This window comes from Nicotiana tomentosiformis, chromosome 12, assembly GCF_000390325.3.
Source record: "Nicotiana tomentosiformis chromosome 12, ASM39032v3, whole genome shotgun sequence".
Lineage (NCBI taxonomy): Eukaryota > Viridiplantae > Streptophyta > Magnoliopsida > Solanales > Solanaceae > Nicotiana > Nicotiana tomentosiformis.
The window spans coordinates 23991771-24063859 of NC_090823.1; the positions used below are offsets into that span (position 1 = coordinate 23991771).

The following is a 72089-nucleotide window of genomic DNA, read 5'->3' on the forward strand; positions in this document are numbered from 1 at the left end:
AATCAAACTATCCCGAATTTATATCAAAACTCGTTGTGGTGAGTAACCGCAAGTCACTTTTGGACTCTTAGCGCTCATTAGTGTACAAAAAAAAATGCTAGACACGGGATAATAAAATCTCCCAACTGGGATAATGACTTTTGGATATAGAACACTTACCTCAATCCATATGGTGAAAATCGCCTCAAAAATCACTTCAATCCGAGCTCCATAGCTCCAAATATGTTAAAATAGCCGAAACCCCAAAATATAGCTTCTGCCCATGTAGGTCGCATCTTTAAAATGCGACTTACTTCAACTTATTTCCAACCAGAAATTGCAGTGAAAACTGCAGTACTAAGCTTCAGTAAATCGATCATATCTTTCTGTACAAATATCCAAATAATGAATGGTTTAACTTTATAGAAACTAGACACCAAGGACTACAATTTTCATGTTTTTATCATCTCTTAATTCCTTATAGATTGCTAGATATAAGCTCCCAAAGTCAGCCCTGTGCAGCAGACATTTCTTGCAATGCACTCTGCTATAGCCAAAATCTGCAGTACCAGCTTTCAGTCAATTGATCATAACTTTCTGTACAAATATACAAATAATAAATGGTTTATCATTATAGAAACTAGAATCAAAGGGCTAAAACTTTCATGCTTTGATAATTTCTATATTCTTTATGGATTTCTAGATATAAACTTCCAAAGTCAGCTCTGCGTATCTTAAATTTCTGGCGATGCACACTGCTGTAGCCAAACTCTGCAGTACCAGCCTTCAGTCAGTCAACCATAATATTCTGTACAAATGTCCAAATGCTGAATGGTTTATTATTCTGGAAACTAGAATCAAAGGTCTACAACTTTTATGTTTTGATAATTCACAGATTCCTTATAGAGTTTGAGATATTAGCTTTCAATATCAGTTGTGCGCATTAGAAATTTCGTACACTGCTGTCAAAAACCAGCAATTAAAAATGATCAGAAACCACTCCGAAACTCACCTGAGCCCCTCGGGACCCCGTCCGAACACACCAACAAGTCTCAAAACATATTATAGACTTCATTGAGGCCTTAAATCACATCAAACAATGCTAAAAACACGAATCACACCCCAATTCAAGCTTAATAAAAACTAATGAATTTCAAATTCTACATTCGAAATCGAAACCTATCAAATCAATCCGGAATGATCCCAAATTTTGCATGCAAGTCATAAATGACATAATGGAGTTGTTCCAATTTTCAAAATCGAATTCTGACCCCGATCTCAATAATGTCAACCCAAGTCAAACTTTCCAAAAATCTCTATTTTCCAACTTCAATCCAAGCTCCATAGCTCCAAATATGTTAAAATGGCCGAAACCCCAAAATATAGCTTCTGCCCAGGTAGGTCGCATCTTTCAAATGTGACCTACTTCAACTTATTTCCAACCAGAAATTGCAGTGAAAATTGTATTACCACGCTTCAGTAAATAAATCATAACTTTATGTACAAATGTCCAAATGATAAATGGTTTAACTTTATAGAAACTAGACACTAAGGACTACAACTTTCATGTTTTTATCATCTCTTAATTCCTTATATATTGCTAGATATAAGCTCCCAAATTCAGCCATGTGCAGCAGACATTTCTGGCGATGCACACTGCTATAGCCAAAATCTGCAGTACCAGCTTTCAGTCAATCGATCATAACTTTCTGTACAAATATCCAAATAATAAATGGTTTATCATTATAGAAACTAGAATCAAAGGACTAAAACTTTCATGCTTTGATAATTTCCATATTCTTTATAGATTTCTAGATATAAACTTCCAAAGTCAGCTCTGCGTATCTTAAATTTCTGGCGATGCACACTACTGTAGCCAAACTCTGCAGTACCAGCCTTCAGTCAGTCAACCATAATATTCTGTACAAATGTCCAAATGATGAATGGTTTATCATTCTAGAAACTAAAATCAAAGGTCTACAACTTTTATGTTTTGATAATTCACAGACTCCCTACAGAGTTTGAGATATATGCTTTCAATCTCAGCTCTGCGCATTAGAAATTCCGCACACTGCTATCAAAAACCAGCAATTAAAAATGATCTGAAACCACTCCGAAACTCACCTGAGCCCCTCGGGACCCCGTCCAAACACACCAACAAGTCTCAAAACATATTATGGACTTCATTGAGGCCTTAAATCACATCAAACAATGCTAAAAATACGAATCACACTCCAATTCAAGCTTAATAAAAACTAACGAATTCCAAATTCTACATTCGATGTCGAAACCTATCAAATCAATCCGTAATGATCCCAAAATTTGCATGCAAGGCATAAATGACATAATGGAGTTGTTCCAATTTTCAAAATCGAATTCCGACCCCGATCTCAATAATGTCAACCCAAGTCAAACTTTCCAAAAATCTTTATTTTCCAACTTTCGCCAAAATGCGCTGAATTGTCCTACGGACTTCCAAATCCAAATTCGGATATGCGCCTGTCACGACTCGAAATTCCCACCTTCGGGACCGTGATGACGCCTAACATTTCACTTCCTAGGCAAGCCAACGTCAGAATAATATTTGCCATTTTTAAATAATTTTAAATTAATTAATAACAAAAAAATCAATACGAAAGTAAAGTTTGAAGTGTAGTGATTAATACATAAAAATAGCGATGTCTAAATACCATCCCAGAATTGGTGTCACAAGTGCAAGAGCTTCTAGAATAATACAAATACAGGTCTAAATAAAATAAAACTGTCTAGAAGCAAACGCACAGCTAAAATAAGGTAAAAAGGGACTTCAGAACTGCGGACGTTGTGCAGTTATACCTCAAATCTCCTCTGAATAGCTGAAATCCAAGCAAGTCTATTGTACGCCGCTGGGACCAACTCCGAAATCTGCACAAGAAGTGCAGAGTGTAGTATCAGTACAACCGACCCCATGCACTGGTAAGTGCCGAGCCTAACCTCGACGAAATAGTAACGAGGCTAAGGCGGGTCACTTACATTAACCTGTACGCAATAATAATAATAACCACAATAATAGAAATAAATCAAGTAACTCATTTTAATAGTTGAAGCCAACTCAGCAGTCATAACCAATTATTATTTCAATCAATTTCTGTTGCAGCGTGCAAATCGCTCCCACAATATATTCATTTTCAATCCTCCAATATATATATAAAGTATATATATATATATATATATATATATATACTTTTAAATAAGTCTGTTGCGGCGTGCAATCTGATGCTCCAATATAGACTTTTAAATAAGTTTGTTGCGGCGTGCAATCCATAAGTCTGTTGCGGCGTGCAATCCGATCCCCCAATATATATATATATATATATATATATATATATATATATATATATATATATATATATATACCTTCATATACGTTGTGGCGTGCAACCCATTCCCCCAATATAACTTTAAACAACTCATAAATGCAATAACACTTACTCCAATAAATACCACGTCCAATGAGAAACTATTAAGCATCAAGGCACACAATAATTATAATTTATTTATGAACAAACAATGGTAATTAGCAATTAATTGTGAAAATTATGGAGAAAATAGGCAGTTAATATTTAGTATGCTAAATGTCAAATAACAATTAAGACACATAAATCAAATAGCATGTAACAATTATTGCAGGAATTCAAGAATTAATATTTGACAAAGAATAGGAAAGAAATAATTATTATAACAATTAATTCATGAGTTAAACCGATTTATGATTTTTCAAGTAATTATGCAAACAATTAATTTGACGACGTATAGACACTCGTCACCTCGCCTATATGTCGTTCACATGCATTTCACATAATAAATAGTTTGAGGGTTCTATTCCCTTAAGTCAAGGTTAACCACGATCCTTACATCGCTTTGCAATTTCAATTAATTACTCGACCACAGTTTTTCCTTTTAAATTTGACTCTAAAAGCTTCAAATCTATTCACAAACAATTTGATATACTCAATACGAATCATATAAATTTACTAATTTTCCGGATAAGAATCTAAAATTCACTTAAAATATTGATTGTGGGGCCTATGTCTCAAATCTCAGAAACACTTACGAAATCTGAACACCCATTCCGAGACAAGTCCATCCATACAAAAATTATCAAATTCCGATGTCAAATGGACCTTCAAATCTTAAATTTTAATTTTTGGAAGATTTTATAAAAATCTGATTTTTCTCCCAACATTTCACGGATTTATGATATAAATGAGTATGGAATCATGAAATATAATCAATATAGGATAAGGAACACTTACCCCAATATTTTCCCGTGAAAATCGCCCAAGAATCGCCTTACCCGAGCTCAAAAATGGAAAATGGTCGAAAATGGGACGAAATCCCATTTCCAGAACTTAAGTTCTGTTTTTCAGATTTTTACTCATCGCGATCGCGGAAATTCGTTCGCGATCGCGTAGAACAATTTTTGCCCAGGTCTATTTTACTCTTCGCGATCGCGAAGCATAATTTGCACAGGCTGCCAATTTGCACTACGCGAACGCGACATCCCATACGCGAACGCGAAGCATAACCCCGTAGAATTATGCGATCGCGGGCCGTTTCATGCGAACGCGAAGAACAAATTTGAGTGCCCCAGCTTCTGCCTCATTTCCTCTTCGCGAACGCGAAGCTTTGCACTTCGACCCTTCGCGAACGCATGCCCTCTGTCGCGAACGCGAAGAACAAAATGTGTCAGTCCAATTTTCCTCTTCGCGATCGCAGGAATGTCTTCGCGTTGTGAACGTACCAGATGATAGCAGAAGCTAAAAACCAGATTTTTTTCAAAGTTCAAATGGTTCATAGGCTATCTGAAACTCACCCGAACCTTCGGGACTCCAAACCAAACATGCACACAGGTGCAAAAATCTCGTACGAACTTGCTTGCGCCATCAAATCGCCAAAATAACACCTACAACTACGAATCGTACACCAAATCAAAGAAAATTTTCAAGAAAGCTTTAAAACTTATATTTTCACAACCGGACGTGTGAATCGCGTCAAATCAACTCCTCTTCTCACCAAATTCAGCAAACAAGTCATAAATATTATAGTGGACCTATACCAGGCTTCGAAATCACAATACAGACTCAGTATCAACAAGACCAAACATCGGTCAATTCTTAAAATCATCAAACTTTCAAACTTTTAATTTTTCATCAAAATTCCATATCTCGGGCAAGGGACCTCGGAATTTGATTCTGGGCATGCGTCCAAGTCTCAAATAACGATACGGACCTACCAGAACTGTCAAAACACTGATCCGAGTCTGTTTGCTCAAAATGTTGACCAAAGTCAACTCAGTTGAGTTTTAAAGCTCTATTTCACATTTTAATCCATTTTTCACACAAAAACTTTCGAGAAAATTATACGGATTGTGCACGCAAGTCGAGGAATGATAAATAGTACTTTTCGAGGTCTTAGAACACAGAATTAATTATTAAATTTAAAGATAGCATTTTGGGTCATCACATTCTCCACCTCTAAAACAAACGTTCGTCCTCAAACGAAGTTAGAAAAAAGTACCTGAGCTGGTGAATAAGTGTGGATATTTACTCCGCATGTCTGACTCGGACTCCCAGGTAGATGCCTCTACTAGCTGACCTCTCCATTGCACCTGAACTGAAGGATAACTCTTAGACCTTAACTGTCGGACCTGCCGGGCTAGAATAGCCACTAGCTCCTCCTCGTAAGTCAAATCTTTATTCAATTGAACTGAGCTGAAATCTACATGGGACGGATCACCATGATATTTCCTGAGCATAGACACATGGAACACCGGATGAACCGCTGATAAACTAGGTGGTAATGCAAGCCTGTAGGCTACTTCACCTACCCTTTCAAGAATTTGAAAGGGTCCAATATACCTAGGGCTTGTCCTTCTTTCCGAACCTCATTACACCTTTCATAGGTGAAACCCGGAGTAATATTCTTTCCCCAACCATGAATTCAATATCACGAACTTTATGGTCGGCATAACTCTTTTGCCTAGACTGAGCTGTGCGAAGTCGATCCTGAATAATCTTGACCTTATCCAAGGCATCCTGTACCAAATCGGTACCCAACAACCAAACCTCTCCCGGTTCAAATCAGCCAACTGGCGAACGGCATCGCCTTTCGTATAATGCCTCATATGGAGCCATATGAATGCTCGACTGGTAGCTATTATTATAAGCAAACTCTTCAAGTGGCAAGAACTGATCCCAAGAACCTCCAAAGTCTATAACACAAGCGCGAAGCAAATCTTCCAATATCTGAATAGTGCGCTCTGACTGTCCGTCTGTCTGTGGATGAAATCTTGTACTCAAGTTAACCCGCGTGCCTAATTCACGATGTACAGCCCTCCAAAAGTGTGAGGTAAATTGCGTACCTCGATCTGAAATAATAGACACGGGCACACCGTGTAGGCGGACAATCTCACGAATGTAAATTTCAGCTAACCGCTCTGAAGAATAGGTAACTTCCATTGGAATGAAATGTGCTGACTTGGTCAACCTGTCCACAATGACCCAAACTGCGTCAAATATTCTCTGAGTCTGTGGGATCCCAACAACAAAATCCATAGTGATACGCTCCCACTTCCACTCAGGAATTTCTAACTTCTGAAGCAAACTACCAGGTCTTTGATGCTCGTACTTGACTTGCTGACAATTTAGACACTGAGCTACATATGCAACTATATCATTCTTCATTCTCCTTCACCAGTAATGTTGTCGTAAATCTTGATATATTTTGGCGGCTCCTGGATGAATAGAATACCTGGAACTATGTGCCTCTTCAAGAATTAATTCACGAAGCCCGTCAACATTAGGCACACAAATACGACCCTACATTCACAGAACTCCATCTTCCCCCATAATAACCTGTTTGGCATCACCGTGCTGCACCGTGTCCTTAAGGACAGCAAATGAGGATCATCATATTGCCGCTCTCTGATGCGCTCATATAAAGAAGATCAAGCGACTGTGCAAGCTAGAACCCGACTGGGTTCCGAAACATCTAACCTTACGAACTGATTAGCCACCGTCTGAATATCTACAGCTAACGGCCACTCACCAACCGGAATATAGGCAAGACTGCCCATACTCACAGCCTTTCTATTCAAAGCATCGGCCACCACATTGGCCTTTACGGGGTGATACAAATATGGTGATATCATAGTCTTTCAACAACTCCAACCATCTTTTCTGCTCAAATTAAGATCTTTTTTTTTTAACAGATACTGAAGGCTACGATGATCAGTAAATACCTCACGCAAGACACCGTAGAGGTAATGCCTCCAAATCTTCAGCGTATGAATAATGGCTGCCAATACTAAGTCATGAACAGGATAATTCTTCTCGTGAACTTTCAACTGCCGCGACGCATATGTAATCACCCTGCCATCTTGCATTAATACTGCACCAAGCCCAATGTGAGATTCCTCACAATATACCGTATACAATCCTGGACCTGTGGGTAAAACCAACACTGGCGTCATAGTCAAAGCAGTCTTGAACTTCTAAAATCTCAACTCACACTCGTCTGACCATCTGAATGGGACACCTTTTTGGGTCAGTCTGGTCAATGGGCTTACTATAGATGAAAACCCTTCCACGAACCGACGATAGTAACCTGCTAAACCCAGGAAATTCCGGATCTCTATAACTGAAGTAGGTCTATGCCAGTTCTGAACAGCCTTTATCTTCTTAGGATCCATCTTTATGCCTTTTGCCGATCTTTATGCCTTCTGCCGATACCACATGTCCCAAAAAGTCAACGGAGTCTAACCAAAACTCACACTTAAAATTTGGCATATAGCTGATTATTCTTCAAGGTATGAAGCACACTCCGAAGAAGCTGCTCATGCTCCTCTCGACTGTTGGAGTAAATCAAGATATCATCAATGAATACAACTACAAAAGAATTCAAATAGGGTTTGAACACCCGATTCATCAAATTCATAAATGTTGCTGGGGCATTTGTCAACCCAAATGACATCACTAGGAATTCGTAATGCCCATACCGAGTCTGAAAAGCTGTTTTAGGGACATCAGATGCCCTGATCTTCAACTGATGGTAACCAGACCTCAAATCGATCTTCAAAAATACCTTGGCACCCTGAAGCTGATCAAATAAGTCATCAACTCTTGGCAGCAGATATTTTTTTTTAATAGTAGCTTTGTTCAACTGCCGATAATCTATACACATCCGCATAGAGCCATCTTTCTTCTTTACAAATAATACTGGTGCACCCCAGGGCGAGACACTAGTATAATGAATCCCTGATCAAGTAGGTCTTGTAATTGTTCCTTCAATTCTTTCAACTCCGGCGGGGCCATACGGTATGGTTGGATAGAAATGGGCTGAGTGCCCGGAGCCAAATTAATACAGAAGTCAATATCTATGTCGGGTGACATTCCCGGCAAATCTGCAGGAAATACTTCTAGAAATTCATGAACAACTGGTACTGAGTCTATAGAAGAAACATCCGCACTGGGATAGCGAATATAAGCCAAATAGGCTAGACACCCTTTCTCTACCATACGCCGAGCTTTCATATAAGAAATAACCCTACTGACAGAATGACCAGGAAGAGTTCCTTTCCACTATAACCGAGGTAACCCCAACATGTCTAGGGTCACTGTCTTGGCATGACAATCTAATATAGCATGATAAGGTGACAGCCAATCCATACCCAAGATGACATCAAAATCTACCATATCAAGAAGCAGAAGATCCACACTAGTCTCAAGACTACCGATAGTAACCACACATGAACGATAGACATGATCTACTACAACAGAGTCTCCCACCGGTGTAGATACATACACAGAAGCACTCAGAGAATCACAAGACACAACCAAATATGAAGCAAAATAGGAGGACACATAGGAATAAGTAAATCCTGGATCAAATAGAACTGAAGCTTCTCTATGGAAAACTAGAATAATACCTGTGATCACAGCATCAGATGACTCGGCCTCAAGCCTAGCTGGAAAAGCATAAAATCGAGGTTGAGCCCCACCACTCTGAACTGCGTCTCTGGGATGGGTTCTAACTGGTTGGCCTCCACCTCTAATGGTCTGACCTCCACATCTAATGGCCTGACCTCCACCTCTAGCTGTCTGACCCCTACCTCTAACTGGCTGAGCAGGCGGTGAAGCAACCGGTGCTGGTATGATGGCACGATAATCCTGTCGAGATCTGTTACTCGCCAACCTAGGGCAATACCTCCTGATGTGACCAATGTTCCCACACTCATAACACCCATCCTGATGTCGTGGCTGCTGAAGCTGAAGCTAACCCGAATGGGATGGATAACCATTGTAGTAACTCTGGAGTGGTAGTGCACTGATAGGAGTTGAATGTGCACTAAATGTTGGCTGCCCAGAGTAAGGCATAATAGGACCGTGACTCCCTGAAGCACCGGGAGATGCATGAAATGCTGAATGAAACTGTCTGGGAGGATGACCCCTACCAAAATTACCCCTGCCTCTAGACGAGGCACCACTGAAACCACCGAACTGACGAGGCCTCTAATCAGACCTCTGCCTTCTCTCCTGTGCAAGAACCATCTCGATCCTCCTCGCGACATTAGCAGCCACCTGAAAAGAAATCTCACTTCCGGTCTCCTTGGCCATCTGAAGCCTGATAGGGTGAGTGATTCTTTCAATAAACCTCCTCACTCTCTCTCCCTTAGTAGGTAGTAAAAGGAGAGCATGACGAGCCAAATCCACAAAACGGGACTCATACTGAGTAACAGTTATACTGCCCTAATGTAAACGCTCAAATTGCTTGCAGTAAACCTCTCTCAGTGTGATAGGAAGGAATTTCTCCAGAAATAGCTGAGAGAATTGCTCCCAGGTAAGTGCAGGCGATCCAACTGTTCTAGTCAATGTATAATCTCTCCACCATCTCTTGACGAAACCCGTCATCTGAAATACAACAAAATCAACCCCATTGGTCTCAAGTATACCCATGTTCCGCAGCACCTCATGGCAGTTGTCAAGCTAATCCAGTGGGTCCTCAGGAGGTGCACCACTGAAGTGAACTGGAAAGAGCTTAGTAAACTTATCCAGTCGCAATAAGGCCTCAAAAGACATGGCAGGCCTATCACCGGTTTGTGCCACAACAACTGGCTGAACTACCCCAACTGGTGGGGCTGCTGGAGCCTGATTCTGGGGAGCCATCTGCTCCGGAGCGAGAGTAGTGGGAGTTTGTGCTCCTCCCCTAGCCTTTGAGACGACTGGTGCCACTGGAAATGTACCATTCTAGGCCACGCCCTCCATAACCAAACAGACTAGAGCATCCTGAAGCACTAGAGTAGCTATGAATCCTTCCGGGACCTGAACTGGTCCAACTGGTACATTCTGAACTGGAACGTCCTCCTGAAGATCCACCTGAGGTATTACAACAGGTGCAGCTGCTCGAGCTCTGGACTAAGCTCTACCTCTGCCTCTGCCTCAGCCTCTAGCACGACCTCGGCCTCGACCTCTACCCCTGGCCATAGTTGCCACTGGGGGCTCTGGTCCCTGTCCATCGGTAGATGTATTATGTGTTCTCACCATCTGCGAGAGAATAAGAGTACAATGGTTCAATCATCGATGATAGAATAAATTCGCACGACAGAATAAGAAAGAAGTGATATTGTTCCTAAACTTCATAGCCTCTGAGAGATAAGTACAGACATCTCTGTACCGATCCTTCAGACTCTACTAAGCTTGCTCATGACTCGTGAGACCTATGTAACCTAGTGCTCTGATACCAACGGTCACGACCTGAAATTCCCACCTTCGAGACCGTGATGGCGCCTAACATTTCACTTGCTAGGCAAGCCAACGTTAGAATAATATTAGCCATTTTTAAATAATTTTAAATTAATTAATAATAAAGAAACCAATGAGGAAGTAAAGTTTGAAATGTAGTGATTAATCCATAAAAATAGCAATGTCTAAATACCATCCCAGAATTGGTGTCACAAGTGCACGAGCTTCTAGAATAATACAAATACAGGTCTGAATAAAATAAAGTTGTCTAGAAGCAAACACACAGCTAAAATAAGGTAGACGGGGACTTCAGAACTGCGGATGCTGTGCAGTTATACCTCAAGTCTCCTCTGAATAGCTGAAATCCGAGCAAGTCTATGGTACGTCGCTGGGACCAACTCCGAAATCTGTACAAGAAGTGTAAAATATAGTATCAGTACAACTGACCCCATGTATTAGTAAGTGTCAAGCCTAACTTCGCTGAAGTAATGACGAGGCTAAGGCGGGTCACTTACATTAACCTGTACGCAATAATAGAAATAAATCAGGTAACTCATTTTAATAGTTGAAGCCAACTCAGCAGTCATAACCAATTATTATTTCAATCAATTTCCGTTGCAGCGTGCAAACCGCTCCCACAATATATTCATTTTTAATCCTCCAATATATTTATTTTAATCAAATATATATATAGACTTTTAAATAAGTTTGTTGCGAAGTGCAATCCGATCCCCCAATATAGACTTTTAAATAAGTCTGTGGCGGCGTGCAATCCGATCCCCTAATATAACTTTAAACAACTCATAAATGTAATAAAAATTACTCCAATAAATACCACGTCCAATGAGAAACTATTAAGCATCAAGGCACACAATAATTATAATTTATTTATGAACAAACAATGGCAATTAGCAATTAATTGTGAAAATCGTGGAGAAAATAGGTAGTTAATATTTAGTATGCTAAATGTCAAATAACAATTAAGACACATAAATCAAATAGCATGTAATAATTATTGCGGGAATTCAAGAATTAATATTTGACAAAGAATAGGAGAGAAATAATTATTATAACAATTAATTCATGAGTTAAAACGATTTATGATTTTTCAAGTAATTATGCAAACAATTAATTTGATGACGTATATGCACTCGTCACCTCGCTTATACGTCATTCACATGAATTTCACGTCGTTCACATGAATTTCACATAACAAATAGTTTAAGGGTTCCATTCCCTCAAGTCAAGGTTAACCACGACACTTACCTCGCTTTGTAATTTCAATCAATTACTCGACCACAACTTTTTCTTTTAAATTTAACTCCAAAAGATTCAAATATATTCACAAACAATTCAATATACTCAATACGAATCATAGAAATTAATTCCATATGAATTTACTAATTTTTCGGATAAAAATCTGAAATTTACTTTAAAAATTGACAATGGGGCCCACATCTCAAATCTCGGAAAAACTTACGAAATCCAAACACCCATTCCGAGACGAGTCCAGCCATACAAAAATTATCAAATTCCAATGTCAAATAGACCTTCAAATCTTAAATTTTCGTTTTTGGAAGATTTTATAAAAATCTGATTTTTCTCCCAAAATTTCACGGATTTTTGATATAAATGAGTATGGAATCATGAAACATAATCAATATAGGATAAGGAACACTTACCCCAATATTTTTCCGTGAAAATCGCCCAAGCATCTCTTTACCCGAGCTCAAAAATAGAAAATGGTTGAAAAAGGAGGCGAAATCCCATTTCCAGAACTTACGTTCTGTTTTTCAGATTTTTACTCATCGCGATCGCGGAAATTCGTTAATAATCGCATAGAACAACTTTTGCCCAGGTCCATTTTACTCTTCGCGATCGCAGATATGGCTTCGCGATCGCGAAGCACAATTTGCACAGGCTGCCAATTTGCACTACGCGAATGCGACATCCCATACGCGAACGTAACATCCCATACACGAACGCGAAGCATAACCCCATAGACCTACGCGATCGCGGGCCGCTTCATGCGAACGCGAAGAACAAATTTGAGTGTCTCAGCTTCTGCCTCATTTCCTCTTCGCGAATGCAAGGCTTCGATTGCGAAAGCGAAGCTTTGCACTTCGACCCTTCGCGAACGCGTGCCCTCGGTCGCGAACGCGAAGCACAAAATGTGTCAGTCCAACTTTCCTCTTCGCGATTGCGAAGCACAACGTACCAGATGACAGCATAAGCTAAAAACCAGATTTTTCTCAAAGTTCAAATGGTCCGTAGGCTATCCGAAACTCACCCGAGCCCTCGGGGCTCCAAACCAAATATGCAGACAAGCCCAAAAACCTCATACGAACTTGCTCGTGCAATCAAATCGGCAAAATAACACCTAAAACTACGAATCGGACATCAAATCAAAGAAAATTTTCCAGAAAATTTTAAAACTTATATTTTCACAACCGGACGTCTGAATCACGTCAAATCAATTCTGTTTTTTACCAAATTCGGCAGACAAGTCATAAATATTATAGTGGACCTATACCGGGCTCCGAAACCGCAATACGGACCCAGTATCAACAAGACCAAACATCGGTCAATTCTTAAAATCATCAAACTTTCAAACTTTTAAATTTTTATCAAAATTCCATATCTCGGGCTAGGGACCTCGGAATTTGATTCCAGGTGTACGCCCAAGTCCCAAATCACGATACGGACCTACCGAAGCTGTAGAAACACTTATCTGAGTCCTCTTGCTCAAATTGTTGACCAAAGTCAACTCGGTTGAGTTTTAAAGCTCTATTTCATATTTTAATCTATTTTTCACATAAAAACTTTTCGGAAAATTATACGGACTGCGCACGCAAGTCGAGAAATAATAAATAGTGATTTTTGAGATCTTAGAACATAAAATTAATTATTAAATTTAAAGATGACATTTTGGGTCATCACAGCGCCTAAGTCCGAAATCACTATACAAAGCTATTGAAATCATCAAAATTCTATTCCAGAGTCGTTTGCTCAAAAGTTAAATCTTCAGTCAAACTTTAGAAATTCAAGCTTTATAAAATCAAACCTTATATTATTTTATTTTTCTCAAAAACTAAGGAAAAACGTGCCTACGCACCTCGGAATAACTTCAAATTTTGTACATAAGTCATAAATATTATTACGAAGCTTATCAAACTCTCAGAATCCAAATCGGGACCAGGTATCAACAAAAATCCACTTATGGCCAAATTTAGGAATTCTTTAAACCTTTAAATTTCCAGTTTTCGTCAAATGGCGATAATTCAAGCTAGGTACTTTCAAATTTGATTTTGGATATACGCCCAAGTCCCAAATTATGATATGGACCCACCGGAACCATTAAAATACTAATCCGGGTCCGTATGCTCAACACATTGGCCGAAGTCAACTCAAATGAGTTTTAAGGGTAAAATTTTACATTTTCTTTGTTTTATTTTCACATATAAAAAATTCGAAAAAAAAAATACGGATTGCGCAAGCAAATCAAGGAAGGTTGAATGAGCTATTCGACGTCTCGGAATATATAAATGAAGGTTAAAATTAAAAAATGACCTATCGGGTCATCACAGAAACACTCAAAACGATCGGTCGGATCGTTACAAAAATCATCCATCATACGCCTTAAACAATGTGAAAATATCTATTCTCTTACACATATTAAAGTATGAAAATATTTGAGCGTTTGGATTAAAAATCTTGAGGTAACTAGTGAATAATTTGGAACTTTTACAAAATAAACTCTTCATGATCAATGCTTTAGATACTCCGGAGAGAAATATTTTCCCTCGTAAAACCTAATCGTAATACTCAAGATAAGTGAACAGATTATGTAATCCAAATCATAGACTATGTAACCCTTGGATTAACTTGTAACCTTTATATACTCGTAAACATCTTTATACTTGCTTTCATACATTTTGTACATGAGTGAGCAAATTATGTCAAGAAGCATAGCATCCAACTCATCAAAAAGTTACTGACAAATGGAAAACTCGTGTTATTAAAATAAAATCTTATATGGATCCTTTAACGTTGTGACGACCTGATAGATCGTTTTTGAGTTCTAGCTTTCCTTTTATGATTTGAGATCTCTCGTAGCTCTATATGATGATTTATGACTTGCGTGTGTGGTTCTTGTCGATTTTCGAAAAGTCTAAATGTGAATTTTTTTTAAAATATATAATTTTTGACTTAGAAAGTGGCTAGAGTTGATCACGGTCAATATTTTTGGTAAACAGCCTCGGATCTGTCTTTGACGATTCCGATAGGTTCGAATGATGATTTTGTACTTATACGCATATTTGGTTGGGGTCCAGGGTGACCAGAGGTCGTCTTGGTGCTTTATGTAGAAAGATAAAATTTTAAGTTTGAACTTTGAAACATCTTGAGTTTTGGTGATCGATTCTTGATTCTAGATGTTATTGTGATGATTTGTGCCTAAGAGCGAGCTCTTTTGAGATTAATATACTTGTGTGAATATTCGGACTGGAGCCCGAGGGGCTCAGGTGAGTTTCGGATAGGTTGCAGACTGTTTTGGAATAGCTGTAGAGGTGCTGGTGTTGCTGGGCTGCTTTATGTGGAAAGTAAGAAAATTGAGTTTAACTTTGAAAAATCTTGAATTTTAATGATCGATTCTTGATTTTGATGTTATTTTGATGATTAGTGCATGCGAGCGAGTTTGTATGATGTTGTTACACTTGTGTGGGTGTTCGGATTAGAGCCCGATGGACTCAAGAGAGTTCCGAATAGGTTGCAGACTGATTTTGGCTTAACATGTATTTGTTGGTGTAACTGGATTGCAGGTCTCGCATTTGCGAAGTGCTAGCTCACACTCGCGAACTGGGATGGGATTGGGTAGCTTCGCATCTGCGAAGCTTTGCTCGTATTTGCGATGAAGACTGGCTTCACATTTGTGATTAATGTGTCGCATTTGTGACACTGAGGAGTCTGAGGGCAGCGTTGCAATTTACGATTATAAACTCTCTTTTTTTATTCTTTGCGTCTCTTTAGTTTAGTTTATAACGTTGAAGATGTTATTTACTTTCTTAATTCAGTTTATTTTATAACTACCTTACTACTGCTTTTTGTTTGCAAGTACTGACTTTATTAAAGTTCAGCAAATTTTTAAATAGACTAAGCTAACGTGTGGATATAGATTTGGTTGAGACTTGAAAAATAAGTTTTTAAAGTTGTGTTGAAAAATAATTTTCGGAAACGAAAATGTTTTTCAATTTTTTTAAAAAAAACTGATCATATTCCATGAACAAACATTATTTTCAAAAGTTTTAAAAAAACAAATTAGCCAAAATTTATGGGTGCTAAATAGATTTTTGGTTAAAGTAAAATTTGTTGAAGTTTGATATTGTTAAATTTCTTAAAGTAAACAGAAATTTTATTATAGAAATACCATGTTAACGGAAACAGATTTTTTGGTTAATTTTTTCCGTCCAACTGTATTAAAAGAATTTTGGCCCCAAAATATTACTCCCTCCGGTTCACAATAACTGACATTTTGACCTTTGTCACACCCCTTAAAAAAATACTAACTCCTAGAAAAAAAATAAGTACTTTTGACTAAATTATTCTTAATTTTAATTTGTATATTGTTAACTTGACTGTGATGACCCGATAGGTCAATTTTATTTTTAACCTTCATTTCTGTGTTCTGAGACCTCGAATAGCTCCGTTTAGCCTTCTTTGATTTACATGAGCAGTCTATGTCTTTTTTCGGAAAATTTTTATGTGAAAAATTGATGAAAATGTGAAATTTTGCCTTAAAATTCATTTGAGTTGACTACGGTCAACGTTTTAAGTAAACAGATCCGGATTAGTATTTTGACGGTCCCGATGGATCCGTATCGTAATTTGGGACTTGGGCGTATGCCCGGCATCGAATTCAGAAGTCCCTAACTTGATTTAACGTAATTTGTTGAAAACTAGCAATTTAAAGGTTTAAAGAATTCCTAAGTTTGACCATAAGTTAACTTTATTGCTACCGTATTCAGATTTTAATTCCGAAATTGGTATAGGTTCATTTCAGTATTTATGACTTGTCTCCAAAATTTGGTACAAAACGGAGTTGATTTGACGTGATTCGGACGTCCGGTTGTAAAATTTTATGTTCTTGAGTTTCTTTGAAAATTTCAATTGTTTTGGTATCCGATTCGTGGTTCTAGGTGTTATTTTGATATTTTGGTCACGCGAGCGAGTTCGTATAATGTTATTACACTTGTGTGCATGTTTGGTTTGGAGGCCGAGGGGCTCGGGTGAGTTTCGGATAGGCTACAGACCATTTGAACTTAAAAGAATATGTTGGTTTTGGGCTACTACTGATATCTGGTGTGTTCTTCTTCGCGATCGCGAAGATACTCCCTCGATCGCGAAGAATAATCTGGGCTGGGGAGGTTTTTCGTCTATGCGAACGTGAGGTTGTGTACGCGAACGCGAAGCTATGGAGGGATCACCCTTCGCGAACGCGACCAGCACTACGCGAACGCGAAGAGTAAGGGGCCTATGAGGGGGATCTGGGGTTTGTTCTACGCGAACGGCTCACGAACGCGATGGCCAGGGGGACTGACCATCACGAACACGTGCATCCTCTCACGAACGCGTAGGCCTTTGGCTGCTGCTGCTTCGTGATCGCATCAGGTGTCTCGCGAACGCGATGAACACCTGACGCCCAGACATTAAAATATCCCAAACACGGGATTTCACCCATTTTTCACTATATTCTCATTAGAGCTCAGTCTAGAGGCGATTTGAAGAGAAATTTTATCACCATTTCATAGGTTAGTATACTTTAACTCGTTTTCTTCCATTTCCATCAACACCCATTAATTTCTAACCTTCTATGTTCTTTCATGGTAGAAAATTAGGGATTTGGGAAGAATTGGGGTTTTTGTAAAATTGAGATTTAGATCTCAAATTGAGGTCGGATTTTGAAACTAATCACATAATCGGGCTCGAAGGTGAATGGGTAATTGGGTTTTGGTCTGAATCTTGGGTTTGGACCAAGCAGGCCCGGGCTTGACTTTTGTTGACTTTTTAGATAAAGTATAAAGATCTTAACTTTATGTATTGTAATTGATTTTTCTATCATTGTTTGATGTTATTGAGTCAATTTTGGTTAGACTCGATTGGTTTGGAGGCGGATTTTAGAGGAAAGGCCCCGGTTGAGCTTTGATTTGCTTGCGGAGCGAGGTAAGTGTTGGGACTAACCTTGATTTGAGGGAATAGGAACCCTTGAACTATGTGTTATGTGAATTACATGTGTAGCGGCGTATATGCAAAATGGCGAGTGTATATATGCCGTCAAAATAATTGTTTACATGCTTTCCCATATTCCATTAATTATTTTATTCCATGTCTTAAGTGTTACATGCTTTAATTGCTTTCAATGCTTTAACTTGCTACTTGTCACTTATTATTCTCGTATTAAAATGTTAGTTTCTCCTATGCTCCCATAATTAGTTGCTACTTGCCTTAATTGTCTTACTTGTACACTTTAACTATCATATATTTGGCTTGGCTTGTTGCTTTGTATTAATTATAGCATTCTTTAATTTGGTATGGGGTTCCTTATTGCTTTCATATTCTTTAGTCGTAGAAATTCTTCTGAATTGAGTTGTTGAATTGATTACACTTATTGATTTTGTTGTGGATCGGGTTGCACGCCGTAACATGTGGAATAAGGGAGGATTGATATTGATATGGTGGGATCGGGTTGCACGCCGCAACGGATTTTCAAATGTTATTTTGATATGTTGAACTAAGGGAGGATTATGATATTGATTCTGATTATATGCTGGGATCGGGTTGTGTGTCGCAACGGATTTTACATGTTATTCTTGATATTTATATGATGAAATAAGGGAGGATTGTGTTTATACGGTGGGATCAGGTTGCGCGCGATTGTGTGTTATGTATTCATTGTTGCATTGTGTTAGCGTTCAGTATTTTCATTCGAGATTCTGAGGACTTATGTTTTTGGTTTTATTGATTTTGAGGATTGAGTTTATTTTCATAAGTTAACTACCTTACTTTTCCTGTGTACCTTTCCTGCTATTATTATTATACTGCGTACATGTTATTGTAAGTGACCCGACTTAGCCTCGTCACTACTTCGTCGAGGTTAGGTTTGGCACTTACAGAGTACATGGGGTCTGTTGTACTCATACTATACTCTGCACTTCTTGTGCAGATTTTGTAGTCGGTCTTAGCGGCGGTCAGTAGATTGCTCGGATTGATTGCTTGACGGAGACTTGAGGTACAGGTGTTCGGCATTCGCAGCCCTAAAGTCCCCTTCTACCTTATTCTAGTTGTTTATTTCATTTCAGACAGTTATACTTTCATTTAGATAATTATTTGTATTATTCTAGTCGTTCGTGCACTTGTGACACCAGTTCTAGGATTGTATCTAGATATCGTTGTTGTTATGGTTTCTTACTCTATTTCAGTTTATTCGATTTCTTGGTTGTTATTTAATTTGAATTGTTAAAAATGGTTAAAACTATTCTAACGTTGGCTTGCCTAGCAAGTGAAATGTTAGGCGTCATCACGGTCCCGAGGGTGGGAATTCCAGATCGTGACATTGACACATTGGGATATGTAAATAAGGACAAATTTAAAACACTAAAGTTAATTCATTCTCGAATATGTAAAATGACACTTATTTTGAACCAAAATAAAAAGGCAGAAAGATCACTTATTATGGACCAAAGGGAATATTATATCAAGGGTTTTGTTGTATGAAAGCCTATCTTATTTAGCGAAAATTTTGGGCCCGGCACTATTGTCAACCCTCTTGAGCTGTGTTTCTTGGCTTACAATGTTAGTTATGCTTAATTTGTTATTCACTGTACCAAAATGTGATACAGTAACACTGGATTTGTGATCCAAAATCAAAACGATTTCCACTTTACTAAAGACTGGCTCAAACCTTTTATGTGTTAAAAATTATACTAAATAAGTACCAAAATAGACGTTGGAAGACATAAAGTTCAAATCCTGGATCTGTCTTTGTTGTATAATAACCTAAATGGATAAAAATCATCCATCTCCCCTATCAAATCACTAATACAAAAAAGAGATTTGATATTGCAACGAAAATTAAGCTAATATCTAAAACTGAGGTAGCACTGGGAGAGTGATCCTCTGTTGGTGCATCAGCAGCAATAGGAGTGTCTGCAGTTGGTGCATCAGGCTTAGGTGGGGAACCAGGCGCGTGTGAAGTCGGTGAAGGGGAAGGCTCTGCAGGGGTATCTGCAGCCGGTGGTTCTGGCTCAGGTGGTGAGCCAGAGCCGGGGGCTGCAGAAGGTGAGGGTGTAGGGGTAGAAGTTTTATTGGGCGAAGGAGCAGAGCCCGGTGATGGCCCGGAGGAATTATCACTTGTGCTAGGTGAAGGAGCACGATTAGGCGATGAAGACGGGGAATTAGTAGATGAATCAATCCCCAATGGAATAATAACATTGCTAATTTGCAGGATTGAAATGTTATAAGGTTGTGATGCAATGGACTTGACCAAATTTGATCCAAGTGTTGAACCTTTTGCAGCTGAGCCTAATGCAACACTACCACTACCCAAATCTGTCACATTCAAATATCCTTGATCACTATTAGCCTGGCCAGTGGTTTGAAACAGAGTCGGAGCCTTCATGGTTTTATTAGGTAATTTTTGGAGCTTTTGCACATCATAATAGTCGAGCAAGACGTGCACGCGCATGATGTTGGCGAGCACGTCTTGTGACTTCCCCGAGAGGGGTGACAAGTTGCTGTTTTCGACTACTAGGACAGTGATCGTTTGCCGGGAGTTGATTGCGGAAGCAACTCCGGTTTGAGTTAGGTAATTGTTGAAATTGCTGAAAGATGAGTATTGATTAAGAAGATTGGTAATGTTGAATGCCTTGGCATGGCATAAAATATTGAGGAAGAAAAAGAATAGTAGAGAAGTGTTAAAATTATTCATTTGGATATAAAATAGTGTTTGATGGTAGTTCCAAAGTGTTGTGTTGATGATTTTTTATATTGAAATGAGAGGACTTGGTTTTTGTGGGGAGAATTCAATTGCGCCTCTTTTAGAGGGAATTGGTTTTGTTTAGGAGTGGATAGGAGAATGTGGTGGAAGAGCTTATTCATTGTTTTTGTGCCATTTGCCATACTTACAGCACCCTTGTCTTAATGTTCTAAGATAAGACTAAAGAAGATCCTTATAAAAGCAACAAGGTCTCTTGTGTGATTTTACTTTTGACCTTAACTAGGAAAATTACGTTCATATCAAAGAAAAAGTCCTATTGAAAAAGTCGTTTTAGGTTAACTTACGGAGCGTTTAAGTTCTGTGCATTGTTAGTGTAGATCTCTATTATAAGTATTAGCTGGTTACTTCATAAAAATAGTAGGAGAATTAACATTTTATGAACTTATTATAGGTTAAAAATACATTGTTTGTGTTAAAAGTTTTTTGCACTATCATTTGTATATATCTTAAATCCTACAAATAAACGTAGTTATTCTACTGAAACAATTGAGTCTTATTTTGGAAATCACTGGAACTTATAAGCATTTGTTTCCACTTTCCACAAAGAGAAACATACATATTCATTTGCTTGACATTAACAGTGAACTTTTGAGAAAATTACAATGATAGTTTATTATCTTTATTCAGCTACATCTTTTGTTTGAATTTACAATAGATTCTACATGTCAGAAAGCAATGACTTGTGGAAGAATGTTTGGAAGTCTTTCAATTTCTACGTACTTTGATACAACTCCAAACCTTTCATTGTAAAAGAACGCATTTCAAATCAAAAACTAAACCAATTTGTATAATTTTGGTTTTACTTTTTCTTCACATTTTGTATATTGTAAATTTAGTCCTTGAAGACTAAGAAATCAAAGTTTGTTAGTGCATGTTAAATTGACATCCCTATTTATTCCCACTGACTTGTAGTCCAAGGGTGCATCTTGTCCCTATCAAAATAACAAGGGACTAAGGCCGTCTTGTTGAGAAAAACCAAAGGCTAAATATTGTAGCAGAGGAACATCTACTTAACCAAGTTGTAAAGAAATACTTCACAAGTTGTAAGATATTACATGACTTCTGGAGACCTCTATCAAACAAAAAAGACAGTTTTTGATCTGAACTACCACTGGAAAATTTTACTAAAATATTATAATAATCTTATGTTCAAAAATTGGCGGACAAATTAAGATGACTTCTATAGGAAAACAAGTACTTGGATATTCAAATTCAAGTGTAATGATCTTCTACAGCATTCTTGTTAACAACCAGTAAGGGCAGTGGAACTGGAGAATCTGGGTCTCATCAGTCGATCTTCACAGACGAGTAAATAAGTCTTGTGAACCAGAAGCATGCATAGAAACCGATGGTACCGGTCAGAACGAAAAATGCATATGAAGCAATCAACATGTAACCAAAGTACAAGATCCCAGAAACAGGCTTAGTGATATCAAGCTTAGTGAAGAAGTAGAAGGTAGCATAAAGGAAGAGGTAAAGTGCGGACGAGCCTGATGTCAGGTAGGATCTCCACCACCACAAGTAGTCCTCACTGCATAACTGAAAATAGCATAGGACGACGGTTATCTCGGCACAGGTGACTATCAGAATGACAAACACGATGAAGAGGAAGCCGAAGAGGTAGTAAAATTGGTTCAGCCAGATTGAGGTAAGAATGAAAAAGAGCTCAATGAAAACAGCTCCAAATGGAAGTATGCCTCCGATTAGGACAGAGAAGATGGGGTTCATGTACCAAGCCTGCTCCGGGATCTGCCTGGGTATTTTATTCGTCTTCACAGGATCCTCAATGGCTGGCTTTCTAAAACCAACATAACTGCCCACAAAGACGAGAGGGACTGAAATTCCAAACCATAAGAACACCAAAGCAAACATTGTTCCAAATGGCACAGCCCCAGATGATTTTTGACCCCAGATGAGTGCATTCAAGACGAAGAAGATGGCAAAGACAGTAGCTGGAAACAGAAATGCTGTCCTGAGTGCAATTCTCTTCCATTCTGTACCTTTAAACAACTTATAGAGACGGGAAGCAGAGTAGCCCGCAAAGAGTCCCATGAAAACCCAGAGCAAGAGCATAGCAGTCATTAGCCCACCCCGATTCGAAGGGGAGAGGAACCCAAGGACAGCAAACATCATGGTCACCACCATCATACCGAAAAACTGTACACCAGTTCCAACATAGACACAAAGCAAATCTGTGTTACTTGGAGGCCTGAAAACATCGGCATGGACTAGTTTCCATCCGGTTTCTTCTTGTGCCTCCTCCTGGGTCTCCAGTTCATTGTACTTGGAAATGTCGCGATAAAGTGTTCTCAGCATTATCATCGCCACCATGCCTGATAGGAACAGCACAATCATTAAAGAATTTACTATCGAGAACCAGTGGATCTGATCATCAGCCATCAGAAGATAGGCATCCCATCTCGACGCCCACTTGACATCACTCTCCTGCGATACAAACCAAAGAATCATATAAAATTAGTTTTATATAATACCAAACTCCTATAGTAAATCTCAAAAGGTTGAACTCAGAAGTCATAACATATAAAGTTATAAAAAGGACTAGCAATGATCAAATTGAGTGGCCATATCTAACAAGATTCAAAAAGTAGGTTACCTGGAATTCAACATCATATGTAAATATGATTTCTTGGTTAGTCTCAACCTCTTGAGGAGAATTCGAATTAGATACAGTCCGCTTTGCATGTGGATCACATGTTGTTAAACGAGTATTCTCACTCCATTTTCCATCATATTCATGCTTAACACTGGAAATATAATGAGCCATGTTAGTTCTTATGCACCAATAGATTAAAGAACAAAAGCAAACAAAATCATACACATTTTGCTATGCCTCAGACAGTGAGTGACTGAGTGCTGATGGAGATATGGGTAACCTTGAAAACAAACCTGAATGGCATGACTTCAAATCCCACAATTCTGGCTGAATCTGTCTGCAAATCTTTATGGTACTTAACAGTGAATGTCAAGTGGTTATGGATGAAATGCTTCTCATCCTTGCTCTACAGGCAGTCACACACAATAAATGAGTACATGAATACAAATTTTAGCACTTCTACATAGAACATCAGTTCTCTGTAGTGTTATGGAAAATATCCTTACCCCAGCATATTGTCCTTTTACACCAATATAAACTCCCTGTTGATAGGCAGGAGGGGCTTCTTGCTCTAACCTCCGAACTGGAACAACTAAAGGCAGATTATCTAGGATCCTAACACATGAATCCAGAATATTGTTAGGAAGAGTAGTTAGAAGAGTACAATCCAAAAGTTAGGAAAATGACTGTTTCCTCAAGCAAATAATTGACCTACATGTTGACACGATATTCATCTTCAATTTTTTCTTTAAATTCCTTAGCAGTCTTGTTATCAAGTACAAGCCTACAAACAACATGGCACATCTCTGGTTCCCTCATTTTGAACTGCAATAGGAACATACAGCTAAAAGAAGTCAGTTGCCATAAGATTTTTAAAAAAATTAAAAAAAATCAAGTGGTAAAGTAGATTTGCTGACCGAATAAGGGGAGTTCTCAATTCGATCACCACGAAGCACTTCTCCAAGATTTTCTCTGCTATCCACTATATTTTCTGGACGACAGAAAGGAACAGAGTAGAACGAGTAAGGAAGCTGAGTCTTTGTAGAAGTCAGCTTGTTCACTTTCACAGACAGAGGATCTCCCTGCAACAAACATCATCACCATCCAGAGTCAGAAAAATCTATGTATTCCTTTCTTTTGGGGTAAAGTACAATCTCCCTACGATTATTTAAAAAAAAACTCATAACCCCCCACCACCCTGTGCAACAACTTGTTAAAGATCTTTCCTACAAAACAAAATCCATATACAATCCCAGCTCGCGTTACCTGCCGATGAACCAAAGAGGTATGTTTAATTTACTTTTGGGCGTAATTTGACCCAGATTTTGTGAGGTGACCACAAGTCTATATGATCTGCTTATATACTAAAACACATTCTTCCAAGGGAATTAAATTGGCACTTTTCACCATACAAACCATTCCATAATAAACACGCATGCTAGAAAACACACTTCTACAGAAGTTCCTGTTCATAATACAATAAATAATGGAACTTATTTTGAAGCTCATCAATATCAATTTGGACAACTGAAAGGAAGTAAAAAAGGGAAGCATCTAGTCAGAATCATGAGAGGGGTCTCCCAAAATAACCTGACTATACAGATCACGTAGACCAAAATTTACTAGCTGCCTTCATGACATAAAGCCTGCCAACTGATTGAGCAATATTGACTTGTGTTTCAGGGGACATTGTCAGATTGCATATGTTGCCGGAGTGAAAGTCGTTAAGGGCGTCGCAAAGTAAAAGAAATATGGCATTGTACAATAACGCTGGAGGGAAACTTTTAATTGACTTTCAACAGAACAAACCCTTTTTCTTGCTATTTAATCAAGTAATAATTCAGCATCCTATAAAGTAAATACACATACATACATATTTGTATACAAATAATATATACAAATAGCACACAAGACCATGAGTGTAGTCTAGCATAGAATGAAGCTAGAGCGGACCACGGGAGAACAGGGTTCCCAGTAGAGGCAAAGACAGAGTTATCCGATACTTCTCATGTGGTAAGCAAAGGTATCATGTGGATTAGGTGAGATGCGAACAAGTAATCCCTGACACAAATGTTATCGGGAAAAACATACATACATGTTCACCATAGTCCATACCCACATACATTTTACTGTATGCTTCCCTGCAAAAATACAAGTGTCCTACCATAAGCTTCCTTTTTTCTTAACCAAAAAATTGCACGTTTTACCAATTCTGCTGCATCATTGCTTTTAAGCAGCATTGGCACAACTACGCCTCAATGCCATTTGTACTCATTCTCAGCTTCCTCGCAATAGTTTTTAAATATTCATGCTGTTGGTGAATTCAGATGGTTTTGAATTCAACGATCTCACAAATCAAAGTAGATACATACAATCAAAACCAACTGGATTCCCCAACCGAGCCCATGTCATACAGAGACAGATCAAAGCAGCAAAATGATGAAATTAAGCACAAACCCATACCCCGCCAAACACAGATCTGTGAATCGAACACAAATTAAACTGTAAATAAGCAAACAAAGTATCTAATACACACATCACTTAGACAGGATATTCAAACAGAGCTATTAACATCAAAATATTTGACAATTTTCGCTACATAAACTTTCGCCAACATTTTTAAACGTATCATTTTTTCCATTTTGATACAAGCAGAATTGCATCGTATCTAGTAACTCATGGGTAGCTTCGGACTAACTACATTTTTATTTTTCAAAAGAAGTGATATTAATCTAGGCGATCTAGCTTAAAACTTAAGTTAAATTGCCTCTTGATATCCGAAAATAACAACAACAACCAACTTCATCAAAAAGAAAAACAACAACCAAAATAACAAAGCATTTTCATCTTTTGTGCAACGATATTCAAACAAAAGTAAACTTTCAACAGCATTTTAAAATGAAGTATCATTTTCACCATATGATATGTGAAGAATCGTGACTTATTTTGTGTAGCTTCAGAATCACAAAATTTTTAAATTTTATGAAAAAAGTGATATTAAGCTGGGCAATCTAGCTTCAAACTTTAGTCAAAATGCCTCTTGATATCCAAAAATAGCACCAAAAAAAATGCATTTCTAAATTTGTCCATACAGATACGTACACATGAAGAAAGATAGAGAAAGAGAGTGAATATATACTTCTTTTTTAAAAAAAGTGATTAATTTAGCCGATCTAATTTCAAGCATTAGTCAAATTGCCTCTTAATATCCAAAAATAACAACAACAATAACAAAAATAACAACGAATTTCCATTTTTGTCCGCGCACACACACATGTAATGAAAAAATGTGGAGAAAGAGAGTGAAAGATGTGGAACCTTTTGGAAATTTAGCTTCAGAATATCTACATTTTTTCCATTTAATGTAAATTGATATTAATCTAGCCGATCTAGCTTCAAGCTTTAGTAAAATTTCCTCTCAATACCCGAAAATAACAATGCATTTTGCATATTTGCCCGCACATACGTACACATGAAGAAAATTTGAGAAAGAGAGTGAAAAAGCGCACCTTTTGGATTATTTTTTGGAATATATACATTTTTTATATTTCAAATAAATGACATTAATCTAGTCGATCTAGCTTCAAATTGTAGTCAAATTGCCTCTCAATATCCAACAACGCATTTTTCCTTTTGGATTATTTTTGGAGTATATACAATTTTATTTTTGTCCACAGGCATTTACATGAAGAAATATTGAGAAAGAGGGTAAAAAATGTGGACCTTCTGGAAATGTAGCTTCAGAATATCTAAATTTTTATTAGAAATATTAGTCTAGCCGATCTATCTTCAAACTTTAATCAAATTGCCTCTTGATATCCGACAATAACAAGACATTTTGTATTTTTGTGCGCACACACATACACATGAAGAAATATAGAGAAAGAGATTGAATATTTACATTCTTATAATATAAGCCGATCTAGCTTCAAACTTTAGTCAAATTTCTTCGTAATATCAGAAATAACAGCTTAATTTGCATTTTTTTTTGCACACACACACACACACACACACACACACACACATATATATATATATATATATATATATATATATAATGAGAAATAGAGAGCGAAAAATGGGGAACCTTTTGGAAATCTTCAGGAGCAACACCGGGGAGGTAGAAAGAGAAGGCATTGTGGAAGGTAAGAAGAAGAGAAATAGCGCAAATCAGAAGAGATCTACGAGCTGCTCTTCCCATGGTGATGAAAATGGGAGGGAGAAGAGAAGAGAAGACGAAAGGGAAATGCGTTTAGATTTGGGAATTGGTTTCAGATCCAAAAATATGCACCGAGAGACGAGCGTTTTTATAATTTGCATCATTTTTCGTGAGAGATTCATATAATACTAAAGTTTAATTTGTGAAGATGTTGCGTGTCGGTTGCTGGGTTGCATTCCCCGGTCCCACCTTATAGAAATTTTGTCCTTTTATTTTTTATTTTTTTGCTTTTTTTTTAGGCGGAATACCTTGGCACGGATTAGTTATGCCCCTAAACTATTTATGGTCTTAATTATCCTATAAACTTGTCTATTTGATTTTCATTGCCCCATGGACGTTGATGTGACAAAGAGTATAGATACACTCTCTTTCAAGCACGTGAGAATAAAGAAAAATTAAAAAATTAACTTTCAAGTGGATTGTTTTTTGATCGTTAATTGTCACATTATCATATATAATGATTTATTTATTGTAATTATATTTATTTTCTTGCTATCTTAATATAAAATGTGTATTTTACCCTAACTTATATTCTTTTTAATTTCTTCCACATATTTAATGTCTATTTGTTTCATTTGCGTATTTCATCTTTTTCCGACGAAATTTATGAAAATTTTGAGTGGAACTCTATTATTTTAGCCAACTAAACTTCTATCTAAAAGAATAGAGTACTAGTTGTGTATTTCTTGTTGTTTTTCTTTAGATATAATGGTTATTTATGTGAATTGCATAATTTTTTCGAGTCAAATCAGTAAAACAAATTGATTATAGCTCAATTATTTTTTACCACATACAGAAAGTATCGCCAAAATAATGAACTTGCAATTTTATTTCTTCTTTAGATGCAATTGCTATTTTATTTCAACTGTGTATTTTCCTTTAGAGCAAAATATGTGAACAATACTTGCTTCGGGCTCCATAATCTTTAGCTAAATAAAAAATTTTAGCCAAAATAATAAAGTTTAATCTATGTGTTTTTATACTCCATTTCAAATTATGTGAATATATTTATTTTTAAGTCCGTGCCAAAAAGAATGATCCCTTTTTATATTTGGAAATAATTTACCTTTATGCAATGATATATAGACACACAAAATATATGTGCCTTATTTTACACCACATATTCAAAAGTCTTTTTTTAACTCATCCACCTTGTAAGGAGATTGATGGAGCAGCATAGGTAGAGGAAGAAGGACTTGCATATGGTGTTCATCGACTTAGAAAAGACGTACGATAAAGTTCCGAGGGAGGTTTTATGGAGATGTTTGGAGGCTAGAGGTGTACATGTTGCCTACGTTAGGATGATTAAGGACATGTATGATAGAACAAAGACCCGAGTGAGGACGGTGGGTGGGGACTCGGACCATTTTTCGATTATGATGGGGTTGCATCAAGGGTTGGTACTCAGCCATTTTTTGTTTGCCTTGGCGATGGACGTACTGACGCACCACATCCAAGGGGAGGTGACGTGGTGCATGCTATTTGTAGATGATATTGTATTGATTGACGAGATACGAGGCAATGTGAACGCGCAGTTAGAGGTATGGAGGCAGACCCTGGAGTCTAAAGATTTCAAGTTGAGCAGGACCAAGACATAATACTTTGAGTGTAAGTTCAGTGGTGAGACTCAAGGGGGAGTGGGGAGGTGACGCTGGACTCGCAGGTCATCCCTAGGAGAGGAAGTTTTAAGTACCTTGGATCTATTATTCAGGGGGATGGGGAGATTAATGAAGATGTCACATATCATAATGGGGTGGGATGGATGAAATAGAGACTCGTTTTTGGTGGTTTGTATGACAAGAAGGTGCCACCGAAATTTAAAGGTAAGTTCTACAGAGTGGTGGTCAGACCGACGGTGTTGTATGGGGTTGAGTGTTGGTGTGATGACCTGATAGGTCATCTTTAAATTTAATATTTAATTTTGTACTACGAAACCTCGAATAACACCATTTAGTATTCCTCGACTTGCGTGCACAGTCCGTATATTTATTCAAAAAACTTTTATGTGAAAAATTGATTAAAATGTGAAATAGTGCTTCAAAACTCATTTAAGTTGACTTCAATCAATGTTTTGAGCAAACGAACCTGGATTAGTATTCCGACGGTCCCGGTAGGTCCGTATCGTAATTTGGGACTTGGGAGTATGCCCGAAATTGAATTCGGAAGTCCCTAACTCGAATTATCGCCATTTGACGAAAACTAGAAATTTAAAGGTTTGAAGAATTCCTAAATTGGCCATAATTGGATTTTTGTTGATATCAGGTCCCAATTTGGATTCCGAGAGTTCGGTCATCTTCGTAACAATATTTATGACTTGTGTACAAAATTTAAAGTTATTCTGAGGTGCGTAGGCATGTTTTCCGTTAGTTTTTGAAAAAAATAAAAGGTTTGATTTTATAAAGCTTGAATTTCTAAAGTTTGACCGGAGATTTGACTTGTGTAAACGACTCCGGAATAGTATTTTGAGGGTTCCAATAGTTTCGTATGGTGATTTCGGACTTAGGCGTATGTCCGGATTTGGAATTGGAAATCCGTAGGACAATTCGGCGCATTTTGGTGAAAATTTGGAAAGTTGAAGTTTTGAAATATTTATAAGTTTGACCAAGAGTTGACTTTGATAATATCGGGTTCGGATTATGGTTCCGTAAATTTCAGTAGCTTTGTTATGTCGTTTGGGACTTGTACGCAAAATTTAAGTTCATTCCAAATTGATTTGATATGTTTCGGCGCGAGTTATAGAATTGAAAATTTCATAAATTCATAAGTCTGAATCGACGCGCGGTTTGTAGTTTCGCCGTTATTATGTGTGATTTGAGACCTCGAGTGTGATGACCCAAAATGTCATCTATTATTTAAATATTCACTTCTGTGTTCTATGACCTCGAATAGCACTATTCACCATTCCTCGACTTGCGTGCGCAATCCGTAAAATTTTCCGAAAAGTTTTTATATGAAAAATTGATTAGAATATGAAATAGAACTTTAAAACTTAATTGAGTTGACTTTGGTCAATATTTTGAGTAAACGAACCCGGATCAGTATTTTGACAGTTCCGATAGGTCCATATCGTGATTTAGGACTTGGGCGTATGCCCGCAATTTAATTTGGAGGTCCCTAACTTGAATTATCGCCAGTTGACGAAAACTAGAAGCTTAAAGGCTTAAAGATTTCAAAGTTTGACCACAAATTGACTTTTATTAATATCGGGGTCAGAATCCAGTTCTGAAAAATTTTATAGGTCCGTTATGTCATTTATGACTTGTGTGCAAAATTTGAGGTCAATCGGACTTGATTTGATGGGTTTCGGTATCGAATGTAGAAGTTAAAAATTCTTAAGTTTCTTAGGCTTGAATTGTGGTATGATTCGTGATTTTAGCATCGTTTGATATGATTTGAGGTTTCGACTAAGTTCGTATGATGTTTTAGGACTTATTGGTGTATTTGGTTGAGGTCCCGGGGACCTCGAGTGAGTTTTGGATGGTTAATGGATCGAAATTTGGACTTAAACAACTGCTGGAATTTTCTGATGCCTGTATCTGGTTTCCTTCATTGCGTTCGCGAGGAGTGCCTCGCGTTCGCGAAGAGGAAAGTTGGACTGGCCTGTTTTGTGCTTCTCGTTCGCGACCGGGGGCATGCATTCGCGAAGGGTCGAGGGCAAAGCTTAGCATTCACGATCGAGGCCTGGCGTTAGTGAAGGGAAAAGCCGACCTGGGGGGAAATTGGTCTTCGCGTTCACGAGACCAGGCTCGCGTTCGCGAAGGAGAAAATCCGGGCAGCACAATTTTTTGCTTCGCGAACGCGAGGGTGCTGTCGCATTCGTGAAGAAGAAATCCCTGGACAGCAAAACTTAAGTTCTCGAAATGGGATTTCGTCCCATTTTTCATTATTCACAATTTTGAGCTCGGGTAAGGCAATATTTGGGCAATTTTCACGGAAAAATATTGGGGTAAGTGTTCCTTATCCTATATTGATTATATTTTATGATTCCATACTCATTTATATCATGAATCCGTGAATTTATGGAAGAAAAATCAGATTTTTATAAAATCTTCCAAAAATATAAAATGAAGATTTGAAGGTCAATCCGATGTCGGAATTCGATAATTTTTATATGGTTGAACTCGTATCGGAACGGGTGTTCGGATTTCATGAATTCTTCCGGGATTCAAGAGTTGCGTCCCACTATCGATTTGTAAAATGAATTTTAGATTTTAATCCGAAAAATTAGTAAATTCATATAAAATTAATTCCTACGATTCGTATTGAGTATATCAAATTGTTTGTGACTAGATTTGAAGCTTTGAGACACGAATTTATGAGGTAAAGGTTTATTGGAATCTTGAAATTAGTTGCGAAGCGAGATAAGTGTCGTGGTTAACCTTGACTTGAGGGAATAGAACCCTTGAATTATTTGTTATGTGAAATTCATGTGAACGACGTATAGGCGAGGTGACGAATGTCTATACGCCGTCAAATTAATTGTTTGCATAATTATTTAAAAATCATAAATTGTTTTAAATCATGAATTAATTATTATATTAATTGTTTCTCTCATATTCCTTGCTCAATATTATGCCTTGAATCCATGCTATAATTGCTACATGCTTATTTAATTTATGTGACTTAATTTTTACTTGACATTTAGCATACTAATTATTAAATTGCCTATTTCCTCCTTAATTTCCACAATTAATTGCTACTTGTCATCACTTATTCCTAAATAAATCATAATTATTCTATGCTTATTGTCTGATAATTTCATATTAATTGTTGCACTTATTGGAGTAATTTCTTTTATAAGAACTGGTAAATTATATATTGGAGGAGCGGGTTGCACGCCGTAACAGAATTGATTGAAATGAATATATTGAAGGAGCGGATTGCACGCCGCAACAGAATTGATTGAAAGGATATATTGAGAATCGGGTTGCACGCCACAACGGAATTGAATATGAATATATTGTGGGATCGGGTTGCACGCCGCAATAGAAACTGATTGAAATAATAATTGATTATGACTGTTGAGTTGGCTTCAATTGTTGAAATAAGTTACCTGTTGTATTTCTATTATTGTTGTTACTATTATTATTGCGTACAGATAAATATAAGTGACCTACCTTAGCCTCGTCACTACTTCGTCGAGGTTAAGCTCGGCACTTACTGGGTACATGGGGTCGGTTGTACTCACACTATACTCTGTAATTCTTGTGCAGATACAGGAGTTGGTCCCTGTGGCGTACAGTAGATTTGCTCGGACTCAGCTATTCGTAGGAGACTTGAGGTATAACTGCATGGCGTTCGCAGTTCTGAAGTCCCCTTCCACTTTATCGTAGATGTGTATTTCTTTCAGACAGCTTCATTTTCATTCAGACCTTTATTTGTATTATTCTAGTAGTTCGTGCTCTTGTGACACCAGTTCTGGGATGGTATTTAGACATCGCTATCATTATGGATTATTCACTTTATTTCAGACTTTATTTCTGTATTTGTTTCTTTGTTATTAATTAATTTAAAAATTATTTTTAAAAATGGCTAATATTAGTCTTGCGTTGGCTTGCCTAGCAAGTGAAATGTTAGGCTCCATCATGGTCCCGAAGGTGGGAATTTCGGGTCGTGACAGTTAGTATCAGAGCACTAGGTTACATATGTCTCACGAGTCACGAGCAAGCTTAGTAGAGTCTGAAGGATCGATACAGAGACGTCTGTACTTATCTTCCAGAGGCTATGGAGTTTAGGAATAATTTCACTTCTATTCTACTCTATCGTGCGATTTTATTCTATCATTGATGATTGAACCATTCTATTCTTATCCTCTCGCAGATGGTGAGGACACGTAATACATCTACCGACGGATAGGGACCAGAGCCCCCTGTGGCAACTATGACCAGGGGTAGAGACCAAGGCCGAGGTCGTGCCAGAGGTCCAGGCAGAGGCAGGGGCAGAGCCCAGCCTCGAGCTCGAGCAGCAACACTTATTTATGGAGCCTCGGGTGGATTTCGAAGCAAAGGTTCCAGCTCAGACAGTACCTGTTGGACCAGTTCAGGTCCCGGAAGGATTCATAGCTACTCTAGTGCTTTAGGATGCTCTAGTCCATTTGGTAAGCCTTATGGAGGGTGTAGCCCAAAATGGTACATTTCTAGTGGCACCAACCATCTCACAGGCTGGGGGAGGAGCACAAACTCCCACTACTCCCGCTCCTAGGCAAACAGCTCCCCAGTATCAGGCTCCAGTAGCCCATCCAGTTGGGGTAGTTCAACCAGTTATTGCAGCACAGGCCGGTGATAGGCCTGCTTTGTCTTCTGAGGCTTTGCTAAGGTTGGACAAGTTTACCAAGTTATTTCCAATCCATTTCAGTGGTACACCTTCTGAGGACCCACATGATTTTCTTGACCATTGCTATGAAGTATTGCAGAACATGGGGATAGTCGAAAGCAATAGGGTTGATTTTGTTGTGTTTCAGATGACTGGTTCCTCTATGAGGTGGTGGAAAGATTATGTATTTACTAGACCAGTTGGTTCACATACACTTACCTCGGAGCAGTTCTCGCAGTTATTTCTGGAGAAGTTCCTTCCTATCACACTAAGGGAGAATTACCGCAAGCAGTTTGAGCGTCTCCAGCAAGGCAGTATGTCAGTCACTCAGTATGAGTCCCGTTTTGTGGATCTATCCCGTCATGCTCTTCTTCTGCTTCCTACCGAGAGAGAGGGTGAGGAGGTTCATTGATGGACTCATTCAGCCTATCAAGATACAGATGACCAAGGAGATTGGGAGTGAGATTTATTTTCAGACCGCTGCTAATGTCGCCAGGTGGATCGAGATGGTTCTTTCTCAGGAGAGAGGGCCAGTGTCAGATAAGAAGCCCCGTCATTCCGGTAATTTCAGAGGCACCTCATTTGGAGGCTGGAGTATTTATGGTAGGGGTCATCCTCCCAGACTATTTTTTTTTTCAGCACTTCAGGCATCTCACGGTGTTTCAGGGAGTCATGGTCCTATTATGCCTTACTCTGGGAAGCCAACATTTGGTGCACATCCAGCTCCTATCAGTGCACCACTACTCCAGAGTCACTATGGCGGCTATCCGACCCGTTCGGGTCAGCTTCAGCTTCAACAACCACGACAGCAGGATGGGTGTTATGAGTGTCGGAACATTGGTCACATTAGGAGGCATTTCTCTAAGTTGTTGAGCAACAGATTTAAGTAGAATTCTCATGCCATACCAGCACCGGTTACTCCACCGCCCACCCGACCAGCTAGGGGCAGGGGTCAGACTGCTAGAGGTGGATGTCAGACTGTTAGAGGTGGAGGCCAGCGAGCTATGGCCTATCCTAGAGATGTAGTTCATACTGGTGGGGCCCAGTCCCAATTTTATGCTTTTCTAGCTAGGCCTGAGGTCGAGTCATCGGATGTCATGATCACAGGTATTGTTCCAGTTTGCTATAGAGATGCTTTAGTTCTATTTGATCCAGGATATACTTATTCCTATGTGTCCTCCTACTTTGCTTCATATTTGGTTGTGCCTCGTGATTTTCTGAGTGCTTCTATGTGTGTGTCCATACCGCTGGGAGATTCTATCGATGTAGATCATGTCAATCGTTCGTGTGTTGTTACTATTGGGAGTCTTGAGACTAGCGTGGATCTTCTACTTTTGAATATGGTAGATTTTGATATTATCTTGGGAATGGATTGGTTGTCACTTTATCATGCTGTATTGGATTGTCACGCCAAGACAATGACCTTAGCCATGCCAGGGTTACCTCGAATAGAGTGGAAAGGGACTCTTGGCCATTCCACCAGCAAGGTTATCTCTTACGTGAAAGCTCGGCGTATGGTTGAGAAGGGGTGTCTAGCTTATTTGGCTTAAATTCGCGATCCCAGTACGGATGTTACTTCTATGGATTCAGTTCCAGTTGTCCATGAGTTTCCAGATGTATTTCTTGCGGATTTGCCGGGGATGCCACCCGACAGGGATATTGATTTATGTATTGATTTGGCTCTGGGAACCCAGCCCATTTCTCTTTTACCATACCGTATGGCCCCGCCGTAGCTAAAGAAATTGAAGGAACAGTTACAAGACTTGCTTGACCAGGGATTCATTAGACCTAGCATCTCGCCCTGGGGTGCACCAGTGTTGTTTATGAAGAAGAAAGATGCTTCAATGCAGATATGTATAGATTATCGGCAGTTGAACAAGGCTACTATCAATAAAAAGTATCTGTTGCCAAGAATTGATGACTTATTTGATCAGCTTCAGGGTGCCAATGTATTTTTGAAGATTGACTTGAGGTCTGGCCATCATCAGTTGAAGATTAGGGCATCTGATGTCCCTAAGACAACTTTTCGGACTCGGTATGGGCATTATAAATTTCTAGTGATGTCATTTGGGCTGACAAATGCCCCAATAGCATTTATGGATTTGATGAACCGGGTGTTCAAGCCCTATCTGGATTCCTTTGTGGTTGTATTCATTGATGACATCTTGATTTACTCTAGCAGTCGAGAAGAGCATGAACAACATCTTCAGATTGTACTTCAAACTTTGAAGAATAGTCAGTTATATGCCAAATTTTTAAAATGCGAGTTTTGGTTAAACTCAATTGTCTTTTTGGGGCATGTAGTATCGGCAAAAGGCATAAAGGTGGATCCAAAGAAGATTGAGGCAGTTCAGAACTAGCCTAGACCTACTTCAGTTACAGAGATACGAAGTTTTCTAGGTTTGGCAGGTTATTATCATCGGTTCATGGAAGGGTTTTCATCTATAGCAAGCCCGTTGACCAAATTGACCCAGAAAGGTGTTCCATTCAGATGGTCAGACGAGTGTGAGTTGAGCTTTTAGAAGCTCAAGACTGCTTTGACTACGGCGCCAATGTTGGTATTATCCATAGGTTTAGGATTTTATACGGTGTATTGCGATGCATCTCGCATTGGGCTTGGTGCAGTATTGATGCAAGATGACAGGGTGATTGCATATGCATCGCGGCAGTTAAAACTTCATGAGAAGAATTATCCTGTTCATGACTTAGAATTGGCAGCCATTGTTCATATGCTGAAGATTTGGAGACATTACCTTTATGGTGTCTCGTGTGAGGTATTCACTGATCATCGTAGTCTACAATATCTGTTCAAACAAAAAGATTTGAATTTGAGGCAGAGAAGATGGTGGGAGCGGTTGAAAGACTATGATATCACCATTTTGTATAACCCGAGAAAGGCCAATGTGGTGGCCTATGCTTTGAGTAGAAAAGGTTGTGAGTATGGGAAGCCTTGCGTATATTCCTATTGATGAAAGGCCGTTAGCTGTAGATGTTCAGATTTTGGCTAATCAGTTCGTGAGGTTAGATGTTTCAGAGTCTAGTCGGATTCTAGCTTGCACAGTCGCTCGGTCTTCCTTGTTCGAGCGTATCAGAGAGCGACAGTATGATGATCCTCATTTACTTATCCTTAAGGACATGGTGCGGCACGGTAGTGCCAAACTAAGGCTGTCCAACGGCACGGGCCATCCCGTCCCCATCCCGTCCCGTCCCGTCCTACTTAATTCTAAACGGGATGGCCCCATGTTAAACGGGATACAAGATGGGATGGAATGGCCATTTCATCCCGTTTGTCCCGTCCCGTTTTGTCCCATCCCGTTCCGTCCCGTCCCGTCCCGTCCTGTCCTGTCCCGTCCCGTCCCATCCTGCTTTTCAAGGTTTTCCTAAGACCACGGTTAAAAATGATGTTTTTAAATTTCAAACCGAATATCTTCAGTATATTCGTTGTGTATTGTTTCACTTAGATTGTAAAGTGTCTATCACATCTGATATAGGTCGTAGTCCTAATGGTTGTGATTATTTAACTGTTACATGTCATTGGGTTGATCATCACTGGAACATGCAAAAACGTATTATTAGTTATAAATTTGTTGATTCAAAACACACTGGAGCATATATTGCAACTACTGTTCTATAAATTGTTGATTTTTATGGACTCATTGATAAAGTTTTAACTATCACCTTAGATAATGCTTCTGCTAAGTGCTAACACAACTGCAACAACTAGCTTAATGAAATAATTGCAAAATTAATTCAACTTATGCACCGGCCATTAATGAAATGATTGCAAAATTTAAAAAGTATTTTTTCCCTATTCCCCAAGTTTATTTAATTTTTACTATACTTAACCCATCTTTAAAATTAAGAGGTGGAAATGGACTTGTTCGTAAAATTTATGAGAATTTAGCGATTCAAGAAAATGAACAACCATCTCTCGAAGACTGCCAAGCTAACATATATTCTTATGTTAGATCAATGTTTGATAAATATAAATCTATGAAAATAACAGGTGGTGAAACTAGGGAAGAAGAAGAAGAAGAATACAATGAGATACTTAGCACTAGGAGTTATGACGGCATGGAACTCATGGAACATCAATCAACATTGCCAATTCCAGAACAATGTCCGAGAGAAATTATAGATAAGTTACAATGAAGTTATATAGGAGCTTACAAATATTAGTATGATAATTTGTAATTGGCTACTAAGAGGCCTAGTTCAAACAGAACCCTTCCTAGAAGGTGGCTGCGTGGATTAGGTGCTCTTCAAAAGAATTATATTTGTATGTAAGATTTGAAAGTTCTATTAGTAAAATAAAAGGATCTAAGTGTTGAATTCTTTTTATGAATTGTCTTACACTCTTACTTAGTTACTTGATGGCTTGAAATTATATTAAATAAATTATAACTCTATTATAAATTTATAATTACTAGAATATTTCATTACAAGTCTTTTGTTTTAATATTTTATAATTCTTTACTTAGTTTTCTAATTTTCGTTTAATTTTTAAGTTTATTAAATAAGTCAAAAAACTAGCTGTTGCAAACTTTAAAAACTTAGTCATCGTCAAAAGAATAGCGGTTGCCAAATTCAATGCTTAAATAATTTTTTTTTTTAAAATGGCACTTAAGGCCCGCGAACCAGTCCCGTCCCATCCCGTTTGTTAGCGGGACGGGATAGGCCTACCGTCCCGTCCCGTTTGTTAGAGGGATGAGATGGGCCTACCGTTTTATCCCGTTTGTCCCGTCCCGCCACCGTCCCGGCTAAATGTCGTCCCATTCCGTCCCGTTAATTTTGTTCCGTCCCGTCCCGTTGGACAACCATATGCCAAACAGATACTGTAGGAGGAGATGGAGTTCTGCGGATGCAGGGTCGTATTTGTGTGCCTAATGTGAATGGGCTTCGTGAATATTCTTGAGGAAGCCCACAGTTTCCGGTATTCTATTCATCCAAGTACCACCAAAATGTATCAAGATTTGCGGCAACATTATTGGTGGAGAAGAATGAAGAAGGATATAGTTGCATATGTAGCTCGGTGTCTGAATTGTCAGCAAGTTAAGTACGAGCATCAGAGACCTGTTGGTTTGCTTCAGAAATTAGAAATTCCAGAGTGGAAGTGGGAGCGCATCACTATGAATTTTGTTGTTGGGTTCCCACGGACTCAGAGGAAGTTCGATGCAGTATGGATAATTGTGGACAGGTTGACCAAGTCAGCACATTTCATTCCAATAGCAGTTATCCATTCTTCAGAGCGGTTAGCTGAGATTTACATCTGCGAGATTGTCCGCCTCCACGGTGTGCCCGTGTCTATCATTTCTGATCAAGGTACGCAGTTCACCTTGAACTTCTAGAGGGCTGTACAGCGTGAGTTAGGCACGCGGGTTGAGTTTAGTACATTATTTCATCCACAGACAGACGGACAGTCAGAGCGCACTATTCAGATATTGGAAGATATGTTTCACGCTTGTGTTATTAGACTTTGGAGATTCTTGGGATTAGTTCTTGCCACTTGCGGAGTTTGCCTATAATAAAAATTACCATTCGAGCATTCAGATGGCTCCATATGAAGCATTATATGGGAAGCGATGTCGTTCGCCAGTTGGCTGGTTTGAACCGGGAGAGGCTCGGTTGTTGGGTACCAATTTGGTACAGGATGCTTTAGATAAGGTCAAGATTATTCAGGATCGACTTCGCACAGCTCAGTCTAGGCAAAAGAGTTATGCCGACCGTAAAGTTTGTGGCGTTGCATTCATGGCAGGAGAAAGAGTATTGCTCCGGGTTTCACCTATGAAAGGTGTAATGATATTCGGAAAGAAGGTCAAGTTGAGCCCTAGGTATATTAGATCTTTTGAAATTCTTGAAAGGGTGGGTGAAGTAGCCTATAGGCTTGTACTACCACCTAGTTTATCAGCAGTTCATCCAGTGTTCCATGTTTCTATGCTCCGAAAATATCATGGTGATCCGTCCCATGTATTGGATTCCAGCTCAGTCCAATTGGACAAAGATTTGACTTATGAAGAGGAGTCGGTAGCTATTTTAGCCCGACAGGTCCGACAATTGAGGTCTAAGATTTATCCTTCAGTTCGGGTACAATGGAGAGGTCAGCCGATAGAAGCATCTACCTGGGAGTCTAAATTGGACATGCGAAGTAAATATCCACACCTTTTTACCAGCTCAGGTAAATTTTCTAATTCCGTTTGAGGACGAACGTTTGTTTTAGAAGTGGAGAATATGATGACCCAAAATGTCATCTTTAATTTAAATATTAATTTCTGTATTCTATGACCTCGAATAGCACTATTCATCATTCCTCGACTTGCATGAGAAGTCCGTAAAATTTTCTAAAAAGTTTTTATTTGAAAAATTGATTAAAATGTGAAATAGAGCTTTAAAACTCAACTGAGTTGACTTCGGTCAATATTTTGAGCAAACTGACTCAAATCAGTATTTTAACAGCTCCAGTAAGTCCGTATCGTGATTTGAGACCAAGGCGTATGTCCGGAATTTAATTTGGAGGTCCCTAGCTTGAATTATTGCCAGTTGACGAAAACTAGAAGCTTAAAGGCTTAAAGATTTCAAAGTTTGACCACAAATTGACTTTTATTGATATCGGGGTCGGAATGCAGTTCTGAAAATTTTCATAGGTCCGTTATGTCATTTATGACTTGTGTGCAAATTTTGAGGACAATCGGACTTGATTTGATAGGTTTCGGCATCGAATGTAGAAGTTGAAAATTCTTAAGTTCCTTAAGCTTGAATTGTGGTATGAGTCGTCGTTTTAGCGTTGTTTGATGTGATTTGAGGTTTTGACTATGTTCTATGATGTTTTAGGACTTGTTGGTGTATTTGGTTGAGGTCTTGGGAGCCTCGGTTGAGTTTCGGATGGTTAACGGATTGAAATTTGGACTTAAACAGCTGCTGGAATTTTCTGATGCCTGTATCTGGTTTTCTTCATCGCGTTCGCGAAGAGAAAAATTGGACTGGCCCATTTTGTGCTTCGCGTTCACGACCGAGGGTACGCGTTCGCGAAGGGTCTAGGACAAAGCTTCGCGTTCGCGAAGGGAAAAGCCGGCCTGGGGGGAAATTGGTCTTTGCGTTGACGAGAACAGGCTCGCGTTCACGAAGGAGGAAATCCGGGCAGCACAATTTTGTACTTCGCGAACGCAAGGGTGCTGTCGTGTTCGCGAAGAAGAAATCCATCGACAACATAACTTAAGTTCTCGAAATGGGATTTCGTCCCATTTTTTATTATTCACGATTTTGAGCTCGGATAAGGCAATTTTTGAGCGATTTTCACGGGAAAACATTAGGGTAAGTGTTCCTTATCCTATATTGATTATATTTCATGATTCCATACTTATTTACATCATGAATCCGTGAATTTATTGAAGGAAAATCAGATTTTTATAAAATCTTCCAAAATGTAAAATGAAGATTTGAAGGTCAATCCGATGTCGGAATTCGATAATTTTTGTATGGTTGAACTTGTATCGGAACGTGTGTTCGGATTTCATGAGATTTTTTGGGATTCGAGATGTGGGTCCCACTGACGATTTTTAAAATAAATTCGAATTTTAATCCGGCAAATTAGTAAATTCATATGGAATTAATTCCTACGATTCGTGTTGAGTATATTGAATTGTTTGTGATTAGATTTGAAGTTTTCGGACACAAATTCGCGAGGCAAAATTTTATTGGAATCTTGAAATTGGTTGCGAAGCGAGGTAAGTATCGTGGTTAACCTTGACTTGAGGGAATAGAATCCTTGAATTATTTGTTATGTGAAATTCATGTGAACGACGTATAGGCGAGGTGGCGAGTGTCTATACGTCGTCAAATTAATTGTTTGCATAATTATTTAAAAATCATAAATTATTTTAAATCATTAATTAATTATTATATTATTTGTTTTTCTCATATTCCTTGCTCAATATTATGCCTTGAATCCATGCTATTATTGCTACATGCTTATTTGATTTATGTGACTTAATTGCTACTTGACATTTAGCATACTAATTATTAAATTGGCTATTTTTACCTTAATTTCCACAATTAATTGCTACTTGTCATTACTTATTCCTAAATAAATCATAATTATTGTATGCTTGTTGTCTTATAATTTCATATTAATTGTTGCACTTATTGGAGTAATTTCTTTTATAAGAATTGGTAAATTATATATTGGAGGAGCGGGTTGCACGCTGCAACAGAATTGATTGAAATGAATATATTGGAGGAGCGGGTTGCACGCCGCAACAAAATTGATTAAAAGGATATATTGAGAATCGGGTTGCACGCCGCAACAGAATTGAATATGAATATATTGTGGGATCGGGTTGCACGCCGCAACGAAAATTGATTGAAATAATAATTGGTTATGACTGTTGAGTTGGCTTAAACTTTTGAAATGAGTTACCTATTGTATTTCTATTATTGATGGTGCCTAAAATTTCACTTGCTAGTCAAGCCAACGTTAGAATAATATTATCCATTTTTAAAATAATTTTTAAATTAATTAATAACAAAGAAACAAATGCGGAAATAAAGTCTGAAATAAAGTGAATAATCCACAATGATACCGATGTCTAAATCCATCCCAGAACCGGTGTCATAAGTGCACGAGCTACTAGAATAATACAAATAAAGGTCTGAATGAAAATGAAGCTGTCTGAAAGAAATACACAGCTACGATAAAGTGGAATGGGACTTCAAAACTGCGAACGCCATGCAGTTATACCTCAAGTCTCCTGCGAAAAGCTGAATCCGAGCAAATCTACTGTACGCTACTGGGACCAACTCTGGTATCTGCAAAAGAAGTGCAGAGTGTAGTATGAGTACAACCGACCCCATGTACCCAGTAAGTATCGAGTCTAACCTCGACAAAGTAGTGACGAGGCTAAGGCAGGTCACTTATATTAATGTGTACGCAATAATAATAGGCCCCGAAGGTGGGAATTTCGGGTTGTGACATCGAGTAGGTCCATAATATGTTTTGAGACTTGTTGGTATGTTCGGACGGGGTCCCGAGGGGATCGGGTGAGTTTCAGAGTGGTTTCAGACCATTTCTAGGCCATTTTTAACTATTAATTCTTGGCTACAACAGTGTGCATCGCAGAAATTTCTATTGCACAAGGCTGACTTTGGATACTTATATCTCGTAATTTGTAAGAAATTTGGAGATGATTCAAAATAAAAGTTGTAGCCCTTTGAGTCTAGTTTCCAGAAATGTAAACCAGTCATAATTTGGACATTTGTACAGAAAGTTATGATCAATTAACTGAAGCCTGGTACTGTAATTTTTTTGCCTGGCATTGTGCATCGCAGAAATTTCTGTTGCACAGGGCTGACTTTGGAAGCTTATATCTCATAATCTGTAAGGAATTTGGAGATGATCCAAAAAATAAAAGTTATAGTCTTTTGGGTCTAGTTTCCAGAAATGTAAACCATTTATCATTTGGACATTTGTACAGAATATTATGATCGATTAACTGAAGCCTGGTACTGCAGTTATTTTGCCTGGTAGTGTGCATCGCAGAAATTTCTGTTGCATAGGTCTGTCTTTGGAAGCTTATATCTCGTAATCTGAAAGGAATTTGGAGATGATCAAAACATGAAAGTTGTAGCCCTTTGAATTCAGTTTCCAGAAAGGTAAACTATTCATAATTTGGACATTTGTACCGAAAGGTATGATCGATTTACTGATGGCAGGTACTGTAAATGTTTGCCAGGAAATAATGAGACAAGTCGCATTTGAGAGATGCAACTTGCCGGGCAGATTGCTTAAAATTCGGGAGTTCAACGTTTTTGCTCATTTTTGAGTTTCAAGTCTCGGATTTGGGCGATTTCAAAGGGATTTTTCACGAGTTCAAACTGGGTAAGTGTTCTTTATCCTAAATTGATTATATTTCATGATTCCATACTTATTTACATCATTAATCAGTGAATTGAATTGAAGAAAATGGGGTTTTTGTAAAATCTTCCAAAAATAAAAAATGAAGATTTGAAAGGCGATCCGATGTCGGAATTCGATAATTTTTGTATGGTTGAACTCGTATCGAAACGTGTGTTCGGATTTCGTAATTTTTTGTCGAGTTCCGAAAAGTAGTCCCCACGTTAACTTTTGGTTATCTTTTCCGAAAATAATTTAAATTAAGTCTCTTTCGAATTGTGAATAATTTTTAAAGCTCTAATTGAATTGTTTATAAATAAATTGCTAGGTTTGATTGGTTTGGAGACTAATTCAAAAGGAAAAGCCGTGGTCGAGTGATCACTTGAATTGCGAAGCAAGGTAAGTGTCGTGGTTAACCTTGACTTGAGGGAACAGAACCCTTGAACTATGTGTTATGTGAATTTCATGTGTAGCGACGTATAGACGAGGTGACGAGTGTCTATACGTCGTAAAATTGCTTGTTTCCATATTTTTATGTATTTTACCAATTGCCTTATTTCATGAATAATTGTTATATTAATTGATTCTCTTATTTTCATTGCCTACTATTATGCCTTGATTTCATGCCTTAATTGCTACATGCTTATCTGACTTTTGTGTCATAATTGCTACTTGACATTTAGCATTTTATATATTAAATTGCCTATGTTCTCCCTGATTCTACATTTTTTTATTACTTGTCCCTATTTGTTTCCTGCATAAAACATAATTGTTGTATACCTTGTTGCCTTATAGTTGCATATTAATTGTGGCATTTATTGAAGTAGTCTTATGTATAAGTGTTGTTAATTGATATTGTTGAGGAGCGGGTTGCACGCCACAACAAAATTAATTAAAAGTTTATATTGTGGGATCGGGTTGCATGCCACAACAGAATTAATTAAAAGTTTATAGAGTGGGATCGGGTTGTACGCCACAACAGAATTAATTGAAAGTTTATAGAGTGGGATCGGGTTGCACACAGCAACATAATTAATTGAAAGTTTATATTGTGGGATCGGGCTGTACACCGCAACAGAAGTAATTGAAGGTTTATATTGAGGGATCGGGTTGCACACCGCAACAAAATTTAACTGAAAGATTATATTGTGGGAACGGGTTACACGCCGCAACAGAATGATAGAAGTAATAATTGATTGTGACTGCCGAATTGGCCTCGATTGTTGATATGAGTTACCTGTTTTACCTTCATTCCTATTATTATTATTATTATTATTATTATTATTATTATTATTATTATTATTATTATTATTATTATTATTATTATTATTATTATTATTATTATTATTATTATTATTATTATTATTATTATTATTATTATTATTATTATTATTATTATTATTATTATTATTATTATTATTATTATTATTATTATTATTATTATTATTATTATTATTATTATTATTATTATTATTATTATTATTATTATTATTATTATTATTATTATTATTATTATTATTATTATTATTATTATTATTATTATTATTATTATTATTATTATTATTATTATTATTATTATTATTATTATTATTATTATTATTATTATTATTATTATTATTATTATTATTATTATTATTATTATTATTATTATTATTATTATTATTATTATTATTATTATTATTATTATTATTATTATTATTATTATTATTATTATTATTATTATTATTATTATTATTATTATTATTATTATTATTATTATTATTATTATTATTATTATTATTATTATTATTATTATTATTATTATTATTATTATTATTATTATTATAAGGTTACTGTAAGCGATCTGCCTTAGCCTCGTCACTACTTCGTCGAGGTTAGGCTCGGCACTTACAGAGTACATGGGGTCGATTGTACTCATACTACACTCTGCACTTTTTGTGCAGATACCGGAGTTGGTCCCAGCGGCGTACCGTAGATTTGCTAGGATTCAGCTACCAGAGGAGACTTGAGGTATAGCTGCACGATGTTCGCAGCTCTGAAGTCCCCTTCTATTTTATCTTAGCTGTGTATTTTCTTTCAGACATCTTTATTTTTATTCAGACCCTTATTTGTATTATTCTAAAAGCTCGTGCACTTGTGACACCAGTTCTGGGATAGTATTTAGACATCACCATTATTTTGGTTTATTCACTTTAGTTCAGATTTTATTTTAGTTATTTGGTTTCTTTATTATTCATTAAATTGAATTGTTAAAAATGGTTAAAATTATTTTAACATTGGTTTGCCTAGCAAGTGAAATGTTAGGCATCATCACGGTCCCTAAGGTTGGAATTTTGGGTCGTGATAGTTGGCCACTCAAGATCGCTCATGTCCAGAAGATGAAGGTAGTAGAGATGAGGATGTTGAGATGGATGTGCAGGCACACCAAGCTAGATAGGATTAGAAATGAAGTTATTCGCGACAAGGTGGGTGTGGCCTATATTGAGGACAAGATGCTGGAAGCGCGGCTTAGGTGATTTGGTCATGTGAGGAGGAGGAGGTGTGAGAGGTTGACATTGGAGGGTCTACAGAGAGGTAGAGGTAAGCCAAAGAAGAGGTGGGCAGAGGTGATTAGGCAAGACATAGCGCAGTTTCAGCTGATCGAGGACATGACCCTTGATAGGAAGGTATGGAAGACGAGGATTAGGGTAATAGAGTAGGTAGTCTAGAGTGTTCATAATAATAGTATTGGCACGCAGTCTCGCTTTCTGTTGGTAGTAGGTTTTTATGACTAACCGTTGTTTTCTTTCATTGTTGATACATTACTATCTTGTTATTTTTATTCTGCTTTTATATGGCTTTTTGGTGCTGTCCCTTCTTGTCTATATTTTCATTAATGTGGTGCTTCTTCTTTCCTGAGCCGAGAGTCTATTGGAAACAACCTCTCTATCCTCACAAGGTAGGGATAAGGTCTGTGTACACACTACCCTCCCCAGACCCCACGGTGTGGGATAATACTGGGTATGTTATTGTTGTTGTTGTTGTATAGCTATTTATTTTAACTGTATATTTGTTCTTTTTCAGATCAAATCTAAAAAAATAACAAAAACTTCATCATTTTTAGCTAAATAAAAAAATTTAGCATAGATAAAGAAGTTATATCCAAGTTTTATTACAAATTTAATTCAATAAAGATTATTTTAAAAAGTAATACACTTAAAAAGGTAAAAAAAAAAAAAATTATTATTCAAAAATGCCACATGGACAGGAAAAATCCACGTGGCATGCGAGTATATGCCACTTTCCTAGGATGAGATTGTCTAAGGGGATAATAACTATCGAATAACCAAGTACAGGGGGATAATTAAAGACTATGAATAATTTAAGGGTGTAACCAATAATTTGTGCCCAATTTAAGGGGATTTTAATATATTTTGCTATTTTACTATTATCAAAATGAGTTTGATCCATGAAGCCGATTTAACATAAGTATAGCCTGTCTATAATATGGTTTGTTGCATTATGAAGGTCCTTTCATGTGAACAGTTCGGTTTGGTTGGATTAGGCTAATCTATTTTAACAGGGGATTTTTTTTCACACACATATGTATATATATATATATATATACATGTTTTGCCTCTTCCAGTAAAACCATTTCCTTAATCTTTAACTAGTATTAGCACCCGCGCAGATGCACGGACACTAATTGGCACGACCCAAAATTCTAACCTGTCGTGATGGCTCCTATCGATGGTACTAGGCAAGCTGATTCTCAAAAAAATACTTCCAATGTTTCATAAAAAGATAAGTCAAAAGCATTTACATGACAGAGTGTTCGTAAAAACAGGAGTTAAACTCAAAATACAGTGCGAAAAATAGCCCCAAAAATTGGGTGTCACCAAGTCATGAGCATCTAAACAACCAGTCTAAGAAATAATTTCTACAAGAGTGTGTCAAAATACCAATTCAGAAAAGAAATGATAACAAGGAAGGAGAGACAAGGCCTGCGAACGCCGGCAACTACCTCGTGAATCTCTGACACTCAACCACGCACGAGATCAACGTCCTCCATGACCGGAAATACCTGGATCTGCACATGAAGTGCAGGGTGTAGCGTGAGTACAACCAACTCAGTAAGTAACAATAATAATTAAGGAACTGAAAGGTAGTGACGAGCTATACAAATACAGTTCATTTCAGTAATTTCAGCAATGAAAGTAGACATGTTTCAATTTCGACAATTTAAGTCAAGTCAGTTACACATTACCAAGTTCAGGTAAAATCGGATGAAATATTTTCAAAAATTTCAAACAGTGACATATAGCAGCTAAGTGCAACAACAAATGAAAGCAAGTACAGCCTCTCAGGGCAACAATCACTTAGCCTCTCTCAATAGCTCAAACACTCGGCTCTCAGCCCTCAACACTCGCACTCAATAGGTACCTAGCGCTCACTAGGGGTGTACAGACTCCGGAGGGGCTCCTACAGCCTAAGTGCTATAATCCGTACGGACAACTCACGTGCTGCACGGACAACTCACGTGCTTCACGGACAACTCACGTGCTATAGTATCAATATCTGAATTCGCACGGACAACTCACGTGCTATAGTATAATATATGGATCCGCACAGACAACTCACGTGCTGCACGGACAACGCACGTGCTATAATATAATATCTCACAATCAGGCCCTCGGCCTCACTCAGTCATAAATCTCTCCAGTCTCTCGGGATCTCAATAATCATAAAATCGGCCCAAATAACAATGATATGATGCATCAATAATGAACGATAGAGACTGAGATAAAATAAACAAGTAAACTGTGACTGAGTACAAGTAACAATAAGCAGGAAGGTTCAACAGGTATCACGGCCGCTGGGGGTCTTTACAGCACCAACACATAGCCTAAGTATGATTTCTAACATGATTCACTATCAAATTTCTATAGCACAGAAAGGGCACATAGCTAATAACAAGCTTATTCAACTTTCCAATTTCATGGAATGGACCAAGTCCCAATTCCTACGGTGCACGCCCACACGCCCATCACCTAGCATGTGCGTCACCTCCAAAATACTCACATAATACAATAATCTGGGGTTTCATACCCTCAGGACCAGATTTAAAACTGTTACTTACCTCAAACTGCGTAAAACTCTACTCCAAAGTGCCTTTGCCTCTCGAATCGTTCTCCAAACGCCCCGAATCTAGCCACAAGCAGTAAAATACAATTAATATAGGCTAAAAGAATCAATTCCATAAGAAAAAGACGAAATTATAAGCTAAAATCCGAAATTGGCTTAAACAGGCCCCGGACCCACGTCTCGAAATCCGAAAAAAGTCACAAAACCTGAAAGCCCATTCACTCACGAGTCTAACCATACCAAATTTATCAAAATCCAACACCATTTGGTCATCCAAATCTCCAAAATTCACTCTCCAATTCTCTAGCCCTAAACCCCCAAATTTCACCTCAAAAACTCACAAACTAGGTGTAAAATCAGTGGGGAAACATAATTATTGAAGAAACATGGATACAAGGATCTTACCTCAAGAATTCCACTTGAAATGATCTTACCTCAACAACAAATGACCCGACCGGGCGTTTTGAGCAGTTGCACTTCGCTTGGTTGTTTGAGGGCATGAGTAGCTCCGTAGGATGTATTATGACTTATGTGAATCGTCGGTTTTGGCTTTCAGGTTATTCGAAATTGATTTGGAGGAATGATTCCAGAAGTTGGAGTAGGTCCATAATGTCAAATATGACTTGTGTGTAAAATTTGAGTCAATCAGACGTGATTTGATAGGTTTCGGCATCGGTTGTGGAAGTTGAAGTTTCAAAGTTCAATGATTTCGAATTGAGGTGTGATTCATCGTTTCAATGTTGTTATGTGTGTTTTGAGGCCTCGAGTAGGTCCGTGTTATGTTATGGGACTTATTGGTATATTTGGACGGTGTCCCGAGTGGCTCGGGTGAGTTTCGGACGAGGTTCGGATCATTTTCATTCCATGTTACATTGCTGAAGATTTTTTTGGTTCTGGTATGACCACACCTGCGGAGTGTTGAGCGCAGGTGTGGAGCCGCAAAAGCGGCAGTGCCATCACAGAAGCGAGAAAGGGAGCGAGACGTGAGGATCACAGGTGCGGGTGCTTGGACGCACCTGCGCAACCGCATATGCGGTTCAAGTGCGCAGAAGCGCGATTGTAGAAGCGACTTAAGGACCGCATGTGCGAGGTTTTGCTGAGTGAGGCTGTTTCACAGAAGTGAGGAATTACCGCAGTAGCGGTGGTAGCAGGTGCGACAATTTGACCGCAAATACGGAATAGCTGGGCAGAGTTATAAAAATTGAGGTTTTGGTTCTTTCTTCATATTTTGAGATGTGGGACTCTGATTGAGGTGATTTTTGAAGCAAATTTCATCACAAGGATTGGGGTAAGTGTTCTCTACTCAGTTTGGATTATATTCTATGAATCTATCTTCGATTTTATCAATTGGTTGATGAATTTTAAAGAGGAAATTGGGGGTTTGGGCCTAAAGTTTCATAATATGAATTTTTGAGTTTTGAACACTGATTTGGAGTTGGATTTGAGTGAAACTAGTATGGTTGGGCTCGTAATTGAATGGGTTGTCGGTTTTTGTGAGTTTTGTTGAGTTTCGAGGCATGGGCCCCGATGTGATTTTTGGCCGGATTTGGGATTTGATGTAGAATTTGATCTTTATCATTTGTAATTGCTCCCTTAGGCTTTATCTGATGTATTTGAGTTGCTTTTGGCTAGTTTTGAGCCGTTCGGAATTCGCTACATGTGTGATGGCATTTTTGGAGCATCGCTTGGCTTGCTCGGTGTTGGAATTGGCTTGTTCAAGATAAGTAACTCTTCTAAACTTAGTGCTGAGGGTATGAAACCCCAAATTATGTGTTGTGTGATTGGTATTGAGGTGACGCACATGCTAGCTGATGGGCGTGTGGGTATGCATCTTGTGAATTGTGATTCCATTGTTTCCATGGCACAGTATAGTGGCCCTATTTTTGTTAATATCTCTATTTTCACCATGTGATAAAGTAATTGAGCTGTCAATTATGCTAGATATCATGTTTAGGCTTTATGCTGATATTGTTAGGACCCATAGAGGTCGTTGCTTGCTGTCATCTCACTGATTTCATTGATATTTCGTGCTCAGTCATATTCATTCATTCATATCATATCTCAGTCTCAGTTTTTACTTATTGATACATCATATCATTGTTACGGGTTAGTTTTTATGACATTGTGAACCCGTGGGTGAGACTGGAGAGATTGATGACTGAGTGAGGCCGAGAGCCTGATTATAAGTGATGGTTATGGGATCGGGCTGCACGCCACAACAATTATATTGATGATTATGATAGCGCTTGGGCTGTAGGAGCCTTTCCGGAGTCTATAACACACCCCCAGTGAGTGCGGATGATACTATTGAGGGATGGATTTCCATGAACATGGATTTGTCCGAAGTACTTACTACCTAGAGATGGATTCTCCACAGGGTTGGATTGCCCCTTTTCCTCGGTATTAGGTGACTTATAGTCAGTGTTGTATATGTTCCGGGATGGATTTCCCTGGGCCGTATGGGCCATATACAGTACTGAATGGTTGAGCATGATGAGTGGAAAGTGAGAAGTAGTGAGATTGAGTATTCTGAGAGTGTGAGTACATGATTCATCTCTAAGATACATGGAAATGGCATACACACATGACATACATGCATAGAGACGCATTTTTCTCATACTGTACGGTATCACGTCATTCATGACTTTTACACACATTGATATGTGAGCATAGATAGGTATGTCACACTTGCTATCTAGAAAGGAAATGAAACATCTTACTTATTTTGGAAAGGATTTTTGGAAAAATTTACAGTTTTCAAACTATCTCTTACTTTTCGACGATTTCGGTAAAGGATTTGGGTTTTCACTGTTATTCTTGAAAAGCGAAACTATTTTCGGGAAATTATGATAAATCTAAGCATTTTATTTTTGAATTGCTTCCTTATTTATATGCTCTACATAGTTATAAATAGTTGTTGGCTATTGGTGTTGGACCCGACCATATTCCAGCTCGTCACTACTTTCAACCTAAAGTTAGGTTTGTTACTTATTGAGTGGGGCCGGTTGTACTCATACTACACTTCCTGCACATTGCGTGCAGATTTCAGATGCCGATGTTGCTGTGTTCGATGGGAGCTGGATTGGAAGATGTACCTGCGTCCCTGTTGTAGCTGCCTCTTGTTTATGGTAGCCTTAGATTTTAAAACTCTATTTATGTACTTTTCAAACAGAAAATGTATTTAGTTCATATCGGCTTTGTAAACTCTATTCTTAGGAGTTCATGATTTGTACTACCAGTCCTTGGGGAATGTATAAGATTCAGATAATTTCTTTCTTTAATTGTCTTATTAAAAAGTTAATTGAAATTGGATAGTTATTAGTTGGCTTACCTAGCGGGTTGGGTTAGGTGCCATCACGACTAGTGGATTTTGGGTCGTGACATAAAATTTCCAAAATCCGAGCTCAAAAATGATGAAATGAAGCCAAAATCGTGAAACTCTCATTTTTAAACATTCTGCCCAGATCCTTTTGGCACCTGCGGCCATTCTTCCGCATCCGCGGTCCCGCTTCTGCGGTGAAGACTCTGCATCTGCGAAAGTCACTTAGCCCAGCTGCCACCGCTTCTGCAAGCCTTGGACCGCATCTGCGCAATTACAGGTGCGGAAAATTCCATCGCACCTGCACGCCTGCCCGCATCTGCGTCCGTCCGCCTGCTTCTGCGCCCAAAAGTCCGCATTTGTGGCCCCTGTTCAAAGCCTTCCTGGCCGCTTCTGCGGTCCCTTTCTCGCATCTGCAGTTCCCAATCCGTAGATGCGATTACTCCAGTAGTTGCAAACCTTCAGCAATGCTTCAACTTCCAACCTTGATCCGTTAACCTCCCGAAATCAACCCGAGGCCCCCGGGACCTCAACCAAATATACCAACAAGTCTTATAACCCAATACGAACTTAGTTAAATCCTCAAATCACCTCAAACAACCTCAAAACACCAATTATACACGGATTCAAGCCTAATGAGCTTCGAAATTTCCAAATTCTACAAACGACGCCGAAACCTACCAAATCTCGTCCGATTAACCTCAAATTTTGGACACAAGTCATAAATTGCACCACGAACCTACTCCAACTTCCGAAAATCTAATCCGACCCCGATATCAAAAAGTCCACTCCTAACTTTCGCCATTTCAAGCCTATTTCTACTCCCGACCTCCAAATCACAATCCGGACATGCTCCTAGGTCCAGAATCACCCAATGGAGCTAACAGAATTATCAAAATTCCAATCCGAGGTTATTTACATATAAGTCAAACATTAGACAATTCCTCCAACTTAAAGCTTCCGAATTTAGAATTTTCTTTCCAAATCGACTCCGAACTTCCCGAAACTCAATTCCGGCCACACGTACAAGTCATAATACCTGAAGTGAAGCTACTCATGGCCTCAAACTGCCGAATGATGCGCTAGGTCTCAAAACGACCGGTCAGATCATTACACTAATGATGTCAAATATTTAAGTTATTTGGATTATATGTAAATAATCTTAAAATTTAAATTTTCTCGGTAAATATAGATAATCATTGGATATTAATAAAAAAAATACTATATGAAAATAATTAACCATTTCTTCTAATTGTTTTTTTTGATACCATTCTCGCCGATATCATTGGATCCTAAAAATAGGCAGGAAGCCAAATAATAACTCATATTTATGGTTGGATCCTAAAAATAGGCAGGAAGCAAAATAATAACTCATATTTATGGCATAACAATCAAATGTTGAGACTATGAATGACTCTTTGGATACGACTTGACTCTTTTACTACTACTTGAACTCTTATTTGGTGTGTTGATATCTCTTAAAAATATTTATTTTTTAAAAATTCAGTTTCTAAAACTTTATTTTTTAATAATAACTATTTTTATAATAATGTAAGTGAAAATATTATCCTTAGTTCAAAACTCATTTTAGTTGGTTATCTAAAAATTTAAAAATTCTTTAGCCAGTGAATTATTTTTTCCAGTATGACTCTATTTTGATATTTGACATTAACCATGTTAAATATCTGAGTTATTTGACTTATATACAAATAACCTTAAAATTTAAGCATTCTAAATAATTATAGATAATCATATCGTCAATTCCAAAGCTGTAACGACCCAACCAGTTATTTTGACTGTTAGAACCCCGTTCCCCTAAATAAGACTTCCAGTATGTGCTTTTAATGATTTATGACTTGCGGGGATGATTGGTTCGGGATTTGGAAGTGTTTGGATTGAAATCGGAACACTTGGTTCCTGTCACGACCCAAAATCTCAGTTGTCGTGATGGCGCCTATCTCAATACTAGGCAAGCCAAAAATCCTAATAAACCACCATTTCTTTTAAATTTGAAAATGAAATAATTAATTCAGCGGAAGAAATCTCAAAATTTCAAATATATCACTCCCAAAATCCGGTGTCACTGAGTGCATGAGCATCTAATATGAATACAATGTCTGACTGATAAAAAGCCACTGTATGAAAGTATAGAACAGTACAATAACTGAAGGAAAGAGAGACAAGGTCAGCGGATGCCAAACAACTACCTTGATAGTCTCCAACTGATAGTACTCTGAAATCTAACAATCTCCGTGTCCGAAAGCATCTGGATTTGCACACGAGGTGCAGAGTGTAGTATGAGTACAACTAACTCAATAAGTAACAAGACTAACCTCTGGGTTGAAAGAAATGATGAGCTCCGCAGGTACAGTCTAGTAAAAATAATGGTACAGAAATATAGGCATGCTTTCAAGTTCAACAGTAAACTTGGTACAAGTGAAATAGATCAATACTGCATGATATGAGGCATATGACATCTCAGTTGAAAGACCTCAAGTAAATACTGGTCACAAATTATCCGGTTACTTGGTACTGTTTATGGCCAATCCAGCCCAGGGGTGTTCCAACCCATATATATATGCACATCGACTGACAATCAGTCACCCAGTACCGTATAAGGCCAATCCAGCCCTGGGATAATTTATCCCTAAATATAAATGATACTGACAAGATCCATGTCCACATAACTCATTATAATACAAATAAGTAAGGCAAGTCCATGCCCTGGGAAAATTCGTCCCAAATATATATATATATATATATATATATATATATATATATATATATATATATATATATATATATATATATATATGCAGTAAGTAAGGCAAGTCCATGTCCTGGGAAGTCCATCCCGAATATCGATGATCATCTACGCTCACTGGGGGTGTGTACAGACTCCGGAGGGGCTCCTTAAGCCCAGGCGTAATACAAAGCCAATATGGCCTACTACAGGCGGGCAGTCCCGATCCGTATAATAACAAAGCCTATAAGGCCTGCTGCAGGCGGGCAGCCCCGATCCATAAAATAGTAAAGCCAATAAGGCCTGCTGCAGGCGGGCAACCCCGATCCATTATATAATAAAGCCTATAAGGCCTGCTGCAGGTGGGTACCCCCGATCCAGAACAATAATAATGTATAAAGCCATTATGGCCTGCTGCAGGTGGGCAACCCCTATCCATTTAATAATAACATATATAAAGCCAAATGACCTGCTGCGTTGCGCAGCTCAATCCCATAAATATCCTCACAATGGATAATTATTACTGAGAGTGAAATGTATATTTTAGAATAATTAATTCAACAACATCACGACACCATGGGTCCTAAAATATCAGCACATAGCCTAAATATGATCTTTATTACTAGCCTCAGCTTAATTCCTCTAACACATACCATATGTTCTGATAATAACATGATTCTTTAATTTTACTACTTCACAGGATTTATTCAAGACACACTTTCTGTGGTGCACGTCTACATGTTCGTCACCTATCGTGTGTGTCACCTCCAAACAATTCATATCATACCAAATTCGGGGATTCATACCCTTAGAACCAAGTTTAGAAGTGTTACTTACCTCAAACCGTGTAATTCTTTACTCCGCTATGCCTTTGCCTCTTGAATTTGCCTCCGAAAGCCTCGAATCTAGCCACAAATAATTCGTTTCAGTCAATAAAACTAATAGGAATTAATTCCATAAGAAAATACAAATTTTCCATCAAAATCCGAAATTTCACCCAAAAATTGCCCGTGGGGCCCACGTTTAGGAAACCCGACAAAAATTACAAAATCTGGAAGCCCATTCAACCACGAGTCTAACCATACTAAGTTTACCAAAATTCGACCCCAACTCGACCCTCAAATCTACAATTTAAACCAAGAGGGTTTTCAAACTTTTCCAACTTAATTCACCAATTAAATCATAAAAACAATCATGGATTCGGGTAATTTAACCAATATTGAGTTAAGAACACTTATCCCATTGTTTTCCTTGAAAAACTCCCAAAAATCACCTCAATCAGGCTTTTCTCACTGCCCAGGCTTTTCTTCTTTGCGAACGCGGTCAGTGCCTCGCGTTCGCGAAGCACAAAATAGTTCCCGTCCAAGTTCCTTCTTCGTGAACGCGACATCACCCTCACGTTCGCGAAGCACAAAATACCTCTGCCTCAATGCCTTCTACGCGAACGCGTTAAACCCATCGCGAACGCGATGCTTTGTTTCCCCATCACTACGTGAACGCGACACCCCCTACGCGAACGCATAGACCAAATGCCTGGGGTCCTCAGCTGCTTCCTCTCTTCTTCACGAACGCATAACACCTCTCGCATTCGCGATGCACACCCAGTCCATCCTTCGCGAACGCATTCTTCTCTTCGCGAACGCGAAGAGAAAATATTGCCAGCCTCTCAGTTCCTCTTCGCGAATGTGAGGCTCCACTCGCGAACGCGATGAAGGAAACTAGATGGTGCATTAGAAAAATTCCAGCATAGTTCCTAGTCCATAATCCAACCCGTTAACCATCCGAAACTCACCCGAGCCCCTCGAGACCTCAACCAATTATACCAACAAGTCCTAAAACATCATACGAACTTAGTCGAACCTCCAAATCACCTAAAATAACGCTAAAACCATGAATTACACCCCAATTCAAGCCTAATAAACTTTGAAATTTCTAATTTCTACAAACGACTCCGGGACCTATCAAATCACGTCCGATTGACCTCAAATTTTGTACACAAGTCATAAATGACATAACAGAGGTATTCAAATTTTCAGAATTTGATTCTGACCTCGATATCAAAAAGTCAACCCCCCTGTCAAACTTCTAAAAATTCAACTTTCGGCATTTCAAGCCTAATTCTACTACGGACCTCCAATTAATTTTTCGGACACGCTCCTAAGTCCAAAATCACCATACGGAGCTATTGGAATCATAAAAATTCAAATCCGAGGTCATTTACACATAAGTCAATATCCGGTCAACTATTTCAACTTAAGCTTCCAACATGAAAGTTCATTCTTCCAAGCTAACTCTGAAATACCTTAAAACCAAAACCGATAATTTACATAAGTCATAATACCTCGTAGAAAGTTATTCAAGACTTCAAATAGTTGAAAGGAGCGTGAATGCTCAAAACGACTGGCCGGGTCGTTATAATCTCCCCCACTTAAACATACGTTCGTCCTCGAATGTGCCATGAGTTGTTTCCAAGCCACCACATCACTATTCCATCTTACCACGCACGTACCCGGGGGTGATCTCACGTCACCCTATTCTATATATCTGAATCCGGGTACATGCGTGGTATCGTATCAATATCTGAACCCACACGGACAACTCACGTGCCAAAACTATCAGTATATGGATCCGCACGGACAACTCACGTGCCAATAACGTAATCCGCCAGGCATGGTCACAGGCCTCTAGTCCAAGTATATCATAGAGGAGCAATCAAATAAGTACACACGTATGTGATAAATAAAATAAGATTCACATGCTCCTGGACTGGTATAAACACGCCATAGCGTAAGCATGTGCAAAGTCTGGTGTCACACTTCAAATTGGCAAGTTAACGCAAAAATAGTAACTACCCCATTTATTCAGGGGAAATAACCTCTTTGAAACCTCAAATGTAGCTCGGATAGTTCTCAACAAAGGTACGAACATGAGAAACGTTATAACTTTACGCTTAACAGTCAACTCTAGGCATATCATAGCCTAAGCATTCTTTCGAGTATGAGTACTTGCCCTGATGCCCGCACATTGGCTCAAACCTCACATATATGCACACTTACAGCGCGTAGCTATCACAAATAATTAACGCAACTAGTGCCTCCACTGAGTAAAAATAAAATACTCACCTCAAACAGGCCGTAACCTGAAATAATATAATTCTGAGAACTCCCTGTCTCCAAATTCATCAAACACATGAATTACCGTAACTGATCCCAACTCCAGCAATAGAATGACTAACATGTCTTCCTTTCACGATCTTCCCATGAGGAATACTTTCATAATTCTTTCGTGCCACATAGAAATAATTTGAATATTTGCAGTCTATAACCCGGGTTAGTACTACAACCAATGAACATCCATAAGTCAAACACAATGCGCCTTTTGAAATGCGCACCCTTCTCAGGGATTATCGAGCAGTTATAACATTCATCTAATTATCTGAAATTGACCATTCTGTCTAAAATTCATGATCTTTCTTTCAAGAATGAACTGCCACCTTGTACATGTAAATCTTAATCCCGCGCCATACACCACATCTATCATGCCATCATGTGACAAGCACGAGAATCTCATTATCAACTATGGGTAACCAACAAATTACATACTCGGTCATTCAGTAACCTTCATCTTTCTTCCTTCCAGGAGGAATTCATAATACACAACACGTTCCCTACACCAGTAGAAAATATCCGGTTCAAACCGTCAAGAACACTTTAAAATCCATTTGCACATAAGTAAGCTATTAGAACTAAATTCCTCTAACTCGACCAAACCACGTAGGTCACCAAAACCCAAGAATATTGCCACCAAAATATCTGTAGAGTTTCTCCACATCATAATTACCCTTATAAATTCCACAACCAAAACACCCACTCTGAAAGTACCTTATTTGAGTCTAAGGCCGTTTCGTTCCCCTTCTTGATACCGAAATATAGAATCCCTAATGATATACAAAAATGGCACAAGTCTCGACACCATCCAAATTAAATCTCATATTTTAGCCATAAACAAATCCGCCAAAAATTCTCAATTGTTACATATTAATCTTGAATCCATTGGAACTTTCTTAGGAGTCATCCACTCTGCTCAAATATCAATTGCACCGCCCAAACGGGTCGAAAGACGCATGCCCCATTAGCACAACAACACTCAAAGAATTACCCCAGCCTTAACACCACTAATCAAATTCATACTCCATGCGCACTACTTCTTTCACAAATAACAACTCACTCATTCCATGATTTTCATATATTCATAAGTGCAATATAACCCATATCCAGGAATTTCCTTATTCGAGTCACCCTCGATCTCAACCTCTGCAAGTCATAACTAACCCACAAATATGTCTCAGACCAAAACTAAATTTTAAACATATAACCATGAATTGAATTGTCAATAGCAGACTCCCCCACTTGGCTCAAAGCCATAGAACAAAACACTCGATAATTCATAATACCCATACTTTATTACTTCCATAATACTGCAGTTAGTTCAACGAAAATTCTTCTCAAGCTTATGCAACACCCACCATAAACTACCTCAATCATCCGCTAAGTTCACATTTATTCTCGCGACAATCAAGTCAAATTTTTCAACCAGATTCAAATTCAAGTCTCAACACATATGCCCCGCTGGCAGAAAAGAAAGTCTCTATTTATATCGTAAGGAACACACCTACATAGATTATTCCGCAAAATATAACCCACCCGCTTAGTCTCTAATTGGCATCATGTTATACCCTTTCACAACCACAATTACTACGCAATCACTTAATTTTTCTGAGTCTAAACTCATTAACAAGACATGAGAATTTAATTTGTCCCACAAATTAACTGAAAGATCCTTCAGAACATTCATACTCGGGCCTGTACGTCATATCAAAACGAAAATCAAGCACCTAATGGCCCTTTTTACATTTCAAAGAAATACTTCTCGTCACATTCAAATCATTTTAACATATTCCGAAGTTACATCATTCTCATCACAAAGCCATTCTACCGCTCATCGAGCCACAAATTCCACTCGTAGGCACATTACCGGACATATGAGTCCAAATGTACATGTTACAACTGAATCTACCGACCCTAAGCTGCGGTCTAAACCTGGCCTCAAGTCCTCTAGACTGGCCCATCACCAAAACACAGAATACACATCTTGAACCTCGTTCATAGAATCACAAGCCGGCGATGCACAACTTATACCGAGCGCTCATATGTGCATACGAAATGCGTGGAAGGAATTCAAAGAGTTATGTTTCAAGCCGAATCAATTCCGCATGATAGAATACAAGAAAGTAAAATTTTTTTCCTAAGGTTTCGGCAGCCTCTTGAAGATAAGTACAGATGTCTCTGTACCGATCCGCAAGACTCTACTAAACTTGCTCATGACTCGTGAGACCTATGTTACCTAGAGCTTTGATACCAACTTGTCACGACCTAAAATCTCACTTGTCGTGATGGCGCCTATCTCAATACTAGGCAAGCCAAAAATCCTAATAAACCACCATTTCTTTTAAATTTGAAAACAAAATAATTAATTCAGCGGAAGAAATCTCAAAATTTCAAATATATCACTCCCAAAACCCGGTGTCACTGAGTGCATGAGCATCTAATATGAATACAATGTCTGACTGATAAAAAGCCACTGTCTGAAAGTATAGAATAGTACAATAACTGAAGGAAAGAGAGACAAGGTCAGCGGATGCCAAACAGCTACCTTGATAGTCTCTAACTGATAGTACTCTGAAATCTAACAATCTCTATGTCCAAAAGCATCTGGATCTGCACACGAGGTGCAGAGTGTAGTATGAGTACAACTAACTCAAAAAGTAACAAGACTAACCTTTGGGCTGAAAGAAATGATGAGCTTCGCAGATACAGTCCAGTTTAAATAATGGTACAGAAATATAGGCATGCTTTCAAGTTCAACAGTAAAATCGGTACAAGTGAAATAGATCAATACTGCATGATATGAGGCATATGACATCTCAGTTGAAAGACCTCAAGTAAATACTGGTCACAAATTATCCGGTCACTTGGTACTGTTTATGGCCAATCCAGCCCAGGGGTGTTCCAACCCGTATATATATGCACATCGACTGACAATCAGTCACCCAGTACTTTATAAGGCCAATCCAGCCCTGGGATAATTTATCCCTAAATATAAATGATACTGACAAGATCCATGTCCACATAACTCATTATAATACAAATAAGTTAGGCAAGTCCATGCCCTGGGAGAATCCGTCCCAAATATATATATATATATATATATATATATATATATATATATATATATATATATATATATAGCAGTAAGTAAGGCAAGTCCATGCCCTGGGAAGTCCATCCTGAATATCGATGATCATCTACGCTCACTGGGGGTGTGTACAGACTCCGGAGGGCTCCTTCAGCCCAAGCGTAATACAAAGCCAATATCGCCTACTGCAGGTGGGCAGTCCCGATCCGTATAATAACAAAGCCTATAAGGCCTGCTGCAGGCGGGCAGCCCCGATCCATAAAATAGTAAAGCCAATAAGGCCTGCTGCAGGCGAGCAGCCCCGATCATGAACAATAATAATGTATAAAGCCATTATGGCCTGCTATAGGCGGGCAACCCCGATCCATTTAATAATAACATATATAAAGCCAAATGGCCTGCTGCGTTGCGCAACTCAATCCCATAAATATCCTCGCAATGGACAATTATTACTAAGGGTGAAACGTATATTTTAGAACAATTAATTCAACAGCATCACGACCCCATGGGTCCTAAAATATCGGCACATAGCCTAAACATGATCTTTATTACTAGCCTCAGCTTAATTCCTCTAACACGTGCCATATGTTTAGATAATAACATGATTCTTTAATTTTACTACTTCATATGATTTATTCAAGGCACACTTTCTGTGGTGCACGTCTACATGTTCGTCACCTATCGTGTGAGTCACCTCCAAACAATTCATATCATACCAAATTCGGAGATTTATACCCTCAGAACCAAGTTTAGAAGTGTTACTTAACTCAAACTGTGTAATTCTTTACTCCGCTATGCCTTTGCCTCTTGAATTGGCCTCCAAATGCCTCGAATCTAGCCACAAATAATTTGTTTCCGTCAATAAAAATGATAGGAATTAATTTCATAAAAAATACAAATTTTCCATCAAAATCCGAAATTTTACCCAAAAATCGCCCGTGGGGCCCACATCTAGGAAACCCGACAAAAATTACAAAATCTGAAAGCCCATTCAACCACGAGTCTAACCATACTAAGTTTACCAAAATCCGACCCCAACTCGACCCTCAAATCTTCAATTTAAACCAAGAGGGTTTTCAAACGTTTCCAACTTAATTCACCAATTAAATGATAAAAACAACCATGGATTCGGGTAATTTAACCAAAAATTCCACTCGTAGGCACATTACCGGACATATGAGTCCAAATGTACATGTTACAACTGAAGCTACCGAGCCTAAGCTGCGGTCTAAACCTGGCCTCAATATCAAAAAGTCAACCCCCCGGTTAAACTTCCAAAAATTCAACTTTCGGCATTTCAAGCTTAATTCCACTACGGACCTCCAAATAATTTTTTGGACATGCTCCTAAGTCCAAAATCACCATATGGAGCTATTGGAATAAAAAAATTCAAATCCGAGGTCGTTTACATATAAGTCAATATTCGGTCAACTATTTCAACTTAAGCTTCCAACATGAAAGTTCATTCTTTCAAGCTAACTCTGAAATATCTTAAAACCAAAATCGATAATTTACACAAGTCATAATACCTCATAGGAAGTTATTCAAGATTTTAAATAGTTGAAAGGGGCGTAAATGCTCAAAACGATCGGTCGGGTCGTTACAGTTCCTTAAGTTAGCCTTAAAAGGCCTAGTTTGACTTCGGTCAACATTTTGAAAAAATGACACCGAGATCGGGATTTGACTGTTCTAAAAGGTTTGTATGATAATTTTGGACTTGGGCATATGTTCGAATCGGGTTTTGGATGACCCGAGAGCGTTTTGGCGCTTAATAGTGAAAATCAACTATTTGAAGGTTTAAAGTTCTTTAAATTTAGTTTGGAGTTGGTTTTGGAATAATCGAGGTCCGTTTGAAATTCCTAGCCTGGGACTACCTCCGTATCATGATTCTGGTCTTAGGAGTGTGTTCGAAATTTTATTTGGAAGTCCGTAGTTAAATTAGGTTTGAAATTGCTAAAATAGTAATTTAAGTTTGGAAGTTTGACCGGGGAGTGGACTTTTTGATATCGGGGTCGGAATATGATTCCAGAAGTTTGAGTAGGTCCGTAATATCAATTATGACTTGTGTGCAAAATTTGAGGTCAATCAGACTTGATTTGATAGGCTATGGCATCGGTTGTGGGAGTTAGAAGTTCAATAGTTTATTAGGCTTGAATCGATAAGCCATTCATGGTTTTAGTATTGTTTGATGTGAGTTGAGGCCTCGAGCAGGTCCATGTTATGTTATGGGACTAGTTGGTGTGATTGGACGAGGCCCCGGGTGTGTTTCGGGATGGTTTCGGGCCATTTTCCTTGGTTTCATGACTGCTGGTTTCTGGTGTCTGTGGCATGCACTACGATCGCGAAGAGGCATACGCGATCGCATAAGGTAAGTAGAGCGAGTAACGAATTGTTCTTCGCGTTCGCGGTCATAGGTAGGCGATCGCGTACTTTACTGGACTGGACCATCGCGTTCGCGAGTGGGGCTATGCATTCGCGTAGAGTTGTTTGAGGGGGGTCTTGAAATGTTTTATGCGGTCGCGATAATGGACTTGCGATCGCGAAGTGTTGGGTTACAGAACGTCGCGTTCGCGTGGGCTTGTGTGCAGTCGCGTAGAGGAAAAATACGGAGGCAGTGTGCTTAGCCTTCGCGATCGCGAAGGCACTCCTGCGATCGCGAAGAAGGGGGAACCTGGACTGGACAAAACGTTTTAAAAATGGGATTCCACCATCTTTAACCTCATTTCTTCCATTCTTGGGCGAATTTGGAGCTTTTTGAGAGGGAATTTCAACTAGCAACTTGAAGGTAAGTTAATTCTACATATTTTGAGTTAAATACATAGATTATGGGTAGATTATAACTAGTAAATCTTAAAAATCAAAGGTTTAGATGAAAAACCTAGATTTTATATTTAAAAAATGAGATTTTAACCATGAAAATGGTTATGGAATTAGGTAGAAATTATATATTTAAGTTCTTGAGATTATGGGTAATGTTTTCATACAAATATTTCCGAAACCCGGACACGTGGGCCCGGGGTGAATTTAGGAATTTTACTATTTTGGTTAGGGTAATTTATTCAATTGCCTAAATTAGAATTATTGAACATGTATTAATTATTTTGTATAATATTTGGATAGCTTCGGATTTATTGGCATCGAATTGTGAATTTAACGCGACGTGGTAATCGGAAAGTGGACTTTGAGACGAGGTAAGTCTCTTTTCTAATCTTGTGAGGGGAAAATTACCCCATAGGGATTAAATTGATTAATTATTGCTAATTGCGGGGGCTACGTACACACGAGGTGACGAGAGTCCATGCGTAGTTATTATTAATGCTAAAGTCCGAGTAGTTTAGGACTCAAAGCATGAATTTCTTGTGTAAATTGCATTCCTTGTTTAATTAATATTATTGTGCCGTGTGAGTTATGAAAGCTTGATAAATTTCTTATGTGTTGAGGTTCCGCGTAGCGATGGTGTTATGTGAGCAAGATGGCTCTCGAGATGGTATCATGCACTTAGCGTGCTTGTGTCCGATATTCGGATATTTTGCAATAGTGAGCATTCTAGCTTGGTAAGTATGTTCTTATAGGTTCTTTTTGTGCGGATCGGGTGGCATGCCGCCATGGGTATGTTGTTTGGATCGGGTTGCATGCCGTAACGGTATCATGTGTGGATCGGGTTGCACGTCGCAACAGTGTAATGTTGAGTACAGTCCCCTATATTCTATTTTATGTGTTTTGTGTCCCATTTTCTGAGAAAGGTTCATGACACCTTTTAGTTTTTTAATTAGTCATGTGGGTTGAATAATCTTTTCCATAATCTGTTTTCCTTATGTATCGCAATCGAGTCTGTAGCTTATTAGCTCATTGTGGCGTCATATGAGACTTTTGTCATGTCTGTGGCTTATTACCTGAGCCGCTTATACTAGGTGAGACGAGGTTATTGGATCCGGGATAAGTTTGATCGGATTATATGAAGTATAATAAAGAGCAAATATCATTATTTGGTCCATAATGAGGAAATGGTTCTTGTCAGAAGGAGAAACTCAAAAATTTGTTGACTCGGCAGTTGGTTATGAATTTCTACACATTTCTTCCCTCGTGGAAGCATTGCAAGAGTTGGAACAGGACTTATAGGTATCATGAGATGTGTTGTGGATATCAGATTCGTGGAATCTTGACTATTGTTATCGGGGATGTTATTATGGGCATGTGAATGGTGCGGTACATGGTCTAGATTCAACAAAGGTATGCAATCCTGTACTGGTGCATCGTGTAGTGATTGATACGGTATTCATAGGTTGGAAACAGGCATAGTGGAAAATTCTGGATGTTAGAATTTGGCTCTAAGGCTTAATTTCTTAAATAAAGGGGAGAATCTTTAGATTTGCTCGAACTAATGTGCTCAATTGGGTGAGGTAGCACGGGTAGGAGCTCGGAGTGTTAAACTGTGATTTTGGACAACTACAGAACAGTCCTTAGCACGTTCGAGAACGAGCGTATATTTAAGTGGGAGAGAATGTAACGACCCAATCGGTCGTTTTGACTGATAGAACCCCGTTCCCCTAAATAAGACTTCCAGTATGTCTTTTAATGATTTATGACTTGCGGGGATGATTGGTTCGGGATTTGGAAGTGTTTGGATTAAAATCGGAACACTTGGTTCCTTAAGTTAGCCTTAAAAGGCCAAGTTTGACTTCGGTCAACATTTTGAGAAAATGACCCCGGAATCGGGATTTGACGGTTCCAATAGGTTCGTATGATGATTTCGAACTTGGGAGTATGTTTGAATCGGGTTTTGGATGACCCGAGAGCGTTTTGGTGCTTAATAGTGAAAATTAACTATTTGAAGGTTTAAAGTTCTTTAAATTTGGTTTGGAGTAGGTTTTGGAGTAATCGAGGCTCGTTTGAAATTCTGAGCCTGGGAGTAGCTCCATATTGTGATTCTGGTCTTAGGAGCGTGTTTGAAATTTTATTTGGAAGTCCGTAGTTAAATTAGGCTTGAAATGGCTAAAATAGTAATTTAAGTTTGGAAGTTTGACCGGGGAGTGGACTTTTTGATATCGGGGTCGAAATCTGATTTCGGAAGTTTGAGTAGGTCCGTAATGTCAATTATGACTTGTGTGCAAAATTTGAGGTCAATCAAACTTGATTTGATAGGCTATGGCATCGGATGTGGGAGTTAGAAGTTCAATAGTTTATTAGGCTTGAATCGATGCGCAATTCATGGTTTTAGTGTTGTTTGATGTGAGTTGAGGCCTCGAGAAGGTCCGTGTTATGTTATGGGACTGGTTGGTGTGATTGGACGGGGCCCCGGGTGTGTTTCGGGGGCTATGCGTTCGCGTACTTTCCTGGACCATCGCATAGTTTTGTGAAGACCCAAAATGTCATCTTTAAATTTAATAACTAATTTTGTGTTCTAAGACTTAGAAAAGCACTATTTATCATTCCTCGACTTGCGTGCACAGTCCGTAAAATTTTCCGAAAAGTTTTTAGGTGAAAAATGGATTAAAATGTGAATTAGAGGTTTAAAACTCAACTGAGTTGACTTTGGTCAACATTTTGAGCAAACAGACTCGGATCAGTGTTTTGATAGTTCCGGTAGGTCCGTATCGTGAATTGGGACTTGGGCGTATGCCCGGAATCAAATTCTAAGGTCCCTAGCCCGAGATATGAAATTTTGACGAAAACTTTAAAGTTTAAGTTCAAATAATGACCGGATGTCGAATTATGTGCAAATGACCCCGGAATATAGTTTTGATGATTCCAACAGCTCCGTATGGTGATTCTGGACTTAGGAGCGTGATCGGAATTTTATTTGGAAGTCCGTAGTGGAATTAGGCTTGAAATGCCGAAAGTTTAATTTTTGGGAAGTTTGACCGAGGGGTTGACTTTTTGATATCGGGGTCGAAATCCGATTCTGAAAATTTTCATATCTCGGTTATGCCATTTATGACTCGTGTGCAAAATTTGAGGTTAATCGAACTTGATTTGATAGGTTCCTGTGTTGTTTGTAGAAATTGAAAGTTTCAAAGTTCATTAGGCTTGAATCTATGTGTGATTCCTGATTTTAGCGTTGTTTGATGTGATTTGAGGTTTCAAATAAGTTTGTATGATGTTTTAGGACTTGTTGGTGTATTGAGTTGAGGTCCCGAAGGCCTCGGGTGAGTTTTGGATGGTTAACGGATCAAAAATAGGACTTAAACAGCTGCTGCAAAAGCTGCTGCAAATTCTCTTCTGCTGTGCAATCGAGCCCCCAGAAATCGAGCCGAGGATCAAAGGCAGGCTCGAGATCTATGATCGAAGGCAGGCTCGAGATCCATGATCGAAGGCCGAGGATCGAGGGTTATGACCAAGGCCAGTGATCGAAGGCCATAAGGATCGAAGCCATGATCGATAGCCAGGATCGACGGTTGTGATCGATCCCCAGGGTCGAGGGCCATGATCGGACTCCCATGATCGAGGTCTAGGATCAGACTCTCATGATCGAGGTCCAGGATCAGACTCCACGATCGAGGTCAGCCTGGACAGATCCGTAAGTTATAAAAACAGGGGGGGTTTCGTCCCATTCGCCATTTTTAACAACTTGGAGTTTGAGAAGAGGCGAATTTTGATATATCTTCAAGGAAAAATATTGGGGTAAGTTTTTTTAACTCAATCTTGGTTAGATTACCCGAATCCATCACTGTTTTTAACATTTAATTGGTGATTTAAGTTGGAATAATTTGAAAACCCTCTTGGATAGATTTGTGGATTTGAGGGTCGAATCGTTATTGGAATTTAGTCATTTTGGTATGGTTAGACTCGTGGTTGAATGGGCGTTCATATTTCGTAACTTTCGCCGGATTTCGAGATGTTTTGAGCTAATTTCGGATTTTATTGAAAAAAATGTAATATTTTCTTATGAAATTGATTTCTATAATTTTTGTTAACTGTATCGAATTAATTATGACTAGATACGAGTCGATCGAAGTCGGAAAATCGAGGAAAAGCATAATACTTGATTAAATTGGAGCAAGTCGAGGTAAGTGACTTGTCTAACCTTGTGTGGGGGAAATTTCCCCTAGAATTGATATTAATGTGATTATTAAAATGTGTTGAAAGTCGTGTACACGAGGTGACGAGTCTGTACACGGGCTAAATATGAAAGATTATATTTTTAAATTGTGTAGATCATTGTTGCGCAGTTATTAAATTATTTTATCTTGTTATATTTTTCATCATTGATCTGTGATATATATTTTAAATTTGTTTACCTTTTTCCTGCTAATTATTTTACCTGTTTAATTGAAACTTGATTTCTTTTATACTGTGCATTATTGAAGGTTGATTTTCTTTAAATTAAATATTATTAATATGAAGTATTTGATATTTTTAAATTTGATATTGAAGCAACGTATTAAAAATTTGAAATATTATTTTCCGGAATTATTTATTCTTGAATATTTTCGTAAGACTTTTTTTGGATTATTCTGGCATGAGCCGTGAGCTCTTTATATTTGAAGAATATTGTTGTTGATTTTTTGTGGAAAATTGAAATGTTGGGCACTTGAGGTGCAAATTGTGATATATTGTGATATTGATACGCATGCGGTGGTATAAGATCTGGGTGTTGAAATGCATGCGGTAAGATAAGGGTGGCTTGATATGCGTGGCTAGTAGGAGTGACTACTAGAAGTCATGCGGTGTGATAAGGGTGGCTAAAATACGGGATGTTATTTCGGGAAAAAAATGTTTTCTTTAAATAAATTGTAAAGGCTCCCGCGGTGGTATAAGGAAATGAGATATTGTGAATTTGTTTATGATTTGGGGCTACGAGGCGGAACCTCGGGAGTGTCTTTGTTGATATTGATTTATGGCAGCAGTTGCCTTTGATTATTGTGTGATTTTCTTAAAGTTGAAAAGAATTCTGTTTTGTTTACACGATGTATTTATTTGCCATTATTTGATGTAATTAAATGTGGCATACTACTTGATTCATTTCCATTGTCATTTTATCTTATAATATTATTTTAAACATTTTACTATGCCATTATTTATTCTCCAGTAGGGCCTGACCTGACCTCATCACTACTCTACCGAGGTTAGGCTTGACACTTACTGGGTACCGCTGTGGTGTACTCATACTACGCTTCTGCACATCTTTTTGTGCAGATCCAGGTACATTTTATCAGACCACGCATCAGTAAACTAGCTGTACGGGGAGACTTCGAGGTATATCTGCCAACGCCCGCAGACTCCGGAGTCCCCTTCTATTCTTGTTATGTTGCTTCCTTATATTTTATTTAGACCTTGATATATAGAGACATTGAGAATAAATTCTTAGAAGCTTGTGACTTATTTCTACCGGGTTTTGGGAGTTGAAATTGTTTGAGTTATAGTTTAATTATTTCAGATATTTACTATTATTCCGCATTGATAGGCTTACCTAGTCTTAGAGACTAGGTGCCATCACGACATCCTACGGAGGAATTTTGGGGTCGTGACAAGTTGGTATCAAAGCACTAGGTTCATAGGTGTTATGAGTCACAAGCAGGTTTAGTAGAGTCTTGCGGATCGGTACGGAGACGTCTGTACTTATCTTTAAAAGGCTTTGGAACTATTAGGAAATATTCACTTCTTTGATTCCTTATCGTGTGGCATTGATTTAGCTTGAAACATATATCTTATATTCCTTTGTATCCACTCATGTGTAACATTGCACACTTGGTATCAGTTGTGCGTCGACGGTTCGTGATGCCGCAGATGGACTATGAGGGAGCCAGAGATGCTCAAACATTACCTCAACGTGTTGTTCCGATTGAAGATGTGGGCGTATTGAGAGATCACCTAGTGAATCATGTGGGGGTGCAACGAACGTTGGCGTATGGTTGATTTATACGAGATGTGAAGGTTATTATTGTGGATCATCGGATGTTGTGACCTATGACTTCGCACCGAGTGGGGGGCCACTATCAATGGGTGGATTGCGGGGTCATGTGTTATATCAATTTTGGCCTGAAATGTATATATGTGGTACTGAAAGGTTCCCTAAAATTTACACATGTTTAAAGCCTGAGATTTTATAGAGGATAAGGTTGGGACTTGCGGTATGTCCGCTTCCTTAATAATCCTATACTTCAATACCAAAGGAGTTATAGAAACAACTCTAAATTTGTAGAAGGTCTACTCAGCGTGGACGTCACTGTTGCGGATTTTGGGGTGCTTCGGAGGAAGTACACTTGTTGATGAGAGTCTGGACTATGTGGTTCATGACAAGATTTGTTTGTATGGAGCTCTACTTTTGTGATCGTTGTGTATAAATAGGGGTAAGGGTTACCCCACAGATCGAAGAGTATGTTAAGAAATGGGTTAGCTCAAAAGTGTTGAGTCAACATAACAAAAGAAGAAATTTGCCTTGGGAGAGATAATTCTCCACCGATGTTCGTGGAAAGCCAATGAAGAGGGCAGACCAGCCAATGCAACACCGCCCACTTGGATCAGTTCTCAAAAATGCTTTTGAAAGAGTTTGTTTCCCGGACTCTCCATAATGCGTGGAGCATAGGGTATGAACGGTTGCGTTAGGTCACCATTGACGGTGTCAGAATATGCTATCAAGTTCAATAAGTTAGCCCGTCATACTCCTATTTTGCTTACTACAGCCAGAGGGCGAGTCCACAGACTCATTAAAGAACTCAATTATGATCATAAAATTTTGTACGACTCGGGAGTTATAAGCTGATACTTCATTTCTGCTAGTTGTACAAATTGCCAAGATATTAGAATGTGTTCGGGGTGAGGAAAAAGGAAACTAAGGAGACCAAGACCTCTGGAGGTTCTGGGAGATTCAGTGGATTCTATTTTACAAGTATAAATCATTATGGCGGGGGCTCAGGCAGTCGGCCAGCCCAGTCCGCACATCGGATTACTCGGGGTGCTCTAGTAAGTTCTTTTAATGCACCACCGACATGAGTTCGTACAATGGTTATTCCATTTATCTGGCACAGACTCAATATGAGAAGCCTAACCCGCAAAGGGGTTGTTATGAATACGGTGATACTAGGCACATCATGAGAAAATTGTCCCAAACTTGGGAGAGACTTATTTCATCAAATCACTCAAGCTACGTGCCCCATTGCAGTTACTACACCACCCACACGACCAGTTATGGGTGGAGGACAGGCGGGTAGAAGGCGTCCTAGAGGTGGAGGCCCAGCCGTTGATATATTTTTATGGTATGGCGGAGGTCGCTACATCAGTTGGTGTCATTACAGATACGACCTTGATATAATATAAAGGAATAATTTCCTTATTTTGATTCGGTTCTCAGTATCGGAACGAGTCCTTCTATGGTGCTCCACTTATGAGTGAGCTTCGTAATTCTATAATCTACTTATGTGTTTACTCCTGTTGGGAGATTCTATGGAGATAACTACGCCTATCATTCCATGTTGGTCACTAATAAGAGCTGTGAGGATAAATGTGGCTTTATGTTACTCATTTCGGTAAGTTTTGATGTAAGTTCTGAATAATTAATTACAAATTGTGAATTATATGCCCTACCGGTGTGGGGTTCATTATGTGTTGTGATTTTATTTAAGAAATTATTTAGAAGGAGCAAATGGAAAGTTTCGATTGGCACGATGTGCATATTACTTGTGATTCAGAACTGAGGACGAGATCCTCGCATTTTTAAAATAAACTGATATGATTAAACCGGGCTACGAGCTGCGGTGGAAATTGTATAAGGACGAGATCCTTGTGAGGAAAAATCTTGTGTTTAAGTTCTCCCATGTGAGATCCAATTTGTACTATAGTACTAATAGGGAGTCATGCCTGTTAGGC

General features: G+C 38.4%; 2 protein-coding genes across 2 annotated transcripts; both read right to left on the minus strand.

Annotated features, from left to right (window-relative positions):
* Positions 1–19842: 19842 nt before the first annotated feature.
* On the minus strand, positions 19843–20433 carry LOC104107981 (classical arabinogalactan protein 1-like). The gene has a single exon (XM_009616931.4). It carries the CDS (start codon positions 20431–20433, stop codon positions 19843–19845), a length of 591 nt encoding a protein of 196 aa, XP_009615226.4.
* A 1367-nt stretch (positions 20434–21800) lies between these two features.
* LOC104107980 (transmembrane 9 superfamily member 9-like) lies at positions 21801–27736 on the minus strand. The gene is made up of 7 exons (XM_009616930.4): positions 27513–27736; positions 24343–24507; positions 24141–24250; positions 23932–24040; positions 23719–23831; positions 23426–23576; positions 21801–23256 (listed from the first exon to the last, which is right to left on the minus strand). The coding sequence occupies exons 1-7, from the start codon at positions 27624–27626 to the stop codon at positions 22099–22101; spliced, it is 1920 nt and encodes a 639-aa protein (XP_009615225.1). The 5' UTR covers positions 27627–27736; the 3' UTR covers positions 21801–22098.
* Between the last annotated feature and the right edge of the window lie 44353 nt (positions 27737–72089).

Coding starts and splice junctions, on each gene's coding strand:
- LOC104107980 (XM_009616930.4), bottom strand. CDS start 27,626: ATGGGAAGAGCAGCTCGTAGATCTCTTCTGATTTGCGCTATTTCTCTT. Junction 24,508..27,512: donor CTCCTGAAGATTTCCAAAAG/GTTCCCCATTTT, acceptor TGTTTGTTGCAG/GGAGATCCTCTGTCTGTGAA. Junction 24,251..24,342: donor TTGAGAACTCCCCTTATTCG/GTCAGCAAATCT, acceptor TTCCTATTGCAG/TTCAAAATGAGGGAACCAGA.
- LOC104107981 (XM_009616931.4), bottom strand. CDS start 20,433: ATGAAGGCTCCGACTCTGTTTCAAACCACTGGCCAGGCTAATAGTGAT.